This window comes from Amblyomma americanum, chromosome 1 (assembly GCF_052857255.1).
Source record: "Amblyomma americanum isolate KBUSLIRL-KWMA chromosome 1, ASM5285725v1, whole genome shotgun sequence".
Classification (NCBI taxonomy): Eukaryota; Metazoa; Arthropoda; class Arachnida; order Ixodida; family Ixodidae; genus Amblyomma; species Amblyomma americanum.
This window is the reverse complement of record NC_135497.1, coordinates 345,341,840-345,411,025: the sequence shown is the minus strand read 5'-3', so window position 1 is coordinate 345,411,025 and position 69,186 is coordinate 345,341,840. Positions and strand designations below refer to the sequence as shown.

General features: G+C 47.6%; 2 protein-coding genes across 2 annotated transcripts; one reads left to right on the top strand and one right to left on the bottom strand.

Annotated features, from left to right (window-relative positions):
• The first annotated feature begins 32,029 nt into the window (after positions 1–32,029).
• LOC144115547 (uncharacterized) lies at positions 32,030–51,231 on the top strand. The gene is made up of 5 exons (XM_077649974.1): positions 32,030–32,188; positions 32,960–33,068; positions 33,237–33,312; positions 34,271–34,434; positions 50,669–51,231. Exons 1-4 carry the CDS (start codon positions 32,128–32,130, stop codon positions 34,355–34,357), a joined length of 333 nt encoding a protein of 110 aa, XP_077506100.1. The 5' UTR covers positions 32,030–32,127; the 3' UTR covers positions 34,358–34,434; positions 50,669–51,231.
• A 5,336-nt stretch (positions 51,232–56,567) lies between these two features.
• Positions 56,568–68,043, bottom strand: LOC144100043 (uncharacterized). The gene is made up of 4 exons (XM_077633095.1): positions 67,872–68,043; positions 64,347–64,443; positions 62,100–62,252; positions 56,568–56,913 (listed from the first exon to the last, which is right to left on the bottom strand). Exons 1-4 carry the CDS (start codon positions 67,956–67,958, stop codon positions 56,825–56,827), a joined length of 426 nt encoding a protein of 141 aa, XP_077489221.1. The 5' UTR covers positions 67,959–68,043; the 3' UTR covers positions 56,568–56,824.
• Positions 68,044–69,186: the final 1,143 nt, after the last annotated feature.

Here is a 69,186-nt window from a genome sequence, read left to right as displayed (position 1 = left end):
AGTTGCGGAGAACATGCCAAGGCTCCCCGCAGTGGTAGCATATTGGCCAGTTGTTGGGTCTGCGCCCCACGTCCGCTTTTCTAACAGGGCGCGGGTCACGCAGCTCGACGGGGGGAAGGTATCCATGCGTTGGTTCGGCAGCAGGGCGGAATGCCTGTGGCACTGGCGCAGGTCTCCGCAGGGCTTCACTGCAGCTCATGATGTACGGCTCCGGCTGCGGTGTCCGTAGGGCTTCGCTGTAGCTCATGATGTGCGGCTCCGGCTGTGGTGCCGGTGGTGGCTGGACCACTCGCCGAATTCCGTCACGGACGGCATCGGCTACAGCGGCAACACTGGCAGGTGGAGCACCTAAGCGGAGGTTGCGCAGTTCTTCTCGAACCACACTCCGCAAAAGCTCTCGAAGCGCCTCGTCTCCGGCGACTGGCAGTGACGCACAATAGTTGGTGGCCGCAACACTGCCCAGGCGACCGTACTGCGCACTTCGTTCTTGCAAGGAACGTTCCATGGCCGTAGCTTCTTTTCGAAGTCAGCGACGGTTCTTGGAGGGTCGCGTATGAGGCCAGCGAAGAGCTGCTCCTTCACACCACGCATGAGGTGGCGCACCTTCGTAGCCTCGGGCATGGCAGGGTCTGCCCGACTGAAGAGACGCGCCATATCTTCGATAAACATGGTCACGCCTTCGTTCGACTGCTGTGACCTGGAGCGAAGGGCGATTTCGGCGTTTTCCTTGCGTGCGTTGGTGCTGAAGGTAGCGAGCAACTCCCGACGGAACGCTTCCCAGCTGGTAAAGGATGCCTCATGTTTCTCGAACCATGTCTTCGCCGAGTCTTGGAACGCGAAATACACGTTTCGTAGTTTTCGGTCGTCGTCCCGCTGGTTGAAAGTGGCCACACGGTCAAAGCCGGCCAAACAGTCCTCGACATCCTCGCACCGATCGCCATGCCGTGGAAGGTTGGCGGCGAGCGAGGTGTGAGGACTACAACCGGTGGGATAGTGCCGGAAGGCTGACCTGTCTGTGTGCCAGTAGTAGACGTCATGGTACGCACCGACCTCGTCAGTGGCTGACACTCAGGTTGCAGGCCTTGCAGGACGCGGTTCGCTTTGTGGACGGGTGTTGTGTCCAAGCGGCGCTGATGATCGTAAGAATTGTCCTCGGGGTCAGCGTTCATGGGACGAGACCCAGCACCTCCACCAAAATGTCGCCGACAAACGTAGGGTGACACAAAAGGGGGCTTTTAATCCGAAGGCTAAGAAGACCGAGCGGGAACGTCGTCTTCTTCGCTTCCACACGAACCCAGCCATGCCGTTCGACCGCATGGAGGCGCTCGCAGAATGTGAGCAGTGTGGCAGTATGATGACCTGGGCTATTTTTAGCTTTCTTTGCAATCTGCTACACTACAATAACTATATTATTTGTCGTTAAATATTATGACAAAGATAATTTCCTTCTAGCTATGCGGCTCCAGTCAAGTGGATGTTAAATGTAACTAATTCAGTATAGTTACACGTCTCCGCGCTGCTGTAGTTGACATGTCCTCTTTAAAGACGTCGCGTTTCTGCGCAGTATATTTTGTCGCTGGCGGTCTGAGCATAAAATATTTGCTCGCGTGGAGAGACATAGTGCACCGAATGCACGCGAGAGGAAATGATTCACGTTGCACGGCGATCACATTGGCAAATCTCAGATTCGTAGTATTGTTTGTAACCGATACGCTTTCTTGCGTTATGTTAGTACATTCTTTACATGCATTTAATGCTTTTATGCGTTGTGTAATCTCTTTTAGCTGTGTTGTTTACTCATTTTTCTTTATACAATGATGCCCACACGTGTGCTGTAGGAAACTGTGCAAATCAACACTAATTAAAATTATCCTAATCTCAGAGACGTCTTTCTGCTTCTCAAGTAAGGCAGTACCTATAAGTTCGTGCGCCGCGAGGTTCAAACCTATGCGAAAATAAAACGCGCAAAAAAAGCTGCCTTAAAAGCAAAAAATTCAGTGTTGAAAGGGTAAAAAAAAAAACGTCGCACTGCAACGGCCCAGAAAACGGACGGAAGGAACCCAGTTTTTTTCACTGCCATTTCTCAAACTGCCCTCTCCACTTGCCTGCCACGCGAAAACAAACACGGAGGGTACAAAAGTTAGTTGTTTGAAGGGAAAACCTTTAGGCATTCACTTCGACATAACTGCAAGGGAAAACTAGGAGCGTGTTTGTGCTTGTGATGACGTTTTGTTTCCCCTTCATCTTTTATTAACCTTGATAAAAGTCCGCTCTATACTTTTTAGTTTTGGTGCTTGATTTATTTATCTTTTTCACCTCCAATCGCAACAGTGGAGCCAGGAACAACAGCACATAATACGCGCCTGTAGCGGTCTCAGACCCACAATGCATTATCCATGATATTCATTTTGTATCTTGCTATCAGAGTTCACGCAGTATGCCTGAACAGCTACTGCTCCTTCGCTGCTTCTAAGATAGATGATCGACTTTCTCTGTAGATAACGGCATAGTAATGAGCGCAGTTTGTTACAAGCGGAAACTCAGCTTCACCATGTCCATCATTCACGGACAAAAATTTTGAAAATTGTAAGATACTCTTATAAAATATTGAAGGTAATGGTCCATTCTCCTGACATGTAGCAAAATCTTTCTTTTAAAGTGTTTCCATCGATCGCATCGAACAGTGAAGACTGCCATGGAGAACCAATGGGGAACGATTTTTATTATAGCAAAAACGGTAATAGAAAAAAATGCAAGACTTCCGTTGGGTGATCTCCGGATATATTGATTGTTATAGTCAAATCTTACATTACTTGAAAAAAAAATGCGTTCACAAACGGTTTCCCCTTTTGTCCAGAATTGCTGAGTATGCTCATGGCCAAAAATAAAGCTTGCTAAGCGGACCGTCACCGCAAAGAGCTTGTTGACCTATCTGCTCGGGAAAGAGGTGAAAAGCCTGGGAGTTTATTATATCATATTCCCCCTCCACTCCCCCTCCCCCTTCGGGCCATTCGGCAAGCCATGGCTTATGTCGTTTAAAAAAAATTCATGTGTCTTTTATTCGTTTCTTTCCAATGACACAGAAACGCTATCGCCCGCGAGCTCAAACTCCAACTGAATATTCAACAGCTAAACTCGGTTCAACCCCAGAACGCAGCGTAAAGGATGAGATGTGGACGTATGCGTTAAACACTAGGAAGACGGATGGAATGCAACATAACCGTTACCACACCAGGAAAACCATTATGACGTCCCCTTTCCATGGCTATACGGGGCCAGCACGAGGAGAAACAATGCATTATTTTGTAGTTTAATGTAAGTAGCGGTGACAAGAATATGAAAGGTTCAATTTAGGAAGCATTGACTCGGTTGTAGCTGGCTCGCAATTAAAGTCTATAGATGTACACAGAGTCTTAACTGTGTCCTTGGAGGCACTTTCACTGCTTCGCTGAGCACGCGTTGTCCGTTATGGAGAGGTTTCTGAGTCTCCATGTGATAAGCATTCTAGCGTGCGAAACATAATTAGTGTTATGTATTACATGAGCGGCGACTACGTGTCTCAGTGAGGTTAGGTGTGGTGCACGTCTCAGGTTTCAGCCGCACGTCCACCACGAGGGGGCATGCTTCTCATGTCTTGCCATTAAGCTCCTAGAGCAAGACGTTCACATTCTGTAGCTTAGAAGCGAACCGCTCAAATCGCCTTGTGGCGAGTTATAACGAAACGTGCGTTCAGACCAGTAACGATGGCTTCATCCACGTCGTCTGAAACTTCCAACTTCTTTGACGTCTTTCTTTTCCTTTCTGTTCTTTCTTTGCGGCGATGAAAAGAGAGGAGGAAACGTGGCTTCTAGAATGTGTTTACAGCTGCCCTGTGAACATTGAATTCATGAGAAAAACGTGACGTTAAGAAAAGTCATCGAGTTCTCGTAGCGCGTAAGCGCGAAATATTTAGAATGCGAGGATTAGAACGGGAGTTACAGCCGCCTTCTGGGACCGTATTCCTCCCTTGGAAGCCTGTATATTAATGAGTAGAAATCCCGGCTGCGTTATTATGTTCCAAAGCAGGAATAAATCAGGTTTAACCTCGTGAATACACACTTGATGCCAAAGAAATTTGCACTCAACGAGCGATCATGCGTCCATTTCACCAAAATGTCTCCTCTCTGTTTGAACATTGGCTGAAAAGGCAGGCTTTATTATGTTCCTCCGATTAGTTTTCTTCGACGTACGAAACGAATTATACCTGAACCCAGGCAGCAAGCCAATTTGTGTTAAAGTACAATGCGGCTTAGGGTCGGTAGCTTGCAACAAGTGATAAATTTTTTTTGAGCGAACTCAGCCGAAAATTATTCCGTGAATGGTGTCCACACCAATCGATAATAAAATGCAGTCAGCTTACTCAAAAGCACTAAAGTCTGGGAAGATAATTCTGAGAGGTAAAACTAATTGTCAGGCAGCCCACACTTTTCTTTGGGGCGAGGGGTGTCGTTCCAATACTTGAGGCGATTTACGTTGCAAATTTCCTCATTCTCGTCCCTAAATTTAATGTCTAAAAATCGAAGGACCTTTAGGTGGCCAAGGTAAGGAAGCTCGATATACAAGGCGCACCCTAGTAGGGGGATACGAATTTTATTTCGACCATTTGCCTCTTTAGCACAAGCTGAGATTTAGCACAGGAGCCGGTTTTTTAACACTACAGCGTTACAGCGGACGTTCGGAGGAAAAGCTGCGCGTGTTGTCAGAATAATTAACTGATTAGTCGAGAGGTTTGTGACGTTGCGCGTTGAGCTGTGGAATGAAAATAATTAAAACTCGAATTTAAATTGTGACCATGAGGTCGTAGCACGAGTGAAATATAAATATGATATATAAAAGTGTTAAATGAATTAATTACACTGAAAAGAAAGTTGCGGTAATTAGTTCGGAATTGAGCTCATGGCCCTTGGGTTGCGGGCCAGACGCACTACATCTAAGCTAGTGAGGCACGTTTATTCGACTTGGTTAAAAAGATACCTTTTGTGTCCTCTAATGTATCATGTGGTCTAGTATGCCTACTTATGTGGGCTGTGTGTGTTAGTAGAAAGAGGTACTAATTAAGAGAAAAAGCAGCAAATATCCTTAAGGCGGAGCTTAAGTGTCTTTGCACTTCGCCTATTTTGAAATGTCGCTTGCGCTTCCGGAATCCAGTCCGTGATCGCGTGCCCAGTAACCGGACACCGTATACCTTGAGCAACCGCGGCGAGTCTCCGCAGTGTTTATATCACCGTCGGTTCTGCTGAAAGTGCTCTGTACGCTACCGTGCAGGCAACTTTGCTGCGATTCATAAATCACCGTGGTAATCTTTTTATTATCCGTGATAGTGTTTCATTCCTTGGGAGCCTTGACTGAGCACCTTCATCCAAGTGTGGCGCCCAGTGCGATGCCGAGGTTCAGCAGAACTGGTGAAAGCCCCTGCTGGATGCCGTCCAGGAGGTTTCCCACTACGGCGCCCAGGCCGCCCAGGTTGTCTCGCAGGAAGGCCTGCAGCACTTGGACGAGCACCGCCAGCAGGCACTGCGCAGATATAGCGACAGCTGAGCAGCTATTTCTGCGGTAGGGATAACTCCTTACGTCACTGAAAACTACGACAGTATCTCATACCAACTTGCCTGAATCTTCGCATGAATCGTATTCTGTTTCTTTATGGAGATAAATAAAATATATAGAAATGCAAATTTCGCTACTTTTTGTTCTTGGCAGCCGAGCGTGCTCGAAAAGAAGGAGCGCTTTCGTTAGAGGGAAACCTCTACGAGCTGCCTTCTCTTATAAAAATCTTTTTAGACAGTATGTTCATAGACTACTGCCTAAGACTCTCAGTAGACAAACCTTAATGAACAGTCTATAGGCGATACAAATCCAATAGGCAGTCTACAGACAATCTATAGATATATGACCATACACTTTTAGTGCAATTTTGTCTATAGACAGTCTGTAGACGATGAATAGACAAACAGAAAGCTCTATAGGGAGGCAATAGAGTCTCTAAGAAGTCTATAGACTGTCTATATACCATTTTTGTAAGGGTTATCTCCAATCATTGTTCAGTAAAACTCACTGATATCTGAACTGAGCGCTAGTTTCTTGCCTGCCTTTTTCGGGCGCACGCAAGTCGGTCGCTCGGCTTCGATGTGCAGTAGCAGCAGCGCGATGTGTCACAGTGTTCGTCTCTAGCAGTGTAACGCTCCTCGGTAGCATGCCGCTATGTTCGACAACTGGTAACCAACGAAAGTGTTTGTTCTTTAGAACGCGTTGTTCTGATTTCTCAAAGAAACGCTAAGAACAAATGGAAGTTTACGTGTATCGATAGGCTACGGCATTCGAACGGCAAAGAGACCACTCTCGCCGATAGCGGAGCTTTTAGAAGCTGACAAACACCAAGAACCGAAATAGATATGTCATCACCGGTCGATCTCGCAAAAGAATGGTGTGCGTCGACGCGGATACCGGAGGCTACGCTACACCAACATCCACTTCAAAACGGCGACAGCTCGGTGTAAACGTCACGGGCTTGAATCAAGTGAGTGACGGGAAATTTTTTAAATTCAATTTTCTCAGTCCTAAATGCGTCTTCTGCTGCCGGAAAAACCTTAACGTACCCTGAAAGAGCGGGAGAATAATATTTGGATGGAGTCTTCCTCAGTGCACCTTTAACCCACTGCTTGTTCCAGTGCGCTTATTCAGTTGATAAGCTGAGCACAGCCATGGTGCCGTTCCATCAGTCCGCACTGTGAACGCTGTGGCTTAACTGAAACTGTTGAGCACATTGTTTTGGGGTGCGCGGCATATACCGACAGAGAACTCGTTACTTGCTTAAAATGAAAGCGCTTACTCCAACACTTCTGCAAATGACATTGATTTTAGGGATATTCTGTTGCCTTTCGCCGCAGTGCCATATATTTAAGGCGTTTTCTGCCTTTCTAAGCTCTTTCTCATCACCACTTGAAGCGTCTATGGTCAAAGTGCACTACCACAATTTATCATTCTTTTTCTTATGCTCCTTTTCCTTGGATATTTTCCCCACTCTTTTTCCGTAGAGTTTACATGCATGAAAGAAACGTAGTAACGTCAGCACAGAACATGTGAGAGCGGGAGAAAAACATCCCGCCAAATATTTCAGCACCCCGGCACCATACTTGAGTCGGAACGGCTGTGGAGATGTTCCAGGCTGCCGCACCCACACTGCACAAGCAATCCTGTTCAACAAAGAAAAAGACAAACACTTTACTTACAGACAAAAAGACGAGAAGGCCACGCAGAGCTGTTCCCAACTGGAAATGAAGATGCAGTAAACGCGAACAGTTTTTTCACTGCGCCTCCCTTGCAGCGAAAGCCAAAATTTAGAAGAATAGAGATTATGCTCATTCAGCATGAGTGAGGGCAAATATTTACGCAAATATTCAGCTATGGACATAAAACACTTCGTCTTTATGTCATTTGTAAATGTGGTTCGCAGAAATAAAGCGCTATAATTAAAACCTAGTATGCGTCAGAGTGAAACGCTTCGCCTACTGTTAGCGTAGAAATCAGTTTTCCTTTTTCTGCTTTCAGCATTAAGATAAGCGGAAATGTTAAAGCTATAGGTTGTATACCGAAGAATTGCCATTGTTTCTCAATACATTTCACCTGTTCTTTGGTATTACAGCATTAAATTTCCCCTTTCCGTTTATACATAACGCCTCTACTGAAGGAAATAAAGAACCAATGTTTCAAAGCCCGGCAGCGTAGTGCTCTAATCTAACTCAGGTCCCACTGAAGTGTAAAGTCGTATGTGCGTGTAGTCTGTTGTCAGTACACATATATCGTGTATCCTCATCACTGAGGCCCTACACGGGCACACGTGCTGTTGAGACAAGCTTAGCATGTTGTGTAAGGTTCTTTCCAGCGTAATCAATCTGTATAGGTCCCTTCACATGACGTCGAGGGCACCATGATGGTGCTTTACGCAAAGCTCGCGCAGTGTACAGCCTGTCCAGAATGAAACGTGAACAGCGCCTGTGACCAAATAAAATAATTTACCTCTGCAGTCTCAGCTGCAATATACAACTAGCCTGCTTCATGTTTCTGGTTAAAGGTTCTATCGAAGTGCATATTGCCACAGTATTAACCATTTACTGGCAATACTGTATAATAGCAAGGCAGCTGACGTCAGTTGCCTTGCTTGTCCTGTTGAAAATACCAGCTTGTGACGGCCAGGAATTGCACATAAGATGTTAGAGATGACACAAGCACCCGTCTCAGGTAGAACTTGGAAGGCATTTACTTCTCTACATTCTACGTCATGGGCCACAAAATGGCGGTGTCAGTCCGATGCCTACACCACACGTTAACCCAGTGGTACGTTGCGTTCATCACGCTCGTCACCTTCCTCGTCGCCGAGTCCTAGCCGTGCCATGCGTTCCCTGGCCATGATGAGCGTCATCATCTCCACGGCTTTCGAGTGAATGGTGGTCAACTGCGGCAGGTTCGTGGAATGTAGCGACGCCAGCAGGTCAAACAGGTCCGACGAGTACGTGACTGGACCCTCGGGCACGCAGGGCCTGAAGCCGTCGAAGAACAGCACGCCGCCGCACAACCTGGACGCCGCTTCCGAACTGCCCGTTCCCAGGACGTTCGCTACCGAAGGCTTCCGGTCCACCAGGGCGATGCTGGTGAGGCGCGTAAGCACGAAACCGAGACACAAGACCGAAGCACTCGAGGGCGAGTTGGCCTGTAGCTCGTAGTGGCCGCCGATGTTGATCTTGTCGCCCAGGAATATGGACTGAACGCGGTTTCGAATCGGCGCGGCGTCGATGGACGACTTCCACGTTAGCTTGTTGTCCAAATGCACGTTGTCCCCCACGGCGTAGACGTTCTTGAGGTCGAAGCGGCCGAAGGACAGCTGCCGCTGCTCGACGTGCATGATGACCGAGGAGAGCTGCGCGGCGACCTTCCAGAGGAAGTACTCGGGAAAGCAGAGCCCCTGGGAGGCGAGGAAGATCTCGAGTTGCTTGAGCGTCGCGTCCGGCATGTCCATGATGAGGAACACATTCGACGTGTCGGCGTCCAGCGCCAGCGCGTAGACGCGCATGAGGTTCGGATGCGTCAGCTCCACCCATTGCCAGAAGCCGTCGGGGAGCTGCTCCGACTCCGAGAAGGAGCCAGCGTGCGCGGCCATGTACTCACCACCGTCCAGCGGGCACCGGACACGGTAGGTAAGCGCGCGGTGGTACATGTGGAAGTCGAAGATGTCCCTGAACGGAGCGCTCTCGAGTTCCACGAAGTCATCCGTGCTGAGCGATGTTAGCCGGCGTCTCAGGAACGGTGGCAGCGCTGACAGGTCGCTGCCCTTGAGACGACGCAGAGTGGCCCTCCTGATGACTGTCCTGTAGCAGAGGGCTTCCAGGGTCCCCGGAGAATTTTGGAGCTTGAGTTCAGTGCCCTCCTTGGGAAACGGGTGGTAGACGTATCTGCCCTGGCTGAGTCCGCGCACGAGGAGCTCCATGGTCACTTGGACCCAGGGACGACGTCTTCGGCCGGCTGCCCCCTCCTGGAGGGCCCCTGCTAGCTGTGGTAGCCCACAGCCAGAGGTCAGCTACGCCGGATCCCTCACTGTGGCGTCGTCTGTTGTCTGGCAGCAGCAGTGGCCGAACGTCACCGAAAGCCGGCAGAAAGGGCAGTAGGGCATACCAGGACTATCCGGGCAGACACTCAGCGAACGAACGCACGAGCCGGGGAAGACAAAGAAGGCAAAGGGTGCTGTCCCACCGCATGGAGGCGCCAGTAAATGGCTAACACTGCGGCATTATTGATAAACCAATTTCAAAGTAATTCCTCGCCGCAAACTGCAAAAGTATGGCATTGGCATGTTCGCGTTTCATTCCCGCCTGACTGTACGTCAGAGCAGATTGCGATAAGCGGATGCTGCGGATGCTATAAGCGCGCAGCTTCTAGCCATGCTCGTGATCTCAAGCATGGCGGCCACTATGACGATAGTGCGATGCACCAAGTGGTGAAAGTCACTTTACACTTGAATATTCCAATACCAGAAGCCAGTCTGCTTGCACACCCTTCAAAGACGCCCTTGGGTTGGTGTGGTATCCATTCTTATACTGTGCGGGGCTGTTCACAAGGTGCAAAATGGTCCTCACATGTGTGCCTCTCTCACCTGTAGGAACCTTTCACCGATGTGACAGTGGTCGCTATTCTGTGGCACCCCAGCAAAAGACCCTGTGCATGTCTAGTCGGCTTATCACCAGCTGCTCCCCTTTGCATTCCTGAAGCTGCGTGCCCTACCACAAAGTGGTTTCTTCAAGACGAACTGCTGGGCTAGTTGGTTCCACATGCTTCACTTCACCACAGCGCATAAAAGCGAACACAGATGGAGAAAAAGACATCATATCTCTCTGTACACACACGTTCGCTTCTTGTAAGCGACCGAGAAGAGAAGCACCAAATGGTGCCCGTGACGTCACGCGAATACCTCCTATAAAGAAAGCTGTTTGCCGTACGCGCAATACAAGTTATTGTCTTCCGGATGCTGCTCAACGCACAACTTACCGTTACGGAAGACTGATCGCAGACGTCTAAGTTGTTCAAGCACTGCGAATTAAAAGAAAGAAACACGAATGATATCGGGTCCAGCAGACAACGAAAGATTTAAACGGATGCAAAACTGGGTCCATGCTTCAAGTTTACACTGATGCTAAATCAACACGTTATTCATTTTAGAGATAGAATTATAAACTATTCGCGCTCCTTCGAGGCGATAATGCGGTAGCAACGTTTGCACCACGCCCACGAGACTCGTAAAAGCGATATTAAACTATCTGCGCACGGGGTATGGTACAACTATTAAATCCCCCAAGGGGGCAATATGGGATATAAATAGGTGTTTAAACTACTAAATCTGCAAACCGCACAACTCGCATCAACTATAATCAGTTTGTATATTTTTTCATCCCCCCACCCCCTTTTGTAGCTGTCGCAAACAGGTAAGTTAGTACCAACCAGAAAGAGGTTCTCTATGTTTGGCACACAGAGTGTCGTGTCGGTGCACTGAACGTTGGAACTCGGCGACGACATGTTACTTGCTTCCGACTGTCCTCCTTAAATACAGAGCGAACAAAAAAAATTACAATAGGTTTTATTCACCAACCATGCAGCTTTCCTTGCCAAATGAGCTTAAAACTTGCACTCGTGGTCAGGTAAAACAAACTCACTGTTGCAATACAACAACGTCGGTGTCCATGTTTTTCGTAACCGCACATCATCCTGCTCACTTAAACAGGCAATGCGCATTGATATCAAGACAGTCTTAATCGTGCCCGGGATGACAAATACCAAATGCGTGACCATGGCATCGTTAACACAGAAAAGATTCTTGCTGTACAGTATAATTTGCAAGTCACTATGTACTGTTCCCGCACTATATAAGGGTGATGACGGCTTGGTTACGACCTATAGTTGGTTGGCTGCGCCTCGCAAATTTTAAGAAAGAAACTTAAAACGTGATAAAACGCAACACTCCGCGGCTTGAAATTGCTCTTCAGCTTTATGGTTTTATGATTTTATAGGATTTAACATCCCAAAACGACTCAGGCTATGAGGGAAGCCATTTTGGAGGGCTCTGGATGATTTCGACAACTTGGAGGTCTTTAGCACTGTCATCGCACAGTACACGGGATTCTAGTATTTCACCTCCATCAAAATCCAACCGCCAGAGACGGAATCGAACCGCGTCTTTCGGGTCAGCAGCCGAGGACCATATATAACCACTGAACCACCGCGGCGGCGCTCATGAGCTTCACTATAATATGTGAGTGTTAGGATGCAAATCGGAAAAAACCAAAGAAACAAAAACAAAGCCTTCATAAATGTCGCAACACGAGGCTATCCCGATCACGGGGCGTGTAATCTTAACGTGAAGCTTGAAGGCACGAACTTTTGGGCCACGAAGCACAAATTTCCTGACTAAATTGAGGTCTCCTCCACTCTTTTAGAAAAGCAGGGGAGATAATTGCGAATGGGGAGATAATTCCGAGTGGCCCAGCTATTCGACTTCACTGGAAAAACGGAATTATCATACTAAAGTGTTTCATTCTTTTAAGCAACGTCATGCGAGTGTTGCTCATTGCGATGCGCGTGTGGTTTACTGGCGAGTACCATTTCCGAAAACCAGCTTGTTCCCTGTTGCCATTTACCTTAGAAAATATGTTGTTAGCAAGGGATAGTAAGTAAATTTGCGTTTAGTTTCTCCCATGTCTTTGATTTCACCCTTCTCGTGGAATAATATTTTGTGAGCAATTTCCCGTGCTTCTGGCACACTTGAGGTCATGAGGCATTCTGTAATGAACATTGCAAGATTCCCTAGCACAATATCTCCGTGGTGCAGCAGATGATGTGCAGTGCGAATTATTTTGCACACGTGGAAAAAAGTAATTGTTTCGCTAATTACGCAGCGCATTTTTGTGGTTTTGTGGCACCATTCGTTTCAAATGAAGTTTGCTTCACTTAATGTAAAACGCGAATCCGACGTACTATATACCAGAGCGCAAAAAAGCTTGCGGGTCTGGGTGGTTGGTAAAGGGTTACCGTCGGATGCATTTTATAAGGAGACACAAGTAGCCATGCCATTCAGCCTTAACGTCAAATTTGTAGCCAGAGAGAACTGAACTGGTATTATGAATACAAGTGTTATTAAAAATTGATAGCATTTTGAATCTACGCTACAAATAGAATAAAAACCACAAAACATTTATCTTTTTGCATTGTTTTCGACCACAAATACGTTCCTGATAAATAAGTTGTTAAATGTTCTGTGCGCACAGATGCTGATCTTGCGAGAATAATTTTGTCACATTGCAGCCAACAACCCAGTAGGGCATTGAAGTTGTTTTGCCATGAAGCCGTACACCCAACTTGATTCGTGGAATCTTTATTAGACAGTCCAGCTTCGTTTTATTACGCATCTGTTTTTTGTCAAGTTAACACAGGAGAACACGTGCTCAGTATCACTGTCCTAAACTGGCACTGACAAAATCTTCAGTGTACCTCGCGCCAGGTGCAGAAAAGTGCATTCCCATCAATCGTCTTTGTACGATTCAGCAGCTGCCTGCCATAAATTCAAACATGATGCGTGATCGAGTCCACGCTAATTAATTGTTTTGCAGTTTGCCGCATTTCTGACTCGAGCTCGATAGAGGAGCATTCCAAAAATGCACCGGCAGCTTCAATACGCCTTCACGGCTCTTCGCGTTTTCTTCTTCATGAGGATTGATGGCATGCAGCCTCCGAAGTGCAGATTAGGCGTTTGGAAGCCGCTGTAGGAGTTGTATCGCCATTTCCCTCTGGAGCCAGCGCTCTCTGACAGGCACTTTGTTCATAGAAACCTCCTGAAAATGTCGCCTTCTTTCGAGTCGCGCCTCGCGCGCAAGTAGGCTCCCTAGCTACCCTATAGCCGCGCTAGGATTTCCTCGGTGAGCAGTAATCCTGCCTGTGGGGATGCGGCTATTAAAAGAACAGCTAATTAATGCCTAAGAATATAAGTTCAAAATGGCCACAAAATATTCAGGGAGCTAAACTGAATTTTTTATAGCCAGACCGGGTCGTAAAGAAGTCATTTTGGCGCAAACTAGCCACTAATGGCAACCCTGGGGTCGCGAGACCTCTGTGCATATTCTGAGACTTCGTCTTTTCTCCAGCGCTGCCACGCCCTAAACAATGACTCTGATTGAATGCTGATATAGCATGTATTAAGTATTGAGAACTGTGCAGGAGAATTTCCCAGACTTCCAAGTGACATAACTGTTTTGAGACTGGTGTTTTGCAACAACGGTTTTTGCAGCGAACCTTTTGGTCACAGGAGTCCCCCAATAATTGGCCGCCGCGGTGGCTGAGTGGTTATGGCACTCGGCTGCTGGCCCGAAAGACACGGGTTCGATCCCGGCCGCGGCGGTCGAATTTCGATGGAGGCGAAATTCTACAGGCCCGTGTACTGTGCGATGTCAGTGCACGTTAAAGAACCCCGGGTGGTCGAAATTATCTGGAGCCCTTCACTACGGTGTCCCTAATAGCCTGAGTCGCTTTGGGACGTTAAACCCTCATGAACCAAACCGATTCCCCAATAATTATTTTATAACAGATATCTCTAGAGTATTAGGTAGCGCAAACTGCGCCCTTCGCCCGCATCTCTCTACGTGATCGCAGTCCGCAAAGCGCAGACGCCGATAAATATGACATCTCGTGAAATACAGAAGGAAAAAGAAATAATGATCCTGCAATGATCTCTTTCAGCAAAAGGCAAAAGACAAAATGCTTTGCAATGCGTTACAGAAAAAAGTGAGCCCATGTATTGGCGAAAACATCCACGTTTCGGAATCAGAAAGCAACTCTGTTCTTTTATAACATAGAAGGCATTCGTGTGGCACACCGTTTTATGACAAATTACATGTTTATGACATGTTCACGCAAGGACAAAACTTTTCTCAAGAATATCCGCTCAACACTCTCTACCTTCAGAGGAAACATCGCAAAACCATCTTTACATAAAAAAAGGAAGTGGCTGCTTTCATGAAATGTCATGAAAGATAACCAAGTTACAGCTAAGAGGCTAGATGAGTATTAGCGATTTCTTATATAGACAGGCCTTGGCATGTCAGTGAAAGCGGCCAGCGAACTTGAAGCGCAAAATGAAATTGAGTGTTCGCAATAAACTGAAGATTGAGGAATTTACTAGACATTTTGCAGCGTTCCTCGCTGGCATGCAGCAAAGCTTTGCACCGTCAAACGCGTTGCTACCCGTCGTCTAAGCAAAAAAATCTCAGTCATTGATCGCTGCAACGTCTATGCTGTTTGTAGGTGTTATAGCGCGCAGAAAGCAAAAGCAAAGTCCGTCCCGACGAATCAATTTCTAGCTGTCGAATTGACTGGTTCGATTCGTACTATAACAGGCCGAATGAAAATGAAGCTGCAGTTACGTCGGTACTTACCGAAATCAAATTTTTTCCAGAGCAGCAAGCCGCACAAGAAACGTGACGCTCGCTAAATATTCGCAACACTTTTGTAGTCGCCTTTCTGGTACGTTTTTTTTATGAACTTAGATATGCCAAGAATGCTGCGCTTATAACTGTTGAAGTAAAAGTTTCTAGTCCTGCTGACTGTTTGATAGGAAAAGAATCTGCACAGCGAACTTGTTTTCTCCTGAAACAGCACGCCCTGAATCTTCACATTTGGTTTTTTGGAAATTAATTTTTGTTTATGCTCCTTTCGTTTCGTTATTTTTTCAAGTTGCTAGAGTTACACATCTTACACCACTTCCGCTTACTTTCGGAGCTGGGTGGCCTAGTTTTTGAAAACACGCGCCATGTAAATTTATGCACGGCACAAAAACATGGTCTTTTGTATCCAAAGTTCCATCTGCCAGTATAATATCGCAGCACTCTGCAGCGCCAAAAAAAAACACGGAAGTGCAGTACCGCTGCTACAGACGCTTCAATACCTTGCCCTTTTAATAGGAGCAGCAGGACAAAACCTCAAGTCCCTCAAGTACGAACAAACAAACACGCCTATTGTTCGCAGTTTCGTTGAACGTATTTTTCCGCGTCCAGTGTACTGAAGAACCCAACAACGAAGAGAAATATTTCGAGTGCCCGTTTAGCACATGTTCTCTATTCTCTATCGAGGGCAAAGACGCACTGTTTTTGAACTGTAGCACCCACCGGCAACTATACCGCGCTTACGTCAGAGGCAGACACGTATGTTTCTGATTACGCAGCCACAAAATGGTACAAAGGAGAGATGAATGCCTCCTTTCGGTGATAAAATAGTCAGTCTAATGTTAACCCATTGATTAATCTAATAAAACATTAAATAAGAGAAAGAATTCCCCTATGCTACTTGGTTTTGGTGACTCTTGGTCCCTTCATATACAGGGCGTTTCACCTAAGACTACACAATTTTTTAAAATAGGCTTTTTGCGTTAGCAGAGCGCTTTTTACGGCATAGTATTGTCAGCGCTGTAGTACGTCAGAATACAGCTAAGACGTGCTAACTAGCAGGATGATTAACTAACATTGAATAGTTAACTTTATAACTATTACTGTTAGGCTCCTTAATTACTGAGAGGCGTGTAGCCCACCGTAATATCATCTATATCAGTTATTAAAATTTCGAAAACGCGGTTACCCTCGGCGCTTTGCGCCAACAAATTTTGGAAATTTCGACGGGTTACGTACACGTGCACTGGAGACAGGTTGCTTTTCCTGCAAGCTTCTCGAACGCGCATGTATTTTTGACGCGATGAAGCCAGATTTTGTTCAGCCACAGAGCCGAGGGTAACAGCGTATTCAAAGTTATAAAAACTGGTACGGATATTTCTTACCGTGGGCAATACGCCTCTCGATAATTTAGGAACCAAACAGTAATAGTGAAAAAGATAATTCAATATTGTTAACCAGCCTGCTACTTAGCACATCTTAGCGGTATTCTGATGTACTACCCCGCCGATAATGCTATGCCGAAAAAAGTGCTCTTTTAACTCAAAAAGCCGATTTTTAAATATTATGTGAAATCTTTGGTGACACACGAGCCCCTCATTTTCCTACCCTTGTCTGCTCACTCCTTGCCTTCGCCTGGTCCAGACGAAGGCACTTCGACTTGTCGCGTCGGTCAGTGCAGTCTGTTACCTTTCTCTATACACTTGCTCAAGTCTGCTTAGAAGGGCCGTCTTCCCTCCTCCACCGGTACCACATAAACGCGGTTCTTCACAGACAGTTGCCTACCTTGATAGTTTAGCCTCATTAAGACTGGCCAGCGCTCCTACTGTTGGCCGCGCTCGGAGCAGTGTCAAGCAGGAGAACCTTTGTGAATGTACACATAGTTTTGTTAACGAGTGTTTCATAGTGCCGGACATGAGTGCCGGCCCCCATGCTTGTCTTCAAAAATTGTACAGACTTTTCTAGGATGACTATTTCTTCTTCCTTCAGCTTATCGCGATTGTCTATCTACTGTCGGTATTTCTACTTAGTGTCCTCCACTTCTTGCATGCTTGAGGAAAGCACTCTGTATTGTACAGGCGTTGGTCGTCTGCAAAATAGCATACGGCCTTCCATATCATCAGCTCCTAAAAGTAGAATTTAAACAGGCCGATACCATCATTCGCAGTGCGTACAAGACGGCTCTCAGCCTTCTGCTGAACACCTCGACCGAACGCTTAATATAGCTTTCAGTCTGCCTCCGCGGTGGCTGAGTGGTTATGGCGCTCGGCTGCTAGCCCGAACGACGCGGGTTCGATCCCGGCCGCGGCGGTCGAATTTCGGCGGAGGCGAAATTCTAGAGGCCCGTGTACTGCGCGATGTCAGTGCACGTCAAAGAACCCCAGGTGGTCGAAATTTCCGGAGCCCTCCACTACGGCGTCCCTCATAGACTGAGTTGCTTTGGGACGTCAAACCCCCATAAACCAAACATAACTTGCAGTCCACAACACCTTCGTTGAGATCAGAAGCGCTCTTTTAGCATCGCAAAAGGCCCGACTACAACAGACCGCCACCGGAAGGGCCATTCTTCAACGTATCAATACTCAGACTTCTTTTATGCGCACAGAAAGACGACACAAAAAGACAAGGTAGACAGGACGGAGCGCAAACTTTCAACTGTTTTATTCCAGAAAAAGTACATGACATTTATACCAAAAAGAATGGAAGTTATGAGAGCCACGTGCCGGCCAGAACCCGGGTAAAGCACACAGAAGGCACCGTTGACTCACCTCATATGTAATTTATCTAAAAAAGCAAAATCTTTATCATATATTGTCACAGATGGTGCACTGACACATGAACTACCGCTTTTTCTTATATGGTAGGCTTCAGCCAATTCTCGCGCAAGCGTGTCAGTACTCCTGCACAAGATGCTGGTGCCTTGGAGCGTTGCATCACACAGTTTTATTGCTTTCTGTTTTATGTCGTTATCTTTTCCACACTCACTGATGTACGCCGGCAGGTGCGAACCGGTACCGTTCCTCAAAGACAAACTGTGTTCCCTTAGCCGCTCATTAACACATCGGCCCGACTGCCCAATGTACACCTTACCACACTTCAGCGGAATTCTGTACACTACCCCTTTTTCACACTTCACAAACTTGTTAATATGTTTGATTTTGCAATCTGAGTTGCGGCTACCATCTTGCGAAACTAGACGACACAGTGAAGAAAGTTTCCTTGGGGCCGATAAAACCACGGGTACCTTAAACTTGTTAGCCACGCGCTTGAGGCTATGAGCCACTTTATGCTGATATGGGATGACCACAGGTTTCACTTTCTTTTTTGCAACTGCAACCATTGTCTGGTTCCTACTCCTTTCTTGTTTAATCTTCTTGAGAAGAGCTTCAGCAACTAAACTCACTACTATCTGGGGAGAGCCTGCCTGTTTTAGCTTCGCGACCTGATCGTGAAAGCTTTCCTGCGCCATGTGACAACAGGACTTTCTTAGAGATGACTCAAGGCACATCAAAGCGATAGCACGTTTAACAGTTTTCGATTGCTTTTAATCAAAAAGCACCAATTTCTTCTGTGCACGCGGTTGGTACTTCCAGCAAAAGCCTGCTACACCAAGAGATCTACGAGGCTGCGACGAAACACTTACCTTTATGCAAACATAACAGGACAGATCACGGTGGCTGCGCTCCGCGATCACATGCATCCAAAAATCCACAGAAGCCGATGCGCGCCTAGGGTCGCTCGTCTACGCCGGAGCCTAGAGTCAGATCACGAGGTCTATGTAGATGTGGCGACATACCCTGAACACTACCCAGCATCGTTGTCGTGGTAGCGCTCGGCCACAACTACCGACTACTGACGGGCGCATCACTAAGGGCTGAGGATCCTGCCGCAGCGGAAGCCTCCGCCATCGCTCTCACCGTAGGGAATTGCGATATTGAGGGTAAATTAGTTTCGATAATAACAGATCCGAAGCGAACTTACCAATATTATACGACAGGACTAGTTCCAAAAACGACGGCGTCCCTGCTCATACCATGGGACTTTTTACCCGCTTTACACCACTCCCATAGTACTACGTGGACCCCGGGCCATGGAGGGCTTGAAGGAAGTGAGGCGGCATACGATCCAACAAAACCGAGCGGATCCTTGCCCGTACCTAACCCCTCTACCACCAAAATGTAGTACACGGCTACAAATCTAAGACTGAACCGTAGGAAATATCCCCCTCCTCACATTAACCTCCCTCCAGAAGCCACGTTCTGAAGGCAAATGCAGCCAAACATCTTCTGTAACCTGCACTTGAATATCATCATCCGACCTTCCAGATACCACTCCACCTGTCTATGGTGAGGAGGTAAGCCCAAGCTCCTCTACTTTTCATAAAGTTGCGTTATAAAAACATCCAATCTGAGACCATATAGGCATCATACGAGCAGTGGGAGGTGCCCTAACCAGTTATGGTCTGGAGGACCGCCGTCAGACCATCCAACGGGTCCAGACAACAGAAACCACGGGAGTCCCTATCCAAGAATTCCGCCCACCAGACTCGTCTAAGATTTTAGTAACAAACAAAGATTTATTTCTCTCTCACTTCTCATCCAGAGCTGTATTTGTAACAACTTCTCCACCAGTTCTGCCCACCTCCTTTGATCGCTTCCGTGCCCTCTTGCTTCGATCCTTCTCAGCCCAAGAAGACTTCCAAGACCAACACTCTCGCCATGAACGCATTGAACGCAGGGCTGTCGTAAGCGTGTTCCGTCAAGCGTGAGGGGATCGGACGCGCATGAGGCGCCTGGATACCCGCGTCAATAGGTATCGAGGCATCTCACGCGCCTCAAAGTTGCTTTGATGGTGCGATCGTTGTGTAGATAGCTTGCTGCAAGTCCAACGATGCAAGACGCAGCCAGGTGCTCAAGGAATCATTAGTGGGTATAGGGGATAATACGGAGGGGTGAGAGCTGTGTTAAAGCTCAAAAAGAGAAAAAGAGTAGGAGGAGGAAGAGGAAAGGTAGGGAGGCTAACCGGAAGAATAACCGGCATGCTACTCTGCACGGGGCGAAGGGGTGAGGGGATAAAAAGATGTATGAGAAAAGATAGTAGCAGGAAATTGAAGGCATTAGGCAAAGTCAGCAAGCATTCGGTAAAGTCACAGCCTATCGTGCAGGCCAGGAGGTCTCAAGAAATGGAGAAACGGAGCAGTGCCTTAGAGCCCTTCACCGCCGAAAATCGCAGCAGCCAGTGGCCGAGAATCTTCAGACCCGTCAGTGGGCGTGGATCTAGACGCTCCAGCGCACGGCAGAGAGTCTGCCTTTCGGCGCTGTAGGAAGGGAATTCACATAGAACGTGGGCTCTAGTCTCCTCACATCCCCTAATGGCATATGCAGGGCTATCGGCCATACCCATTAAGTAAGAGTAATGGTTGGTGAAAGCTACACCAAGCCACAGACGACAGAGCAAAGTTCGTTCAGGTCGTGGTAGGCTGGACGGAAGCTGGGGCTTCAGATCTGCGTCCAAAGATTTTAAACGCGAATTTCAAAATTGCCCTGAATCCCACGCGGCAAGCGTGACGTCCCGCTTCAGTAGTAGAAACTTACCCGCTGCATAGGCTCTGGAGATGGGAATGGACACAAAATCAATGAGTGCGGGGAAGTTAGGGCGATTTTAGTTTTTTCCTGAAGCGAACATGCAAAGTAAAACTACCCTCTCGCGCGACTGTTTTTTCGCAGTATATCGGAGCTAGAGCTTCTTTCTGAAAAGGCCACTGCTTTGAAGGACAGCCTGACAGGCATGCCGCAACACGTATCTGCCGCTCGTCTTGCTGCGCTGGTAGTTGTTCACGTTAACTTGCATCCAAACCTCTTGAACACGTTCGTGCGAAATTAATGTTTCTCCAAAAGATTTTTCTTTAGTGTATCTAAAGAAGCCATTACGGTAAAGGAGATTTAGGGATTTAAGTATAATCGGTTACTAGACTGTCAGATGAGCCTGTTGGAGTCCCTTATGCAAGAAGTTTCTCACCTGCCGAGCTTTCTGTTGCTGTTGTTCTATTGCTGCGTCGGGCGAGTACTGTGTCATGCAGTAAAATGCACAGCATTCCAAGGGATACTTTTATTTTTTTATTCTTCCTTTTCTACGCTCTTCGTCTATCAGCTGTGGGTAGATCGTTGCCACTATGGCTGCACTCTCGCGCATATACCAGTACGAGTACTAGTCCGTTCTACAAGTCCTCGTATACGAATCCCGTCGTATGTACACCGAGGCCGGTGCCTGAGGCCGCTGGGCCATGGAGCCTACAGGCTTGAGTATTGCATGTCCCCTATTGTGAAGTGGAATGGCGGCCGTGCTTCAATCACTTCAAGAGTAACGAGCTGGAGTAATGCCAACTGTGGTTGAAAATTGGATTCACAACTAGGTGTTCAAGGCGGCTCCACAAACGGAAGTACTAATGCTATCTGCGCACCACCTAAAGTTACTCACCTGCTGTCCTACAGGCCGCCATGTCGAAGTTAAAGATTACTAATAGTTCGTGCTTCATGCGAGCTGAAATTGAAGATAAAAACATTCTGCCTTCTACCAATCTCTAATACCGAACCCTTCCTGAATATTATTAAGCGTCTGGCGTGCTTTTCCGCCCTTAAATAGATCCTGAACAGCCCCACTAGCAAAGCCAAGAGGCAAGCTGGCACGTCTGATTTATTTGGAGCTAACACTCACTCCTAACTCATATTTATACTGTAAAAAATAATGTGGAGAGAAAAACTGGGAACTTTCAAAGCTCAGCTGGTTCTCTAACAGCAGCGAGGAAAAGTAAAAAAAGGTTCACTGTATGTTTTGTTGAGCTCTTGCACCGTTTCGTCTATGCTCCTCTTACATCGTGTGAGGCGCGTGATGCCTTTACTTTTGTCTTTATTTTAAAGTTCTACTTTTCTTTTGATTATAAACTTCAAGAACATGCGTAAGGCTGTTTTCCCCCGCGATTCCACGTGCTAGCTACCGACGACGGCCCCTGTCACGGACTGTGTTCAAAACACGCAGCTACTCGGCGTGCGTGCAAGAGCTAGGAGACGAATGAGCCTTTGGCGGACAAATATTCCCCCAGATGGATTCTTCATACCATATAGTCTGTTTTTCTAGAAATTAACTTAGCCAGAGCTTCTCAAGAACTGCCTCCACGGGCCAACCCAAAATGCCTAGGAGGCATTTAACTACATCGCCTGGGAAGGCACACTAAGAATACCTTCCTTTGGATGCACATTCCCCATTTGCCATCTTTGACCAAGGCTTCTCTCGGAGGATTTGATATTCGGCGCTTGGCCAGATAGTTCGAAGACTGTACAGGCAACGAGAGCGCTCTAACGTTATTTAAGCGACACGGGCCTTGCCTCGCGTTTGTGATGTTAGAAAGTGTGCCTTGTTTTTTATGTATTTTTTCATCTGCCACCTCCCATCATCATTCCCCATCGTGACCCTCTTTATTATCCTGTTCCCTTTCCCCAGTGCGGAGTAGCAGGCCAGATATTTAATTTTCCGACCAACCTCTCTGCCTTTCGTCAATAAACCTCTCTCTTGACCCAGTAATGGCAACATGGCTCTGTTAACAGCCAGTGATACTCCATGGTATTTTGGATATCATCGATGTTCTACATCCTCATATGGTTGCGTGAGGTGGACTGTGGTCGAAAGCACTTTACTGGAAGAGATGTAGAACGCATAACCTAGGAACCCACCGAAGTAAACTGACAAGAGGACAAGCGTCAAATTGGCACTCGTACTGACTACAAGGCTGGTGGATGCTAAACAGTTATTTCAGTGCGTGTCATTGCTGCCGAAAAGGTCGAATAAATACCTGTTTTGTCCTTTAAATATCTCAAAATGACATTTTTTTGCTGCAAGTGACCCGTTTCCATGAAATCAAAAAAAGATAGAACGCTGATTCTTTTTCAACTTTATCTACACAGATATGCAAATCTACTGAATTAGTTGTTACGCATCTAAGCAGTAGATGTTTTTCTAAAAAAATTTTATTCTATGAAAACAAGAAAAACAAACTTAAGGTTTCGGAAAAAATTACAAAAATTTGAATATTTGTTGCTAAAAATAATTCTTGTCCAGTTAAAAGGAGACAGAATGGGGAGTAAAATAAAACTGGCCAGAATCAGACATGTGCTATAGTTGCTGAGAAAAGGGTCTTAAATATGCCTCAGAGAGAGAGAGACTATAGAGTTTATTTATTTATTTACAAAATACTGCGGACACTGAGTCCAAGCAGGGTGGGCGAACAAGTCATTCAAACCACAAAGAAAACGCAACACTTAAAAAAAAGAACACAATATAGCAATAATTTGTTCAAACTCATGAGACAATGGTTTAATTAGCTGATTCCAATCTGTTATTGTGCGTGGAAAAAACAAAAACTTGTGTCTGTTCTAGCGAATATAGAGGTTAGAGACCTGGGATGGTGTTGACGAGTTTGTGTGGTTGGTGCCAGCGTTAAGAATGATGCGGGATCTCAACCAAGTTTGTTATGTAATAAGAGAGAAATAAATTCTAACCTAAGCTTTCTTCTACGATGTTCAAGTGGTTCAATTTTATTAACCTCCATTAAAGTAGTTGGGGAGTCAGTCCTTGCATATTTATTAAAAATAAACCTGACAGCTCTTCTCTGTATTCTTTCCAGATTTTAACGTTAGATTTAGTATACGGGTCCCACACTATGCAAGCATACTCGAGTTTAGGTCTTATTATTGAAGAAAAACAAAGTAGTTTAATGTTAGAAGGGGCATTTTTTAGTTTATGTCTTAAGCAGCACAATTTTCGAAACGCAGCAGAGCAGATATTGTTTATATGCAAGTTCCACGATAGACTGCTACTTATGGTTACCCCTAGGCATTTGTAGTTGGGTACTTGTTGAAGAGGGAAAGAACCTACTTTATATGTGTACCTATGTCGTATAGTTTTACGGGTTATAGGCATATAAACACTTTTATCAGCATTCAGAATGATGCCCCATCGGTCGCACCAGTGGAAAACGTCGTTCAAAGCATTGTCCAGGTCACTGTGATCCTCCTTATTTTTAACTTCTCGGTAGAGAATGCAATCATCAGCGAACAATCGAATATGCACTGGTGGGTTAACAACTTGAACAATATCATTGACATACAAGAGGAAAAGCAGAGGGCCCAAAACACTTCCCTGAGAAACACCGGATGAAACTGGAAGAGAGCACGAACGTTGTCCACCCACTTCAACAAACTGTTTACGGTCTTTTAAGTATGCAGTAATCCATGTTACCAAAATATCAGGAATGCCAATTTCTTATATTTTAAAGATTAGTTTATCATGAGGAACTTTATCAAATGCTTTGCTAAAATCCAAAAATATTGCATCGATTTGTCGTTTATTATCTATGCAGGAAGCAAATGAATTTATTACTGTAATTAGTTGTGTTACCGTCGAGAATCCTTTTCTGAACCCGTGCTGGAAGCCAGTTAGCACGAGATTTTCTTCTAAAAATTCGTTCATACAGTGTGCAACTATATGTTCTAAAAGCTTACAGCACGGGGACGTCAGTGATATGGGACGGTAGTTCTGCAAAAGAAAACGGTCTCCTTTTTTAAAAACGGGAACGATTCGGGCTGTCCTCCAGTCATCAGGTATGTTGCCTGTTGCCATTGAAGCGCGAAAAATTATCAAAAGGAATTTAGCCAGAGTTTCGGCATAGCGTCGCAGAAATGCGTTTGCAATGTTGTCAGGACCACATGCCTTTTTGGTTTTTAGGTTCAGTAACATGGAAAACACACCAGGGTAAGAAATAAAATTCAGTTCGGCGGGATAATACACTCCGCTGTTAACGGTACATGTGCTCGGGGCAGAACATACACTTTGAAAACAACTATTAAAATGCTCATCAAAAGCCTTTGGTTCACATACCGTAGTGTTGTTCACTAAACTTTGTGTGACTGCTTTCTTTTTTTCACTAATATAATTCCAAAACTTACTTGGCTCGGTCTTTATAAAGTTTTGAAGGGATGTGTTGAAGAAATAATTTTTTGAATTACGTAAGGCACGTGCTAGGTTCTCCAGCAATTCCTTGAATGCTTCAGGATCTGCGCGTTTCCTCTTGTGCCGTTTTACTTTTCGCCTCATTTGAATTATATTGCGTGTCATCCACGGGATTTCCTTTCTTTCATTTTTGTGCCTGCTTGGTACAAAAGTTTTGATACAATACAAACAGACCTTTTTAAATCTGTCCCAGAGTGCGCAGACATCGGCATCATCGAAATCAACAAGGCAGGTTTCCAGATATTCAATGACAGATGCGTCATTGACAGGCAAATAATCTTTACGGTAACGTGGCGATAAGTGTTTCTTTTTTGCTTGCCGTACTAGGGGAAATGAAGCACTAACCAAGTGATGGTCAGACAGGCCTTGTTCCGCAGAAACAGTAAAATTTAGAATGTCGCGAGGGACGAACAGCAAATCTAACAACGAATTCGTGGAACCGACTTTACGGGTTGGTTCTGGAACTATTTGCGTCAGGTTGTGAGTAAGAATTATTTTAAACAATACGTTGACTTGCTTTGTGCAAGTACCGAGACACTCAAAACGTTCCCAATCCACACCTGGCAAGTTGAAGTCACCCATCAATAAAATTTTACTGTTTTGGTACTGTGACATATGATTTTCTAGTTTCGTTAAGTAGTCGTTTTCAGAACTAGGAGGCCTATAAAGAGAATATAAGACAAAGTTTATTCCCCAACAGGAGAGTTTCACACATAGGCATTCAATATCATGTACGTCATCTTGCAAAAGGACTTCAATTTGTTTCTTAATTAGGATAGCCACTCCACCACACCTAGATTCTGTCTTTTCGAAATATAGTGCAAGAAGGAGGGAAAACGTCCTCATCATTCACATCACTATGAAGCCATGTCTCAGTAATCACTGTAACGTGCGGATCATATTATAATAGCATTATTTCAAGCAAGTCTGTCTTATTAACTAAACTACGCGCGTTAATGTTGATTATGCGCAAATGTTTGCTCTGATCTGGTAAACCGCGTCATGCTGTGTCCTCCTGATCTACTCTCTTATCCGAGTAGACTATCTTTACGCGTTTATTTTGTGATTTATCCCAGAAGAACATATCTTTATCCACTTTTAGCTTGTCATGAATAAGGGTGACCTTTTTTGATCCCTCTCTTCCTTCGCACTGTCCCAAAGCAGTTTTCGTGTCTGCAGCGTAGATTGAGAATAGTCATTCTAAATTGATATTCCTGAGCCTTTTAGCTTGGCAACATTTTCCATTATTGCCTCTTTTTCTGCAAAATTCTGCAAATAGAGAATAACAGGGCGTTTGTCGATCCTACGCCCCAACCTAGGAATGCGCCCTATAGATTGGCAACTGACTTGAAGCTTGTCCTCAAAAACTTCTTTGATTATCTTATATTTCAGCGTAGTTTCTGTTTCGCCAGGTTCCTCAGCAATACCGTGATTGATTAGGTTGGACCGTCTGCTTCGATCTTCAAGATCGGTCAGTTTTTTGGCTTGAAAACCCATTACACTCTCTATCGATTTCAAGGCTGTGTGTATTTGCTGGGGCTGCTCGGTGAAGGTTGATGTTTCGTTCAGCTTTTTCTTCATTTTTTGTATTAGGCTCTGCAGATCACTTATTTCACTGATTTCGGTTTGAAGCGACAGCTGGCCGTCCAATATTTGTTCAAAACCTTCCTTTTAGGTCGGGCCATGATTCGTTTCGATATCGCCACAAAGAAGCAACTTGCAAGCAATACAACAATCATATGCTAAGACAAGACAACGGCGGGGGCACGGCAGGACCACGATACCTCGGCAATCACTACGAATGGTGCTCGAATAGCTACCAACCTGCAGAACGTAGAACAGCGTCCTCGTAAGGGACATGTTCGGCCCAGGTCCGCCGTGCCCACTGAAGGTGAATTCCTGCGTCGCCTCTTTTGCACCCGTAAGCTCCCATGACGTCACGGTACGATGGATGAATGTCGTCGCTGGAAGAACAGTAGAGGAAAGGCAAGGAGGTTAACCAGAAGGGTATTCCTGTTGGCTACCCTGCATAGGGAAAAGGGAAAAGGGGCGTAAAGGGAGAGAAGACATATGCAGTCTGCAGCTAGCACAGCAAGCTGATATACGAGCGCTGAAAGTCAGGCCGCCGCAGCAGAGGCCTCCACACCTTCAGGGCGGCCGAGCGCTGCGACCGTATTAAAACGCAGAGTCCATCCTTAAGAGCGTGCTCTCTACCAGTAATTAATCATGACAACTTCTTCGTGGTGATATCTTTTGCGGGTGCACTTGTGGGGCTCGAACACTACGTTTGGCCATTCCGTCAGTCGGGCTGCGGTAAAATGCACGCTACGTAATCGATGTGACTCACACAGTCGACCACCCAAGTAAACGCAGAGTGTCGCTGACCGTGTCCAATATATCACTTCATGAACGAAATACTGTAAAAAAACATGGCTTTTAATGCATTACACCGGTTATACACGCACAAAACTAGCAGATTCTAGTTCAGAAGGCTTAGTCGTATATTTAACTACATTGAAAGAAATGGAATCAGGCATGACTTCAACAGCTACAGGTCGCCAAACAATAGTATCCTGAATGTTTCATTGCTGCAGGGGTATAGACTACGAATCATACGATCCGTTTTGACCGCCAGCGGAGGCTCAGAGCATCTGTTTCCTCGCCGGCGCAGAAACATTGTCATCGTCGCTAATGGGCCACTACTATAGCACCTGATCACATATTGTGACGTTGTTGGGAAAATAAAGAGCTCTTATTAATCTGGAACACTAGGGGTGGCCTACAGTGCACGTTTTGCTGGAGAGGCCAAACGACTTCAGCTCTTCGACGTTTCTTGTTCAAGCGACACCTGGCAATGTGAAACCTGTTCCGTGCGATTTCCAGTGACATGAGACTTGCCTAAGTTCAGACCCTTTAAGGTTGCAGACCAAGCGCTAAGGACGCAGGCTTGTTGGTGCAATGTGGTGAGGCAGCAAATTAGACTTCGCAGCCATTGAAACTGACACTAAGGACAGCTGCAGCCTTATTTATTTTTTAGTCAAATCCAAGCTATAGCTCTTGATAGCTACGTTGATGTTTGGCAGCAAAAGATAGATTTGTCACAGAGAAAAAAAGGATTTAAAAATGCAGCACTTTTTTCCATCCACTTGACTCAAATTGGCGACATCAAAAGGATTCCGTGATCAGCGTTTGGAAGCGTAGCCCCGCCGCGGTGGCTCTGTGGTTAGGGCGCTCGACTACTGATCCGGAGTTCCCGAGTTCGAACCCGACCGCGGCGGCTGCGTTTTTATGGAGGAAAAACGCTAAGGCGCCCGTGTGCTGTGCGATGTCAGTGCACGTTAAAGATCCCCAGGTGGTCGAAATTATTCCGGAGCCCTCCACTACGGCACCTCTTTCTTCCTCTCTTCTTTCACTCCCTCCTTTATCCCTTCCCTTACGGCGCGGTTCAGGTGTCCAAAGGTATATGAGACAGATACTGCGCCATTTCCTTTCCCCAAAAACCAATTATTATTATTATTTGGAAGTGAATTGAAATGTAGTCTATTCTGAAGATAAGTGACTAAGAACTGTCTGGCGTCAGCGCGATTTTCCTGCGTAAGCGGCCAATGGTGGCGATACCTTACTTTTCTCGGTCTTTTCTAGCTTATACAAAATCCGTTTTTAGTAATAGTAGTCTGTTGATTAATACAAAGCAATAATCTATCGATAAAGCCTAACTTCTATTGGTTTGCTTTGAATCTGCTTTGAATCTGCGCTGTGAACTACACAGAAAAAAGTTCGTTGGGGAGTTTTTACCCGAAGCAACTTCAAGCGCGACCTTCAGGTCTATGGGCGCATTATTTCTCGTACCTACACTCGGCCGCACTAGATGACGTTACTGGCCCAGTAAAGTCGCGCGCTCGCATTCGTTTCCGTACAAATGCCTTTTACCGCGAACCGCGGCTTTTTATTACATGGCCACACGCAGGTAACCACTTGCATGCTGTCTCTCTCGCCACCTGTTACTGCATATTTCATCAACATCATCGTACAGCGCACGCTCGCGAAGCAGTACGTTCTGCTAAATTTTCTAGCGAGCAAGGATGAAATCGCGAATAAAGTTTGTAGGACTCAGAGTTCAGTATGGCTACGAGAATGCATGCTCCGTAAACATATCTGGATTCCTCGGATAATTTAACTCGTTCCCTCCAGGACCATCTCCTCGTGTACACCGACGGCTCAGTGGCCCGCGACAGCTGTTCCCTTGCTGCGGCGGCCACCATCCCCGCCCTGCGACTGCACAGCCACCAACACGCAGCCTTCCTGGGCTCCTCCACCATGGCGGAGTTGATGGGGATCCGGCTCGGGCTGGACTTGCTGCTCACCCTCGGCCCACCACCGCCCAGGAGTGCTCTGCTGTGCGACTCCCGCGCCGCCCTCAGCCGCCTGCAATCTAACGGCCGCGGTACCCCACTAGTGCGGGAAATTCGCTCGCGCATCGAGCGCCTCGCGCAGAGAGGTTGTGCCGTGCGTGCACAGTGGGTGCCCGGTCACTGCGGCATCGCCGGCAATGAAGAAGCTGACGACCTCGTGACCGCTGCACACCAACTACCTGTCAGCGATCTGCCCCTTGCGCTGGAGGACGTGCGTGCGGCCATCCACGACCATCTCCGAAAGCAGCACCCTGACCCACGCATCACGGGAGGTGAGCGCATCGACAGTGTCACCGGCTGTCGCGCACTTACACGGTCACAACGTGAAATGATCCTCCGCGCGCGCATTGGCTGCGTGTGGCCCGGGGAACGACGGGTGCGTCACGGAATCGCGACGAGTGATGTGTGTGACGGATGCGGTGCAGTGGAAACACTAGAACACCTGCTCCTTCACTGTGCCGCTTTCGCCGATGCTCGTCGCGATATGCTCGCGGCCTATAGGACGCAGGGCATACTACCAGACTCTATCAAGACGCTATTGTGGCCGCAGGGCAGTGCGCGCACTCGTGAGCAAACTTTGGTGAGCCTCTGTGCATTCCTCGAACACACAGGCTTGACGTCCCTTCTGTTCTCCGTCAGGTAGTTACACGCAGTGACCGAACGCTCCGCGAGTTCTACCTTGAACGATAAATAACTGGACGCCCCACTCCAGTTGTAACCAGCACAGTACTGTGCGCGTGTGATTTAATTCCTCTAAAATGAACTAATCACGCGCACAACCTGGACACATTTCTTATTGTGTAAATAGTTTGTACATATTACTTCTCTCCCTATCCTCTCTTCCTGTCCCCTCACCTCTTTCATTTAATTTCTCCATTCTGCCTGCTATCCTTTATTTCCGCTGCCCCAGCTCAGGTGCTTCAGTATCGATGGCAGATAGCGGGGTTAGCAAAAATCTTTTCCTTCCTTTTTACTATTATTCTTAATAAAACCACAACCACCACCACTTCCACCATGACGCACACCGTTCAAAGAAAAAAAAGCATGCATGTTTAAAATCTTGCGAACCTTATTTTCAAGACAAACTACAAAAACGAAAAGGAAGGACACAACGTAGTGAGCGTGTTTTTTCTTGGACGGGTGTCGCCATATCCCAAAGGAGACGGATTTGGACATGTAGACGCGCTTACCCACAGCACGAACTTGTGGGGCTACTGGTGTCCCAAGGGAAATAAAGTTGACGAGCTTCCCTACGGCCTGCTCTCCCTTTAAACCCGCGTTCATTTTAAACGCGGTTAAATTTCAACCGTTCTCCAAACAGCGTCTGGCCGAACCTCAACAGATGGGTCCAGCGTTGTGCAGCAAGCCCGATGAGGGCAAGTATACCGCATTTATTTATTTTATTTATTACTACCTCAAAGGCCTGATTGAAGGGGTATTACATGAGGGAGTGGGTAACAGGGCATAACATTGCTTCATTTGATGACTTGAATAGTGATGGATCAGCACTAAGCACAACGCGGCTGGGCAAGTCATTCCAGTCCTTCGCGGTGCGCACAAAAAATTAGGACAGATGAGCAGATGTTGGGACAGTTGGAGGATAGGCCTTTTCATGGTTCGTGCAGCCTGAGGTGCGGTGGGCTAGGATGATAAGAGACTCGTGCGGAACATGATAATAGAACTTGTGATATAGACATAATCTTGCGATGTGACGTCGGCTAGTTAAACTTGTGAGATGAGCATTGCCTTTTAGTTTAGCGACACTTCCATAATAAGAATAAGCAGAAAATATGAACCTAGCGGCGCGGTTTTTAATTGCTTCTAGCGTATTACAAAAGATTATTTTGATTAGGGCACCAGATAGCGCATGCATACTCAAATTCAGGCCGTACAAATGTAAGAGAGGCTTGTGATTTCAACGATGATGCTGCTAGATGTAACGTTCGCCGAAAATAACCGAGGACGTGATCTGGCCGCAATTACGCATCGCTATCAAAAACTGTCTCAATTTTGATATCGTGACGTCAAAATGACGACACCGAGAGATGCCGACCGCGGAATTGGCCAATGCGGAGCAAGGTTGCGGTGGCTAGTAGCAGGGCTCCGCCCCGAAACCGCTATTCGCACGACAAAGGACCGTAGACTGATGTTTTGCTGTAAAGACGCAGTGAATAAAAACGAGTAATGCTTTATTTTGCTAAGAAACTGTATTTAAAACTCAACAGCACTAAGCTAAACAAGCAGTGTTTTCAGTTTTTCAATTTAATTGGTTGTTCAGTCACTTTTGTTGCCGCGAAAGTGTGCTGTGAGCAGTAAAGCTTGAACATGTTAGTCAAAAAATAAACAGAAGCGCAATGAAGAAAGCAACTAATGTTTTATTTTGGTAATTAACTGTGTTGTAAAGTTAATAATGCGAATGAAAATTAGAAGGGTTTTCATTTTTTCAAATAAATTTGCTGTAGGGTAACTTCTTCCGCCGTGAGGGCGCGCTGGCAGTGGTATCGAGTGAGCATGGCGGCTTGCAAGAAAACAGCTGATTCCACGGCTAGTCCCCGATTTTTTGCGTGTCGTCTAAAATCAAGGTACTTTAAGATGTCTTAAGTGCGCAGAAAAATCTGATTGAAGGCAGTGAACGCTACGGCATGCGGATATCAACTTACAAGGAATGCTGGGCTCGAAAATCGACGAGGACAACATATAGTGGTAAGTGTGTATTTGCTTATCGATGACAACAATGGCCCAAAAATGCTCTTGGGTTGACGTGTGGTTCTGTTTTTTGTTTGCTAAATACAAAACGACCGGGAAGTGTGACATATGGGGCGAAATAAAGTTGTATGGCTGCATGATCGTCTGTTCATTGTATGTAGGTGTGTAAGTAAGGAACGACCAAGGACGAGAAAAACGATTTGGCGCACACTACCAACCGTCTTGCTCCATCCTTGCTGCTTCGTAACCTTGTATAAGTTGTTGCAATAGAGCGCACGTCTATGCTCTGCTGTGTGAACCCAAGTTATATATATAGCGCACGTCCTCGTGAAGCCAAGCTGTGCATTCCCCATTATTCCCTTTTTCATTCCCTGACCGATACTAAGAAATCGCTGGCGGAATTGGCATGAGGTACCGGTGTCATTTGAAATGGCCATGTCTGCCAAGGCGTGCACGCGCGTGTGGAAAGCACAGTACGAGCTAATGGTTGAGTTCATGGAGCAGCACCCGGCGCTAGCTCACGCTGCCTCACCCCTTTCCGGGGGCTACACGGCGGCTCGCAGGCGCGAGCTGTAGCAGGAGCTTGCGAACCTGCTCAACGCCGTGGGCCCCGTTGTCAAAAGTGTGCCCCTCTGGCGCCACACGTGGCAGGTGTGGTGTGCCCGGTGTAAGAGGGAGGAGGTCCAGCTTTTGGCAGCGGGAAGGTGCGCATGTCAACAACGGTCTGTCGAATGGCCCTTGAATATGCCTCTCCGCATCCTGTCGCAGAGGCACTGGAGGCGGCAGGCTGCCGGGGCTTCCAGGCCGTGTGTGCAAGCTGCGGGCGCCAGGCCTCGTGCAAGGCGTCGCAGCTCCCATGTTTTCTTCCTCCAGCCAGGTATGTGGTAAGCCGCGGTGACGTTACTAATAATGAAGGGGGAATGATAGTGGAGGCTAATGAAGAACAATGAATGTCAACCTCGGGGCCATGTACTGTGAGAAATGCACACACAGAATGAACTTCGAGACACTCGTGCATGAACGTGGGGCGCTGTGCCTGTTGCAGAACCAGACCCGTGTGTCCGTGGGGGAGGTACCAGGGACAATCGGCCTGCAGCAGGCAGAGGCGCGCTCTCCACCTGGTAAGTGAATTTTTAGTCATTTGATATGTACACCTAACAACTTGTACACATTGTTGACCTCATTGTGGTTCTTCGTTTAGTTAGGAAGGGATGCGAATGCTGAGGTAACAAATGCAACCTCGAGTTATGTACCTTGTACTATCTTGCCCTCTTGGTACTGCTGTTTTTCTTCTTGTGTCTCAGTACCTAGTAACCGTGTGTTTTGCGCCACTACATGCTCTGCTGAAACTGTCCACTAAGCAGTGGTGTCTTCTGGAATGAATTCACATAGATGACACCCCCCCCCCCCCCCCCGGATGAAAAGGAGCTGGAGGACATGCCTTGTGGCACAGCCTGTGAGTTGGTGTTCCAATATCAGGCTGCACATTATCCATTTCGCAAGCTACCTACCATTAATACCATTTGCCGGAGTAGACTATTAGTATCACTTTACAATACCCACTGAAGTTTGGTTTGGTTTATGGGGATTTAACGTCCCAAAGCGACTCAAGCTATGAGAGACGCCGTAGTGAAAGGCTCCGGGAATTTCGACCACCTGGGGTTCTTTAACATGAACTAACATCGCACAGTACACGGGCCTCTAGAATTTCGCCTCCATCGAAATTCGACCGCCGCGGCCGGGATCGAACCTGCGTCTTTTGGGCCAGCAGCCGAGCGCCATAACCACTCAGCCACCGCGGCGGCCACCCACAGAAGTGTCTTTCATATGCACCACTGGTACCTTGTGCAAGCTTTTTCTTCTTACAACGGGAACTGTGGTGTCTGCGATGGTGACACAAATGTGCACATTGAAACAATGTTGTTTTCGTCATACCGCTGACTATGAATGCTTTTATGTACTGTTCCCCAGTATGCATGTCAACAGCCCTCTGAAATATTGCACCAAACAGTCAGGTTATTGCTCATCGTGCTCGGCTATATGACAAGTGTACAGTCAGTGACATTCTCCTTTTGACAGCTGCACAGGAGCAGCCAACTGTGGTGCCGGGCCGTCCGAGTCAGCAGGAGCGGAGCACGCGGACGGAGGAAGTGCGCCAGCTGCTAGCGGCGACCCGGCGCACCAACGACCTCCTCGCAGCCCGCAATGTTGAGGACATCGCGTTTCACGCACGCCTCCTGGAGGTATGTGCAGACAGCACCCACCACATTTAGTGAAGGAGAAGTAGCTGCATGCAACATGCTGTCCACAGTTCGAAACCTATGCCTGACCTCTAGAGACATTTCAGTAGGTCATCTTTATGCGAAACGAGCCCTCTATGTCTGTTAAGTGTGCAAATGAAGCTCCTTTTATGTACAGCACCTACGCCAGACAGCAACAGAAGTCCGCAGCCTCACGGCGGCAGTGAGGGAAGTGACTGCTGTCGTGAAGCAAACTGGGGCGTAGATGGTGCGGACTGCCGATGCAGCAAGGGCTGACACAGTGCGCCTCACCGAGCAAGTGGTACTTGCGCTGGCCTTTATTATGCGTGTCTTGCAGAATCAGGTACAGCCACCGCAGTAACTTGTTCGGTGGGGCTCTTTTTTCCTTTTTTACCTGTTTTTCCATTTTTTTTCCTTCTGCAAGACGCAGAATAATTTTTAATTCCCGGCCAGATGCAGGCGTTATGCATATATTTGTTTTCCTTCTACAAGGTGGAGAATATTTTTTTAATTCCCTGCCAGGTGCAGGCGATATGCATATACTTGTTTTCCTTCTGCAAGGTGCAGAATATTTTTTAAGTCCCTGCCAGGTGCAGACGTTATGCATATATTTGTTTTCTTTCTGCATGGTGCACAATATTTTTTTAATTCCCTGCCAGGTGCAGGCGTTATGCATATATTTGTTTCCCTTCTGCAAGGTGCACAATATTTTTTTAATTCCCTGCCAGGTGCAGGTATTATGCATATATTTGTTTTCCTTCTGCAAGGTGCAGAATATTTTTTTAATTCCCTGCCAGGTGCAGGGGGCTTATGTATGAATGTTTTTTTTTCCTTTTGTACTTTTTAACTTGTGTGAAGTGTACAGGCTGTGCAATATTCGTTGTCCACTTTGGTTTCGTGTTTCAATGTGGAAGCATTGCTAGTCCCCCTACGAGAAAACTGGACGGCATGTATGAGCACTCGCAGACGGTATAGAAAATCCCAGTCATGTCAGGATAAATTTGTCGTCATCCCGTGGTCGCATGGCGCACAAGGCAAGCTGAGGGCCGCCTTCCCTGACGGTCATATACATGACATTCGCCTTACACACCCCCCACTGGCTGAGTTCAATATGGCGCAACTTTTCCCTGCTACATTCGTGTCAAAATTGCAACCAACCATTTCTCGTACAGCGTTCCAGGTGGTGTCATACGCACATGCTTTCGCATTCCCGCACATAACCAGTCTGAAGTGTGTGTGTCAATTTTTGTGATGGTACCTTGCAACCTTTTGCAAGACACACAAGGTGTGTGATATGTACTATTTACTTTGATTTCGTCTTTAGATGTTACCTTTTTACCTTCTGCAAGACACACAAGGTATGCTATATCTAGTCAGTGTTTGGTTTTTCATATGTTCATTAATTTTCCTACTTCGCACATTCACTTAATTGTGTGCTTTAACGACCCGATGTGACACATGTGCTTATAGGGACAATGCTGTAGAGGGCTCCGGGTTAATTTACACCACGGGGTTCTTGAACGTGTCTACACATTGCGCAGCACACGCGCACGATTTGTCCATCGCAATGTGACCCCATGGCTGACAGTTAACCTGCTCCAGATCGGTAGCAGAATACTTCAAACACTGAGATGCCACGACGGGGCTTAGCATGCCTTATGCCAAAATATTGGAAGATATATATAGGAACTGTACAGCTACCATAGTCCTCTATAAAGTCAGCAATAAAATTCCAATAAGGAAGGGCATCAGGCAAGGAGACACGATCTCGCCAATGCTATTCACCGCCTGTTTACAGGAGGTATTCTGAGGCCTGAATAGGGAACAGTTGGGAATAAGAGTAAATGGAGAATACCTAAATAATCTGCGATTCGCTGATGACATTGCCTTGCTGAGTCACTCAGGTGAGGAACGAGTTCAGCAGAGCAGAACGGTGGGTCTAAAAATTAACATGCAGCAAGCCAAAGTAATCTTCTACAGCCTAGCAAGGGAACAGCAGTTCACAATTGGCAGTGACAGCTGATCCGGATCATGAGACGGAAAAAACTAGACGGATAAGGATGGACTGGAGCGGATATGACCGGTTCTCTCAGATCATGAATGGCAGTTTACCGATATCCCTTGGGCAGGGCATGTAATTGGAAGGCAAGATAACCGCTGCTCCTTAAGGGTAGCGGAGTGTATTCCAAGAGAAGGCAAGCATAGCAGGGGGGCGGAACAAAGTTAGGTGGGCGGATGAGAGAAGTTTGCGGGCACACTGTGGACGCAGCTGGCAAAGGACATGGTTAATTAGAGAGACATGGAATACGCCTTTGCCCTGTAAGGGGCGTAGTCAGGCTGATGATGATGAATGAGAATTTTGTCGTGTTAAAGTCATTCTGACAGTACAACTTGCCATATTCGTGATGCATTACGTTGTGCGTCAATCTTCTCGGAACTGCTAGGGTTTGCCATTGAGCAGAACTTCATCACACGTCGTCGTATTGATATTCATGCATTTTGTAGGTGATAAACATATTCTAGTCAGGCGAAATATATTACACACTTATAGAGCATTGCTTTAGATGTGTACCATGGTTAAAGACGTGTGGGGAAGTGCGTTTTCTGTTTGTATAACTCACGTAGAAGCTGTGGTAACACGTAGGCCGCTAGTCTTGCCATGTTTATCATGTTTGTATGTTGCAATTTGTGTACCACACGTGAAGATTCATGGTAATGCAAGCAGTGCATTTTGCACCTGTCTGTTCAAATAAAAACACTTGGGATAAATGCTGCTCAAAAAAAAAAATAAAGTGCATGCTGAAAGGAACCCTGAAATGAGCTGTATGGGCATATTGTAGCGCAAGAGATGTGTACAGGTGCTCTTTGTTGGTATTTCAGTTAAATTTGAAAGGTGTGCTTGCACCCTGTAATTTAGGAATACATAAAAAACCCTCCTTACAGAAGGACATAACCAAAGAGGACAACACACCTCACCACGCGTCTCCTAAATCGATGATGCTACTGGGCAGACTTGGTGAGTTTGAAGGATGGCCCTTCTGTCCACTGATGTCATCACGGTTGGGGATGCGCAATGAGGTGTGTTGTCCTCTTTGGTTGTGTCTTTTTTATTTATTCTTAAATACAGGGTGCAAGCACACCTTTCAAATTTAACTGAAATACCAACAAAGAGCACCTGACATCTCTGGCACTACAATATGTCCATCAAAATCATTTCGGCCCTTGAATGCATATAGAGCAAAAAAATTGCTTCAGTGGGACTTCCTCATTTCAATAAGCATCACAAACATTCAGTGCTTTGTTTTAACAGTACACTTTTTATTCACCCACTTAAGCACGCACGCACACATACACACACGGCATAGGATGGTGCACGAAGTCGGTTTTGACTTGCCAGACGAGATGTTTCGATGCCAATTTCGACTCGGGAAAGAGACTGCACAGTTCCTGTGCGACCAACTCGCCAATGAACAGGGAGGTTCGCAGGCGAGTGCACTTTCAGTGTAGCGACAGGTGTTGTGCGCGCTGCGCTTCTTCAGCGCCGGCAGCTTGTAGGCACACACAGGAAACAAAAAAAAATAAAAGTCGGCACTTGGCGGGCTGCGGCTAAGGGCACAGCCACAATGCAGAGTTGCTCACACACAAGTGTACACTGTACACTGACACGAGGGGATGACGCTGCCAACAGTAACCGTGGCTGCTGTGTTGCACAAATGAGCACCTTTGCTAGCTACCTTGCGAGGTGGTGTCGATGGGCTCAGTGCTGGCGACGCTGGAGTTGCCGCCGCAACTGACGACGCACCGTGCGCAGGTATGTCAGCCTCCGGAGACGAGTTCTCCGAAAAAGCTCAACAATACCGTTGCGCACGGCTCTCCCCCGCAGGTAGGTAAGGCAGCTTGCAGCGCCTTGCGTGTAGACTGCAGCCGGAGGTGGCTCATTGTCGTCCGGGTCAGTGGCATCCACGTCTCCTTCTGGCAAGGGGTCATTCACACAGAGGTTGTGCAGCGCAGCACATGCTCCGATTATGAGGGCCGCTCGCTCCGGCTCATATTGGAGCGTCCAGTAGCTTTGCAGGCACTGGAAGCGTCTCTTCAACACGCCGATGGCGCGCTCCACGACGGATCGCATGGAGCTGTGTGCTGAGTTGTATAACCCCTCTAGAGAGGCCAGACTGGGATGCCCTGGCACAGGTGTTAAAAGCCAGGGCTCCAAAGGGTAGCCACTGTCCCCTGAATAACAGAAATGATGTTCAGTTAAGCCTGGCCTTTGTCGTCCTAAATCTCAACACTCTTGATACAATGGCAGCAGATTCATAGCAACGTCCAAAAAAAAAAATGCGTGAAGACGACCGGTCAACAAGAGGCACAAAGACGCACACACAAAGCCCAGAACTTGCAACTGACTTTTTTGTGAAAACGGAAACTTATAAAAACACACCGTGCGCAGTGAGAATACATTATCGACAGGTCCTGTGTGATTAGTAGGAATGGAAAGCCCCAATGTACCCATGTAAGATTTCGATGTTTCTTTGCTGGACATAATTCAGACGAACCGACACAGTTGTCACCCTTTTTGGAGGTGAAGTAAGCCTCGATAACCTCTTTCGGTTTTCATTTTTGCCTCACCACGGAATTTGTAACCGAGGTGGGGGTTTCTTATTGCTTACCCAGAAGAAACTCGCCACCTTGCAGCAGTCCTTGCTCTATCTCGTGGCGCAGCCACGAATAGTGCCATGAAAAGGCGTGGTCCGATCCCGGGCAGCGGGTGTCAACAGCTATAATTTTCATGTTGGAGTCGCACACCTGTGAGAGAAAGCACACCACAAGCTTAGTTGTGAACTTCCGCCATTAAGGCCCGAGCTTGCAGCCGAACATGCAGTCAAAAATGGAGAGCGAAGCCTACTATCATCGTGTTGAGGGCGTAGTAGCCCTTACGGCTCCAAAAGGCGGCCGTGTGTGCAGCATCGCCCCGTGGTGCCTTGATGGCGATAAGCGTGCCATCCATACACCCAACGACGCCGGGGATGCTGCCGTGGCGAAATAAGCCCTCCTTCACCGCCGCCTTCTCTTCCGGGCTCGCCGGGAACAGCACCCAACCATCCCGCGACCCCACTGTGACAATAGCTGCTGACACCCGCCGCACACACTTGCTGACAGTGGGCTGGGCTATAGCGACGTTGCCCTCATTTCCCACGGCGCCTTGAAATCCGCCGGTGCCGAAGAAGCGCAGCGCGCACACCTGTCGCTGCACTGACAGTGCACCTCCCAGTTCATCGGTGAGTTGATCGCACAGCCACTGTGCAGTCTCCTTCCTGAGTCGAAATTGGCGACGAAACAGCCTGTCTGGCAAGTCAAAACCGTCTTCGTGCACTCTCCTACGCCGTTGCACGCGCGGCCAGCCGCGTATGGCGAAATCAACCGCAGCCATTTTGCTTCTCAAACGCGTTGAGAATACATTTCCCAGTCTCAAAAATTCGTCTCAATCTGCCCGCATAATTAGGTGGCCAACGTCAACACTTCTGGGCCATCTATGACGTCAGTCAGTGACGCAAAAAGCAAAATGGCCGCCGCCGATGGCCGACCAATAACAGAGGGGCAAATGAGACACTTTTTGAGACAGTTTCGTCTCAAAAAGTGCCTGACGAGGATTTGTGCGCAACATTCTGGGGAGTGTGGTGTTAAAAAACTGTTTGCTCAGATTTAAAAACTCGGGCGTTATAAATCTTTTCAGCTTCATAATATTTTTTCCACGCGCAGCCCGAAAACGCCTTTTCTTCTTGTTATTGAGGCGTTTTAATGTATTATTGAACCAAGGGGTAGAAACGCGCTCACTGAGAGTAATTGTAGGAATGTACAGTTGGATGAGGTTATTCATTTTATTCTTAAAGAGAAGCCAGTTAGTCTCGGTAGATCTTTGTTCAAAATCAATAAGGAACGTACCAAGCACAGAAATTCTCAAGTTCACGGTTAATGTTACAGTAAGTGCTACAGTAATGCTACAATAACAGGTTCTCTGGCTGGGACGTTAGTATCAGATCAAGTATGCTAGATGATTGTGCAGTTTGTCTTGTTGGGGAAGAGACTAGCTGGTTAAAGCAAAGGTTTGACATGCGTTCATAAAATGACATTCTGCGGAATCTGATGCGATCTCAGAAGGGCGAAACCAGTTTATCGTCAGGAAGTTAAAATCGCCTAATATAAAGACACTAGCATGCGGAATTTTTGAGGTTACATTGTTAATAGCGTCATGAAATAGTGGAACGAACGAAGCGTCGCTGTCTGGAGAACGGCACACGATGCAGATTAAAATGGGCGGAAAATAGGCGATGGAGCAGATGAACAATATTTCAAGGGGCGATTCAGTTTTTAAATCGAAGCATTGAAGCTTACGGTGGGTGGTTATCAGCACGCCGCTGCCTTGCATGCCTTCGCGATCGCGCCGAAAAATATCGAAGTTCGGGAATATTATCTGCGCTTCTTTGTAATCTATTAGTTCATTAAGCCAAGTTTCAGTTAGGACAATGATATTGCATTTAGTGGTATCAATGAGACTTGTTAGAGCGTCGTGTTTAGGAAGAAGGCTTCTTAAGGTGGTGTAAACGAAAGATACAGAGTTAAGAGCAGCGCCGTGCGAGGGACTAGGAGGTAGCCATGGGGTGCAAGGTACAACCTGTTGAGAATCCTGATCAAATGTGTATGTGGTATTGCTTTTGATAGTCCTGTTGTGCCGCAGGGTGAACTTCTCACATTGGTCTTTTGCAAACTGGACGAGGTTTTTACGAGCTGGGCGTGTGTTCTGGCAATAGTCTTCGGAAATGCTAAAATTGGCCCTTCTCAGTTTCTTTGCATTAGTAAGTACCTGTTCTTTGATCCTGATTGCGCAAACCTTACCATTATTGGCATAATTTTCTTACTCTCAAAACGCCCGAGTCGGTGTGCTCGTTCGACGTACATTGGTTCGACTGAAACATTAAACTTGATATCACAAAACCACGATAATTAACTTCTCAGATTCCACCCAAGTTTCACGATCAGTATCATTTACAACAAAAAACAAAACATTAGGACGACGAGACTGATCCTCATAGTGATCCATTCTACGCACAAGGTCTCCTAACGGTACTCTCAGCGAGACACTGGAGGCTATCAAATTGCTATTTAAGAGAGCTTAAATTTAGAAGCACAGTTGTAACCAATTACAGCAAGCCTAGCTTTAATTTCTTGAAACGCTTTCTCGTGTTCAGCCAGTTGAGTACGAATTGCTTTCATTTCTCCCAGAATAGATGCCTGACCAGCCTTGGTATCGTCCAGTGCCACTAACACGTCATTGTTGCTATCGGCGCCAGCGCAAGTCGTAGGCCAGGATTTGGCTCGATATCGCCGCAAAGGACTAAAAGATCAAGCAATACACGTGTGCACTCGGTTGAAAGAGAAATGCAATAACCTCGACTCGGCAGCACAACCAGGCCAGCAAACTAGTACGCTTAGCAAAAAGAGGGTAAGAATGTTTTACCTGAACAAAGCAAAGGTGAGGCATTTTACGCAAGCCGGCCGACGCAAGTGCTGCCAAGCCCACTGAAGTGGATGTTGATTGTAGGCTGTCTGATATACGGTGACGTTGTTGTCGGTGGTGGTTTGAGTGATGTGATGCGCGGAAGTTGTGCGCAGTCTCCGGTTTCGGGGGTGGTGCTGCTGGGCAGGACTGAAGGTCAGGTGCCAGTGATTCTGGGGCTGCTGACGGGCGGTTCCTGTGGATTTCCTCCGTGGCGACGGCCGCCTCCCGGGACGATGCGCTCGCAGTAGCAAAGGGTCCAGTGCGATTGGAGCTCAAACCGTGTGGCCAGGAACGAGTGAGGATGAGAAGCTGCACAAAGCAATGGTGAGGCATATTAGGCAATCCGGCCGACGCAGTGCTGCCGAGCCCACTGCGACTGTAGCCTGGCACACAGTCTGCTCCTCTCACCACACCAATTTCAGCTGCAGACAGTAGACATGGAGCTCATTTTTCCAGATGCCTTTCATCACAAAGCTGACTCTACTTCTGCTGAGTCACGTTTACGAATTGACCTGACTAATTACTCACGGACGTATCATCTCCCTAGCCGCCTCCCTTTCGTCATTTTGAATAGAGAGGTGCGAAGGTTTTGGACCGCGGGCTCCACCACTGGAAAGACCGGCGCTACCGCCACAGTGATGACAAGGGCAGGATGATGTTATCTCGCCGCTTTCTTCGCGAAGGCGCCAATCGGGGGATCGGAAGAGAAACCGCGTGTTTTGTAGTGGAAGCTGCTAATGGCTCCTTTCCCGAGAACTCAGCGATGTTAGCACAGACGCGGCGCAGGAGTGGGAAGAGGAACACGTGCATTTGGCAGAGGGGTCACGAGACGAGGTGGGGGAAACGCGGTGCCCATTGTTCGCCACCAGGCGCTTGCGGGCACGAGCCTTTTCCCTTTTTTTTTTCGCCACTGCCAGACGGAGTATCGTTAGGTGTGATGACGTGACACGCTAGGACTAATAAAACGCTTGTCTAATAAATGCCTTTGAGCGACTGCTTCTGACACCATGTTGATATTGGACCCAGTAGACGCACAAGGCTTGCAGCTGACACCAGGTCTCGAACGGAAGAGCAGAATCCGCGAAAACTCAGCTCTTCGAGTAGCCAAGTCCGGACGAGAGTGCGAAGACAGAATACAAATAGACATACCGCAGACATCAAAACAAAGCCACAGAGACGCGAAGCACCTGCAGCATTTCGTGCAGCGGATGCAGAGTCAACAGGGGTTCAGCAGCGAAACGTACAGTATGAGCTACGGCAAACTATGCGCAAATATTCAGCAGCGCGTTCCACCTTAGCGAAGGCAAGGTGTTGTCAGAGGCAAGCACACCCACACCCCGTCACTTCTCTTCCCCATCCTTTCTCTCCACCTGCATCACCGTAAACAAAAGCCTCATCACGGAAAAAAAACCTGGTGTTGTGGTTGGTCATAAAATTCGCTGACTCTGATGCTATCATATTCCTCACAGGGAATGTAAATAATTGTCCCTGTAGTTTTTCTATGCCTTTCTTACTATACAAGTGCTTTGAATTGGGCTTGTTGGTTAACGTTCATATTTGAAACAGCGCAAAGGACGGGACGCAAGGAAGGAGACACCAGGGGCGCTTGTGGTGTCTCCATCTTTGCGTCCCATCTTTAGCGCTGTTGAAATGCGTTTCTTAACTACTCGGTGAGAGCGCAGGACAAAAATGGCTGTGGTTTAGCTCTGGCTAAACCTCGAGTGACGCGATAGCTGCATCTGACCGAGTGGAACTCTCAGTCGAATTGCAGTCAGTCTCTCGCCGCTCCGTTTCGCTAGGCGTTCCTTCTCCATCTTCGTCCGACTTGACGCGGCGCATGCGCACAGCTGTTGCGCGCCGCAGGCAGCAGCAGCTGCTCCGCACCACATGACCAACCCACGTGACCAAGGGACGCACCACGTGACCAACGGCGCCGCCATGGACCTCAAATGGTGCCACACTGAAGGGTTAAAGAGGTAGCGTAGTGTAGCTATCGCCACAAAACTTTGAAAACAAGATTTTGCAACGCATCGGAAGTTAGATAATTGCCATCATATGCTCATAACAGTATCGTACAATATTTCATAGTTGCCGAGGCCCATTGAGCCCAACAAAATTGAAAGTTTGGCTGTGCACAGAGGCACAGAGTTGCCAGACTCGTTGCACAGAGGCAGAGATCTAGCCGCGTGCGTAGTTTTGGACAGCGCGTTTGGAGTCTTATAATGGTGGTTGCTGTGGTGGCGGAGAGGTAAAGCGCGATGACTGTCTCTTCGGCTATCTTTGTGTGTCGATTTCGTGTAGTGTGCAACTACTGAGGTTGCTGTCGTTCACGTCTGTCACCACCGCTGTCATACCAGGGTAGAGGGCGGGATACATTTCTTCCCATAGCACCGTCCGTGAATTAGCCTACCGGGCAGACGCGGGAGGACATGCCGAGGGTGCCCACAAGGATACACTCAACAACTACTAATAAACAACACGAGCCTGCCAACTGGACCGCCGCAGGTACCCGGTGAGACACAAGACACTGTCCAAGGCCCAGGATCATGCCTGGCGCCGCCTGCAGACCACATCTGATTCTGTACGCCCACATCTATCCCGACTGCTACTCCAATGCGTATAATCTTTGCACATGTCCAGCATTCTTGGACGAAAATTTTGGATATTTGAATATTGAAAGGTACTGATATGTACATTTTGAAGGTAGTGGTCCATTATTCCGATGCGTGGAGTAATCTTTCTTTTAAAGTTTTATTTTCCATTGCTGGCATCGAGAAGTTAAGGTTGCCATAAAAAAACAATGTATAACGTTTTCGGCGATGACAAAAACGTTCACAGCAAAAAAAAATGCAAGCCTGCCGACAGGAGATTTGCGGATGTAGAGAAATCTTACAATACATGAAAAAATGGAGTTCATAAACACTTTACCGTTGAAAATACTTTTGCCCAGAATTTTTGGACATGGCGAACCCACAAACATAACCCATATTCAGCGGGCATATCGGCAAACATCAAGCCCATGCTGTGATATCCACACAATGGAGCAGTGGCAGCACTAATGGGCAGCTCTAGCCTCGCCGTTATTTAGCCTCGCCGTTAATTAGCCTAGCCTAGCCTTGCCGTTCAAGTTCAAGTTCATTAACCACTCGCTGTGATCGAAAGGCAAACTGTCTGTCCGTCCGTCCGTCCGTCCGTCCGTCCGTCCGTCCCTCCGTCTGTCTGTCTGTCTGTCTGTCTGTCTGTCTGTCTGTCTGTCTGTCTGTCTGTCTGTCTGTCTGTCTGTCCGTCCGTCCGTCCGTCAGTCAGAAAGTCAGTCAGTCGGTCGGTCGGTCGGTCGGTCGGTCGGTCGGTCGGTCGGCCTGCCTGCCTGCCTGCCTGCCTGCCCGCCTGCCTGCCCGCCTGCCTGCCCGTGCCTGCCCTTGCCTGCCCGTGCCTGCCTGCCTGCCTGCCTGTGCCTGCCTGCCTGCCTGCCTGCCTGCCTGCCTGTGCCTGCCTGTGCCTGCCTGCCTGTGCCTGCCTGTGCCTGCCTGTGCCTGCCTGTGCCTGCCTGCCTGTGCCTGCCTGTACCTGCCTGTGCCTGCCTGCCTGTGCCTGCCTGCCTGTGCCTGAATGTGCCTGCCTGCCTGTGCCTGCCTGCCTGTGCCTGCCTGCCTGCCTGCCTGTGCCTGTCTGCCTGTGCCTGTCTGCCTGTGCCTACCTGTGCCTGCCTGTGCCTGCCTGTGCCTGCCTGCCTGTGCCTGTCTGCCTGTGCCTGCCTGCCTGTGCCTGCCTGCGCCTGCCTGCCTGTGCCTGCCTGTGCCTGCCTGTGCCTGCCTGCCTGCCTGCCTGCCTGCCTGTGCCTGCCTGTGCCTGCCTGCCTGCCTGCCTGCCTGTGCCTGCCTGCCTGCCTGTGCCTGCCTGCCTGCCTGCCTTCCTGCATGCCTGCCTGCCTGTGCCTGCCTGCCTGCCTTCCTGCCTGCCTGCCTGCCTTCCTGCATGCCTGCCTGTGCCTGCCTGCCTGCCTGCCTGCCTGTCTGTGCCTGCCTGCCTGCCTGCCTGTGCCTGCCTGCCTGTGCCTGCCTGCCTGCCTGTGCCTGCCTGCCTGCCTGCCTCTCTGCCTGTGCCTGCCTGCCTGCCTGTGCCTGCCTGCCTGCCTGTGCCTGCCTGTGCCTGCCTGCCTGCCTCTCTGCCTGTGCCTGCCTGCCTGCCTGTGCCTGCCTGCCTGCCTGCCTGTGCCTGCCTGCCTGTGCCTGCCTGTGCCTGCCTGCCTGTGCCTGCCTGCCTGTACCTGCCTGCCTGTGCCTGCCTGCCTGTGCCTGCCTGCCTGCCTGCCTGTGCCTGATTGCCTGCCTGTGCTTGCCTGCCTGTGCCTGCCTGCCTGTGCCTGATTGCCTGCCTGTGCCTGCCTGCCTGCCTGCCTGTGCCTGCCTGCCTGCCTGTGCCTGCCTGCCTGTGCCTGCCTGCCTGCCTGCCTGCCTGTGGCTGCCTGCCTGCCAGCCTGCCTGTGCCTGCCTGCCTGCCTGCCTGTGCCTGCTTGCCTGCCTGCCTGTGCCTGCCTGCCTGTGCCTGCCTGCCTGCCTGCCTGTGCCTGCCTGCCTGCCTGTGCCTGCCTGCCTGTGCCTGCCTGCCTGCCTGCCTGTGCCTGCCTGCCTGCCTGTGCCTGCCTGCCTGCCTGTGCCTGCCTGCCTGCCTGCCTGCCTGCCTGTGCCTGCCTGCCTGCCTGTGCCTGCCTGCCTGCCTGTGCCTGCCTGCCTGCCTGTGCCTGCCTGCCTGCCTGCCTGTGCCTGCCTGCCTGCCTGTGCCTGCCTGCCTGCCTGTGTCTGCCTGCCTGTGCCTGCCTGCCTGCCTGCCTGTGCCTGCCTGCCTGCCTGTGCCTGCCTGCCTGCCTGCCTGCCTGTGCCTGCCTGCCTTTGCCTGCCTCCCTGCCTGCCTGCCTGCCTGCCTGCCTGTGCCTGCCTGCCTTTGCATGCCTCCCTGCCTGCCTGCCTGCCTGTGCCTGCCTGCCTGCCTGTGCCTGCCTGCCTGCCTGCCTGCCTACCTGCCTGCCTGCCTGTGCCTGCCTGCCTGCCTGCCTGCCTGTGCCTGCCTGCCTGTGCCTGCCTGCCTGTGCCTGCCTGCCTGCCTGCCTGTGCCTGCCTGTCCGTGCCTGCCTGTGCCTGCCTGTGCCTGCCTGCCTGTGCCTGCCTGCCTGTGCCTGCCTGCCTGCCTGACTGCCTGTGCCTGCCTGCCTGCCTGCCTGTGCCTGCCTGCCTGCCTGTGCCTGCCTGCCTGCCTGCCTGTGCCTGCCTGCCTGCCTGTGCCTGCCTGCCTGCCTGTCTGTGCCTGCCTGCCTGCCTGCCTGTGCCTGCCTGCCTGCCTACCTGCCTGCCTACCTGCCTGCCTGTGCCTGCCTGCCTGCCTGCCTGTGCCTGCCTGCCTGTTCCTGCCTGCCTGCCTGTGCCTGCCTGCCTGCCTGTGCCTGCCTGCCTTTGCCTGCCTCCCTGCCTGCCTGCCTGCCTGCCTGCCTGCCTGCCTGCCTGCCTGCCTGTGCCTGCATGCCTGCCTGCCTGTGCCTGCCTGCCTGCCTACCTGCCTGCCTACCTGCCTGCCTGTGCCTGCCTGCCTGCCTGCCTGCCTGTGCCTGCCTGCCTGTGCCTGCCTGTCTGCCTGCCTGTGCCTGCCTGCCTGCCTGCCTGTGCCTGCCTGCCTGTTCCTGCCTGCCTGCCTGCCTGCCTGTGCCTGCCTGCCCGTGCCTGCCTGTGCCTGCCTGTGCCTGCCTGCCTGTGCCTGCCTGACTGCCTGTGCCTGCCTGCCTGCCTGTGCCTGCCTGCCTGTCACAGTCAGTCAGTCAGTCAGTGAGTCAGTCAGTCAGTCAGTCAGTCAGTCAGTCAGTCAGTCAGTCAGTCAGTCAGTCAGTCAGTCAGTCAGGAGAACTTTATTCTAGAATCAGATTGCCGCCCCAGATGGGTCGCCTGTTTCGCTGCAGGCACATCATTCTCGCCAGCCAGGAGGAAAAAGCGTCCGTTTTCGATGACAACAGCCTGCGTAGCTGACGGCATCAATTTCAGCGTACAACCCTCGCAGTAACGAAAACAACAGCCCTCAGCCGAGCCCAGTGAATCATTAACCGACATGAAGCACGCGAGAACCCACTGTGTGACCAGAACCTGCTAGCGCTCGGTTACTTCGGGAAACTGGTTGACTGCTGCCCCTTGTAGCACGTCCGCATTTGAACGTAAAAGTTAAACGCCAAGAACAGCTCGTTGGACTCAATTTCGCGGTGTTGCTTTCGCACTTTGCCTGCGCTGCCGCTAGTCTGAACCGCTCGCCAGCGGTTCAGAAGTCCGAAAGCATCGGCTTCGGACGCTGCACAGTTTGTCGCCACTTACTTCTCCAGCCAGCTCCAGCCCAGATGGAAGAATGTCACGTGACACGTACGCCGCGCAGTGACGTCGACTGGTGGGCTTTGCATTGCGCGCGGAAAAGACGCGAGCTTTTTAAGGGCGTTAGCTCTTATTCATCACGTTTCTGTGATTTCTTGGGGCATGCTACCACCTCCCTTCGGCGTGAAATTTTCTAAGTCCGAGGAATTCAATATGGCGGCCCTATCGTAATTCGATATAGCAACCCAATTGGTGATTGATTGGTGACGTAATTAGTATATCGAATCTGTGATTTATTGGTGACATCACTGATTTTGTGACGCCATAAATAACTGATCACATGACTATGTTTAATCGCTTACAACTCGGTAATTCTTGAGGTTATCATAAAACTAATTAGATATTTGAAATCATCTAGATGAGTAGAACAGGTTAGATACCAAAACTGACTAAATAAATTAATATTGAGTTATCGTGAGGCTTATATTTAATTAACCGATAACGTGCGGATCTAACTAATGGCATATTCGTAACGGGCTCAATGACTACAGCATGTTAGACACCAATATCGCCTAATTAGGTTAACATTTAGTTATGGTTAGTCTTAAAATGGCGGGCAATTTCATACCTCATGGCGAACGGGTACCTAGCGCCTTGAGGTAAAAAAATGGCCCTCCAAAGAGTCGAAAGGCTTTTTCGGCCCAAATTGGTCAAAAATATTCGACCTCAAGGCGGTAGGCGCCCGCTCTTTGTGAGGTATGAAAAAGTAGCATAATCACATGGTAATACATCGCATGGACGATAGATGGCGCTACTTCAACGTTTTCCAGACGGCGGCGGCGTAATTTTTTAAAGTGGGGCGAGATGACCACAATCTGTTGAGCCACACCGCCGAGAGTAATCTTGCTGTCCACCTACAAATTTCAAATTACAAAGCGGCTGAGTACAGTCGAAGAAAGTTAACTGCTAGAAATGTTATGGCCCATCTCACCAAACACAATCTCCTATGCACTAGTCAACATGGTTTCAGGCGTGGATTTTCCTGCAGTACGCAGCTGGTAGAGTTCGTTCATAATTTGGCATCGGCAATCGATAAGCAACAAATTGTGGACTGCGTTTTCTTGGATTTCCGCAAAGCATTTGATGCTGTCGCGCACAGTCTTCTTCTCTCCAAATTGAAAGCGTATAACCTGGATCGTAAAGTAATTGCGTGGATTGCAGAATATCTGTCGTTACGAAGGCAGGCTGTTGTTCTGAACGGTGTTTCTTCACAGTATGCACCAGTTACGTCGGGAGTTCCCCAAGGCTCAGTATTGGGACCACTTTTGTTTTTGCTGTATATTAATGATATTTCAGTTGGCATACAGTCTTCATTCAGGATGTTTGCCGATGATTGTGTTGTTTACAGAGTAGTAAATTCCACTTCTGATTCAGAAATCCTGCAAACTGATTTAGATACTGTGGCAGACTGGTGTGTACGTTGGGACATGTCCTTAAATATAAACAAAACTGTTCACGTCACCTTCACAAGAAAACGTGCTAATTATCCGTATAGATATAGAATTAATGATTTTACTCTCAAAATAAGCAAGTCATTTAAATATCTAGGCGTCTTTTTTACATCGGACTTACGATGGAATAAGCACATTAATTATATTGCAAATAAGGCAGCGTCACGTTTGGGTTTTCTACGGCGGAATTTCAGCCATTTACCAAGCAACTTAAAAACACAGCTGTATTTCAGTTATGTACGCTCCATACTTGAATATGGATGTGTTTGCTGGGACCCACACACATCTGAGTGTGTAGGAAAATTAGAGAAAATTTAGAATAGGGCAGTTAGATTTGTTCTTCGTAATTATAATTGGCAAGTTAGTATGACGAAAAGCAAACGAAAACTTAACTGGCAAGAGTAGAAGGACCGTAGAAGGTACATCAGATTGAAATTTTTCCGTGAGATTTATTATTCAAAAACTGGCATAAACCGCGAACAATATATCCAGGCACCTGGACCACTGCTTGAAGGTCAGAGAATTTTCTTGCAAGGGAGACGTCTTGCGTTATTCTTTTTTTGTTAGAACTGTTCGGGACTGGAACAGTTTGCCATCGAGCATTGTATGTATTACATCTAACGAAGCATTTTTCCATGCACTGCAATAATTGCTTTATACCTATAAATGAAGTCTGTACCCCCCTGCTGTAATGCCCTGCGGGGCGATGCAGGTAACTAATAAATAAATAAAAATAAATAACCAACATAATATATGGGCTTGGTGACACCGGTTACAGAAGGATGCTGATCCCGATTCTTTTTGCCCAGATCGCCTGCCGGGCGCACTTCGCCGTGGGATCAACGGACCCTCCGTTCGAAAGGACTCCTGAAGAGCATGCGCCGACTGACCTGGTCATCATGCCATCGCCACGGCTCACCCAAGAAACAACGCCCTACTTGCATCAAGCCTGTCAGCGTATCAGCTCGGTGACATCATCAGATAGCGACCACTTCAGGCATAAATACTGGACGCTCTTGCGAGATTCCTTCAGTGGGCTTGGTGACACCGGTTACCGAAGGATGCTGATCCCGATTCTTTTTGCCCATGTCGGTGACAAGTATCTAACTTCTTCTATTAGAGATGATACAGTCATATTTACGGTGTTGCCAAGCCCACAGTGTTTCTTTGGTCTATTATGTGACTGTTTACAAGTGATCAGGTTATTGTTACTAACTTCCGGAGACATAGAGCTAAATCCTGGTCCTACTTCTGATTCAGAGTCTGAGACACAGTTAAACAACCAATTACTTAAGAAAATTTTGAAAGAGCAAACAAAGACTAATAAGACTCTGGCTTCGCTGACTAATAATCTGAAACAGGTAGAATCGACAGTCGAGAATATTCAAACCAGGATTACCAAAATTGAGAAAGAACTGTGCCGAATTGAGAATTATGAGCAAAGGTTGGAGAAAGTGGACGAAGCTTGCAATAACACGAACAAACTAGTTCTTGAGTTAACCAAAAAGGTAGATGATCTCGAAAACAGAAGTCGTAACAATATCGTAATATATGGAGTAAATGAAGATCCAGAGGACTCAGAAGAACTAGAGCGGAAAGTTAACGAAGAAATTTTTAAAAAGATTCTAGGTGTTGAAGTAAACTCAATAGAGCGTATTCACCGAATTGGCCTAAAACATGCACAGCGACATCGTCCGATCATTTTGAGATTTTTTAACTGCGTAGACAAATCAAAGGTTATGTCGTCCTGCTTCGCATTAAAGGACACAAAAATAGCTATATCGGAAGATTTTTCAAAAAACATTCGAGATATTCGTGCAAAATTATGGCGTTCAGCGGCTGAAGAAAAGAGCAATGGTTCTAAGGTTTCCCTTCGTTTCGATAAGCTCAAAGTTGATGACAGGCTGTACGTACGGGACGCAATGCGCAATCGCAGAATAGAGTTATACAAATCATCTGCGCCTGCCCAACCCGAAACTTCCTCTCATCGACCCACACGTGCGAACACGCGTAAGCTAGATAACAAATGACGGGAATCCGTCAAGACCCTACGGCTTGTTTCGTTGAACGCACGCAGTGTACTGAATAAGATCCAGGGCCTTGAAGATATAATTCTGACCTATCAACCACACGTCCTAGTGGTAACTGAAACCTGGCTGCATTCCGATGTGCAAAATTCAGAAATAATGCCTCCTTCGTACACGCTTATCCGTAAGGACAGAGGATCAAGGGGTTGGCGGAGTTGCAATTGCAATAAAGAATAACATTAAATTCACACGCTTAAACGGCATCAATGATCATGAAAGCATATGGTGCAAAATAAAGTTTTTTGGAAAAACTATATTACTAGGAGGGGTCTATCGGCCTCCGAATGCTCCTCAGGAATACTTAGATTCCTTATATGATTATTTGCTGCAAAATACAAATTCGCGTTCCAACATCCTTATAACAGGAGATTTTAACCTTCCAGGAATTAACTGGTGCAGCCTTTCTCATGACGGCAAAGATTCCAAAAATGCTGAGTCATTACTACTAACTGCATTTACGTTTTCGTTAACCCAGTTGGTTTTGGATGCTACAAGAATTTCCAGCTCTGCTGTACTTGACCTTGCGTTTGCAAGTAGCTCGCTTCCAGACTGCTCAGTCAGTGTCAAGGACGGTATATCTGATCATCAGTTACTTGTTCTTGAGTGTCCTATTTCGGGCTTGCGATCGTATGTTAAACCTTCTGACACATTTGTAAGACACTATACGCATGCTGATGATGACGGAATGATTAGTTGTATGGAATCTTTATTCCCTTCCTTTAATGAGACAAATGACGTTAATGTGCTGTGGTCAAAGTTTAAAGACATAGTCATGCACTGTGAAAGCACCTACGTGCCTTTGAAGAAAAAGCGCATCAACAGGGAGTACCCGTGGATGGATCGTAATCTGATACATCGGAAACGCAAAATAAAACGCTCTCGAAAACGTGGTGACAGGAAAAACTGGCAAGTCTAGTACGCACTTTCAAAGATAAAGTGCGCGCTGCAAGAGATCAGTTCTTTTCTTCCACATTGACTTCTTTCATGTCAGAGCAACCAAGGAAATTCTGGCAATATTTATCTAAAGATAAAAGCGGCATCACAGAGATCAGAACATCTGGCACAAGCATTGACGATCCTTTGACCATTGATAATGAATTTAACGCATTTTTTCAATCGGTGTTTACCATAAACGCATCGCACGCGCACTTGCAACCTTACACGCTTCGTAATCCGATGCCCGAAGTAGATTTAAGCAAAAACGGCATCCTTAGTCTTTTACGTAATCTAGACATAAAAAAGTCATCAGGTCCGGACAAAATATCTAATGTTTTCCTCAACAGATACGCAATCTTGGTAGCAGAGTACTTATATGTAATATATAAAACATCGTTAGAATCCTGTGTGATACCAGATGACTGGCGCCTTGCAAGGATAGTTCCGATTTACAAATCTGGATCCCCTCTAGAACTAAATAATTACAGACCAGTTTCCTTAACATCCGGAACTTGTAAACTGCTAGAACATATTTTATTTAAAGCGATTCTAACACATTTAGAGAATAACCGTTTACTTCATGCAAATCAACATGGATTTAGAGTTGGTTTATCCACAATAACACAGTTAGCTGAGATAACGGATGATTTTATGAATGAGCTGAATATGAGGGGTCAAATCGATGCAGTGTTTTTGGACTTTTCCAAAGCGTTCGATGTAGTTCCGCATGCCGATTTAGTAACTAAACTGCTCTCAATGGGCATTGAACGCAATATCATCCGTTGGATAGAATCTTATTTGTCCCCAAGAAAACAATACGTTGCTGTTAAAGACTGCGTTTCTGGTACACTGGAAGTGCACTCAGGGGTGCCACAGGGGTCAGTTCTTGGTCCCTTGTTGTTCTTTGTTTATATCAATGACATCTATTTATCTGTTCAATCGCCTGTGAAGATCCGGTTGTTTGCGGACGATTGCGTTATTTTTACTAGTGTAAATCATCACTCCGACCAAGTAAGACTTAATGACGCGTTGCACTCAATTAGCGTATGGTGTGAAACATGGGGACTGAAGCTAAACACTTTGAAGACGACAGCTATTACATTTACCAACAAGAAAGAACCCTTAGATTTTGCTTATGTTATTAATAATTCTTATATTCATAAAACCCAGCGAGTGAAGTATTTAGGTGTTGCACTCACAAGCAATTTAAGTCGGGAACCCCATATAGAAAACGTTTGCAGCAACGCGCTAAAAAAGCTGGCATTTTTGAAACGGAAATTGCGCCGTACTTCATCGACCGTTAAGTTAACAGCATACAAAGCTCTTGTCAGACCAAAATTAGAATATGCGGATTTAATCTGGAGCCCTCATCAAAAATATTTAATCAAGAAAATAGAAAGAGTGCAAAATTTAGCTTTGTGGTTTATATACTCCACATACTCGCGTTTTTCAAGCGTGTCCGTTCTTCGCGACAGGGCGAAATTGAAAAACAAGTTCATCGCAGAATTGTATCTCACATCAAATTTTTATATCAGCTGTACCATGGTCACTACAAAATAGCGCATGAATGTTATTTACCCGAGCCCCCCATGCGCTCTGCTCGTACAAACCACAACAAAACAATTAAGCAACCATTTAGTAACCTTAACATCCATCAATATTCTCTTTTTTCCCATGCAATTTCACTATTGAATAAATAACCCGAAGAAGTAGTTAACGCTAATACAACAGAATCGTTCGTTCAGCTTTCAAATAACCTTTTCTTTGACCTCTAAAATTGCCGCAATGATAGCAGTTTCTTTTGCGTTACGCTTTTTAATTGTTATTTTGTTTACGTATTGCACTGTTGTACGTTCATGTTTATTTCTGTTACGTATAGTGTTACAATGATGTAAGTACATGTTTTGTTGTGTTCTTAATTGCTAATTGGCAGTGGTAATTTACGTTGTTGTAAGTACCCACTCCTGCTTGGGCCCGAATAGGGCCTGCAGTATTTGTAAATAAACAAATAATATATATATATATATATATATATATATATATATATATATATATATATATATATATATATATATATATATATATATATATATATACATGATTCACCTGCATTCTGGTGTCCGCAAACACTGGTATTATTTGCTGAAAAAGTGTTTTTCTAGCTCCAAAATCTTGTCTTTAAAAATTAGTCGCCGGCTTCGCTGATATTCCCGGTATATTTATCCCAGTGCTGCTTTCGGCTCGTCTTACAGCGGAGACCGGAGAGGCTGCGCTGCTCAGCTTCCGACCTGACGACCAACGTCACCTGGTCGGCTGAGCGAAGACAGCGGCTTCCATTACTGAGGTCTCGGACTAAGGGCTCCATCCAGTCAAGTCCGTAACCCTCCTTAATAAGCTGAATAATTAAGCTTTTGCTGCTCCCCTCCGTAGCTTCTTCGCCGTGTGCGCGAGTTTCACCTTGAACCGAGGAGAAACCACATGACATCTATGATGTCACTCAGCCGCCACCGCCGCTGCCGAAACGGAGCGCTCGCCTCTACCTAGTCACGTGAAAACCATGACGTCATTCAACCGCCGCTGCGCCGGAGCCGTGCACTCCCTCTGACTAGATAGCCTCCGCTGCTTCTCAGCCGGTGCCAACGGATTGCAACAGCTGTCGACATTTTCACGCCTGCAGTCGTCATAGGGGCTCCAGGCGAGAGGCCTCGTGAACTGTATGCGTCTCAGAGGTAGCCAAGACGACAGGCCGAATCCGATCATCCAGTGGGCGTAGCTCACCGAGAGGCTGCCGCACAAAGACGAAGAGAGTAACCAAAGCGAAAGCTTCGAATTTAAGCCTGGTAAACCTTGGCTAAACGGCATTCATTACCAGCAAGCAACAACCAAGTCTAGCCAAGCTTTACAAGGCTTAACTTTCAAGCTTCCGCTTTGGTTACTTAGATTTGGCCGGGTTAAACCTTTGCCTAATATTTTCGTCCTCATCTTCCTCCTCCTCCCACGTCGTTTTTTTCCTCGTAATATTGTTCTGGGACATCGAACGACAGCCGCCTTAAATTCTATTTTTTCGCTTCATGTCTTGATTCTTCCTCCAGAAGGGGCCTGTGTTGGCGTTAGGCATTCAATAGGTGCACGTGCACAGACTATTGCATGTTCCGATTCATGAGCGATTTTAATAAGTGATCGGCCAAATTGCCGTACTTCGTCTTATGCCGCTGCCCACGTCGACGTCTGCCGCCCCTTATAGTATTTTACTTGCGGGGGACGACCTGTCTGTTCTGCTATGGGCAGGAGTGCTGTAAGAAAATATATGCTACGGCGGAAAAACTTCGGAAGAAGGGTCTTCGGTTTTTGTTTTTTTCAGTAGACAAGAGCATATTTCTGTTGCCCTCCTCTCTCGCATGTTAAATGCGAATACCCTGGACCGGGATATGTTGCAACCGTCGCTCCTCCATACCATACAGAATGAGACTTTCAAACCCAGTGTAGATGGACTGGGCTGAGTTTGCCTATCGCGGCGGCAGTTCTCCGATTGGATGGCGAGCTGTTCGCCTGCACTTCGGGGCTAGATTTCCTGTAGCTCCTAGTTTCTTTCGGCTGTTCAGCGCTCGCTGTGAAATTCCCTACAAAGATTGCCGCATGTGAAAATGTACAAGAAGTCAGGAACGAAAAACTGGGAAACTAAGAATGATCGGCGTGCAGAAGCTTAGTTTAATTTTGGTTGTCTCCAACCCGCCGGCGCATCCGAAATTGCAGCCAGAGATGCTGTCCATGGCCGAGAGGAGACAGGTGCAGTCCACTGCCGCTTTTCAGTTTCCAGATTCATCGTTGTCAACAGCTGCCGCCGTCGCTGAGGGTGAAACGCTTATAGTTGCATAGCTTGAGCAGTAGAGGTGGTCCCGACCACTGGCTGCATGGCCGCCTCCTTCCCTCTCGAGTCGCTGCTCACTCCTGATCCTTTTTCTCCTCGTCTTTGTCCTCCTTGGTGGGCTGATCCCCTGCCACCTCGGTCTCCTGAGGAAGCCTGTCACCTTCTGCGTAGCAAGAGAGGCCACCCATTGCGGCACTACTCATCGAGAGTTTGCCGCGAGTTCGCTTACCACACACAGCGGTGGCTGTGTGTCAGAGCTAATGTTTATTTGCCCCTCGTGTTGAAAGTGTTTTTGACTGCTGAAAAACATGTTATCGGCGCATGCAGCTTTCTTAGCGGGTTTAGATTGTATAAGGTTCTGCTGAGCTGAGCCGTCGAGCTTTGTAACTCTGACCTGTTAGGCCATTTCCTGCTCTGAAGGCCTCGAGTCACTTAAATTTAATAGCTTGATTAAAGAGCTACGATACTTTATTTTCGCGTGGATTCTCAAGCTCACAACGTAACTAACCACCCTTATAGGTTGCATGCGCGTTTCCTACGGCCGGCTGATGAAGGACAGAAGTGGAACTTAATGAGCATCAAGACAAGAACCCCGCAGATCACATAACCACCGAGAGTGGCAGCAGTGACGCCTATACGAAACCTAGAGTTCACGCTGTAAATGCTGCGTTTTGCAATTTGCTGTAGCAGTACAGGAAGCTCGCTTCAGCTTTAATTTTCGCAAGGGTGTACCGTTAGTGACCGACTCGCGTCGGTCATTTTAGCTGTATTGATAGCTCAGTCTGCCCGATGATGATGGCCCCAGCTATGACATTCATATCAGTCCTAACAAATTGCGGGACACAGTATAGACATAAGTACACCGTCGCCAAGTATCGAAGAGAGCATGTGCTCCACAGATGTGTGCACGACACGGTAATAGAACAGAATCGGTTCATGCAATGTGAATCGGTGAAACCGACCAGTCGTCACATAAAATGAAACGGCATGTGTTCACCGGAAAAATGAACGCGAGTTCCTTCGTCCCAGCTGGGTGTCCATGTCTGCTTGATATTGCCATACGTAGGCATTCACCGTGCGCTGCGGCTTGCTGCGGACTAGCTCGCCTTCCCCTGAGCTAACACCTCCCCTCGAAGTCATCGCACATTTTCGTGCTCCTAATTGTGTGAAGTTTCTGCTGTTCATTGCAGGATCTCATCGATAAGAAACGAAAAAGAATAAATATTTCTCCCACCCAAATTGTATCTTATTTTTTTGTTGTCTGTGAAACAAGCCAAACTAAGCAGTGACCTCGAAAACTGTGATAATATTGACGAAGAAGAATGCTTCAGGCTTTCTGGTAAGATACACAGAAATTACTGCAGTGCATTTTCAGAGTCTCGGATGCAGTGATATTCCACTGACGGTACCAGGAAGCGGATCTCAGCAAATTTCACACAAGTTATCCGAATATGCATGGATGGTAGCCGAATGAGCAGCTGCAGTCCTTGCTTCTTGGCCTTACGCGCACCTTTACACCGAAATGAACTTTCTCTGAGGAAGAACTTGTGCCCTTGAACGAGAAAAGCTCGATGACGGGGAACCAAACGTGTAATCGGCAGTCGAAGGAGTGTGAATTGCCAGCGGTGGTTAGCGTTTGCCACCTTCGCAAAATCTTCAACGAAAACTTCGGAATGAAAGGAACCGCGACCACCAGCAAGGAAGGAAAGAGAGTTAGAGATAAATCTGTTCTCACGGTGCTGTCATCTTCCCATTACGGCCGCCTTTGTCGCGACCGATGGACAAACCAGCAAAACGAAGGTGTTGCGTGCGCAGTGGCCACCAGCATCATCTTGGCCGTAGTGATTTTGCCACTAGTGCCGCCTTCGATTTCCCTAATGCTTGAATGCGAGCAGGGTAGGTGGCTGAGCGACACCATACGGTACATCATCGTGAGAAGTCAACGGAAAGCGCAGAATGCACACACGTGATCGAAAACTTTGAAGAGCAATATGGTCGCGTTTGATAGCCACAGGCCCTGAGTGACAAAAAAAATTGTATAAGGTCTGGCACTGGTGGCGATAAACAAATAAGCACACGAAAACACCGGCCGCATGAGCCCAGCCCAGATGTAGTGTGACCGACAACACGGCGGTATTTATCTAGGCGCCAAGTTCCCTTTGTCGGTCTGCTTCAAGAATCGTGCAGTATGGTCGCTGCGCACGCTGGTTTCAGCAATGCACTGCGCTAAGATCACGGACATCGACACAGCTCAACCTAAAGCCTCGGCTAAATGCACCCCATTACCGCGGCCCGAATAAAGATACAAACTAGGCATGGTAGCAAGCGTTGTTCTTCAGCCTCAGGCACGAGATTAATTTGAGGTGGCAGTAGCGTGCAACGCCGACGACACAGTCAGAGGACAGGACAGGGCTGAAGCTATAGCTGAATTGAAGGCCCCCCCCCCACACACACACACACACAAACTCTAAATATATATAGAAATATATAGAAACAAATCTGACAAGGAAAGTTTATCTTCAATACATATGCAGAGACTGAGTCGCCAACCCCTGCCATAGGAGTTAATATTGAACGACTTGAACTTCGATTAAGAAAGTTTACTTTATAACTCACTTCTCTGCTTTTTGAGAAATAGACTCGGTCGGGGCTCCTCATTATCATTAACGCTGTTATCCGCCAGGCAAACTGGACATCACCACCTTAGTTATCTAACCTCTTATAGAGACATTGAATTTGAGGACTAGCCGAGTACCGCTAATAGTGACTTTTACTGCGATAGCAGTACCAGTGTTACTTTGCAAAAATGCCGCCGTCTTCTTTGTGAAGCCTTGAGGAGTGAAGCCTCCACCAACCGAAGCAACAGCCACCTCCACACTGCATCTCCCTAGCTAGGGGAATTCTCGCCCACCCACTTCCACTGTCCAGAAGCGCCACCTACCACCACCCACTCTTCACTTTTCAGAAAAATTGTTGTGTTTGTGAAGCCTCGGCTCAGAGCAAAAGCATTGATTACAGCAAAACATCAAAGTAATAGTCGAAGTTTCACTCTAAGCCTCGTCTTAGAGTAAAAGCATTCATGATAGAAAAAAAAACATCAAATTAATCATCGACTGTAAATCCAACTGTTATCGTAGCTTTTTCTTGCATCAGGTTTCATGATCGTACTGTTGCATTGTTGTTTCTTTGTGATTTGACTGACTTTTATGTCAACCTGGCATGCACTATTGTCCGCAGTATCTATAAATAAATAATTCAGAACCAAAAAAACACCAAACAAGGGTGACAAAAGCGGCATGTGTCAGCCTCTATCGAGGTGCGAAATCTCATTATTAATGTTAACCAGAGATGACGCACTCATATATGCTTCACCCTTCGTGTAAGTAAAATATGCTCCAGCAGTTTATGTATAGAGCTGCTGTCTATGTCTGAAAGGAACCTTCGTATACCGAAATAGCGAAGTGCCACTTCTGATAACGAGCGGTGAAGAATTAGAGCCCTTTTTAGGCACGTGTTGCGTATCTGCCAGTTTGGCCGATGTGAGCATTCCAACGCGAAAAGGGCGCTTCGTACACAGGGCCGTCTAGCGATGCCCAAATCCAAGGTAGCACCTTAGCGGGCATGTACTGTTCTTGCAGCCCGCACCTTCACCATCCACGGGTTTGTCAAGCGAGCAAAAACTCCTGTATCCCTCGCTGCGCAGTGAAATCTGGACTTTCTCGCAACATTTGGCGGAAACACGTTTAATGTCATACCTAATGCATACAGAATGGCTATGACCATCTTCAATATGCTCACACCCCCCGTCTCCTCCCTCCCCTTCTGTCTGGCTCTTCTCGATGATGCTGGCCAACTTGTCAGACGCTACCGTATAACGGAATCGGGCCAACCGGCTTCCTTCAAGTTGGCTACCTGCGCCTCAACATCTTGCGTTCTTTGTGATTTAACGCAGCCCGGGGGAAAGACTTAGCAATGAAGGTTTTAGTAACATCGAACGGCCAGGCTTCCAGTTGAGAACTGTTTTTGCAGGTTTAAGAAGTAACAACCGGGAAACGTAGGAGCTTTCAACTGGAGTTCGAAGAAAACAGTGTCATATTTGGGGCGTCTTGAAAGTAGAAGACAACCCCATCTCTACTTCCCTCTTTGAAGATCCTGACCACCTCGACTAATCTCGTCCTCGACCATCCCTCGACCACCTCGACAACCACGAGGTAATAGTCTTCATGCTTCGCTTAATATTTTTTGTAAGAGCCTTTTCTGGCAGGAAAGATGTTGGTCGGGACGGGAGCCACTTTTGTCATCACGACAAGCAGATTTGGACTCAAAGTGATGTCTGTGCGAAATGTTTTAGAACTCATGACCTTTTTTATATTTAATCAACATTTATAGCGTGCAGCGACAACGTGAGTTCAATGGTCTGGCGTATGCATAGAGTCTACAGTATCTTCTATGTCGAGGAACGTCTTCTTGGCCAATATCAATGAGGCTCTTGTTCGCAACGTTTGTGGTCTGGTTAGAAAAGTGTTCCGGTAGTGTACAGTTACGTCGTGGGTTTTTAAAAACAAGTGAAATCTTAGGATAGGCGACGCGGTCAAGACGGTCAAAAAGTTAGGGGTTGACTTCAAGGCGCCCAAAAATGACAGAAGCCTGTTACTCAACCTGCGGTGAGGTTTTGGGAACGCATATGTTTGCTGGTTGCAATTTCCCAGATCAGTTGACTGGTTCCGAACTTCAAGTCTGGCCATTCAAAGTTAGTAGGCAAAAAAGGCATTTCTACGTCTTCTATTCACACTGTGTTAAATAAATCCTGCCGAAGCAGTCAGGAGTGGATTAGCGGCCGCATTACACCAGATAAAGCGACGGGGTTCTTCATTTAAAAGAAGTTTCGCATTTGTCGGCGTCCCACAGACCACCAGGAAACGTTGCATTTCCACAATTTGCGCTTCGAGCACAGCGCATGTCCGCAATAGAATTTCAAAGGCATCCGTGGTAATTATAAATCCAGGAGAGGTAGGCGCAGTACATTGGCGCATAAGCGTAGCACTGACACACACACGAGGACCCAGAATTTTCGAGCAGTATTCACAAGAACTTGCAACAGGTCCCTCTGATCTTAGTTCCAGTTGCTTCTGACGCAGTAAGGTTCTCAGAGCCGAAAGAAACCCCCGGTTACAGCAGCGTTGAAGCTAAGTCTCCAGGTGTCTATGTTTATCCTCGAGACTTCATCGTATTAAATAAATAAAATTGCTTTCTCGCCTAATAAGAACCCATATACAAGCACACAAAACCAATGCTCGTTTTTGAGCTAGTATCCACACTTCAAAAAACAGAGTAGCAGGTAAGCCTCACCTTGGTCCATACACATCATCATGGCGTAGGCCATTTGACCGTCGTCTGCCATGGTGGCGACGTCGTGATGGCTAGTGTCAGGCTCTACAGGGGGTGTTTCAGTTTGCGCAGGCACGGCCGCGCCTTCTTGAAGCTGCTCCTCGCTTTTTTCATCTGCGTATGCAAGACCCAGTCAGTCACTCCAGAGCAAGCCTTTCTGGATAAGTATTTCCCACGGACATACGACGTGAAAGGTAAAATTTCGCTAATGTAATTGCGCTACAAGAAGAAAGACCAGTGCAAATCTGAGCTAAAATGCCCTTTCAACTTTTCTTTTCGAATAAATAACCTGTTGTATAGGCAGAACAGCTTCATAAATAGGCTCACTGAACAATAAACCCGAGCCGCGATGATACCGCGATAAATACGAGCAGCCTATTTGGGGCTGTTTTCTCGAGTAAAAAAATTCGGCAGAGACACTTAAAATTGGTTACGTGTGGGAATGCGAAAGCAAATCTGACACTCACACACACACACACACACACACACACACACACGCACACACACACACGCGCGCGCGAGTATGACATCACCCGGGACGCTGTACGACGAATGGTTGCATCACAATTCTGATACTAAAGTTTGGGAAGGCATACAGCTGAAGGTGCGTATGTCGTCGGTTCGAATCTCTGTCGCAAGCTAGCGTGCAACCTGACTAGCACAACGAGAAATCGGTTGCGTCAATGTTTTGGATACGAATGTCGGGAAAACTGAGGCGACATGGAGGTCGGCCAGTGGCGAGTATATATAGAACGAACGACATGTATAGGATTGTCTGAAGTGGCGGTGTTTGACATGATGTGTGCGTTATGCGGTCGCTTGATGATGTCACCATGTTTTTCTTGGCATCGCTGGGATTTTCTGTGAGTACACACACACGCCACCAGCTTTTCTCCTAGGGGGACTAGGAATGCTTTCGAATTTAAAAAAATGCAGGGTGCAAATAGGACCGATACCTTCAAGAGTAGCTCATAAAATTTTTCCCGACGTGTGCCCGACATACTGAACACAAGCATTTGAACGCGAACCTGCAGTTGCGAACGTGCAATTCAAGTAGTCTCAGGGTGGGGAATTGCCTCACAAAGGCGCGTCGTGCCACAGAAGTAGTATGGCGAGTTTGGAGCAACGCAGTGAACAGGTTGCCTTCTCACCTTATCTTGCGCACACTGAACAACAAGCAAGCGCTCTCCTCTCGGAATAAAGACGCAGCTTCTTTCCAGAAGTCCTGGTCTGTGGGAAGGGATGACGCAGCAGGAAGCTCTCATAAGCCCAGGTTTGCTAGGCCTCTTTGCTTTTGATCCTTTCTACAAATGCTGAACATTCGCTTCCTTTAGTTTCCCGTAACAAGGTTTCCCATAACACTCCGTAGCATAGTATGATATAGTGTAGTGCGGTGTGGTGTGACGCGTGGCGCGTAGTGTGTGGTGTGGTAAGCTGTGTGGTATGTGGTGTAGTATGTGGTGTGGTGCAGTGCGGTGTGTCGTGGTGTGGAGTGCCATGGCATGGTATGGTATGGTATCTGGGGTTTAACATCCCGAAACTGCACATTAGGCTGTAAGAGACAATATAGCGGAGGACTTTCGATTACTTTGGCAGCCTTAATTTCTTTAACATTTAATGACGTCGCACAGCCCACGGGCGTTTTTTCATTTCACCTCCATCGCAATATGGCCGCCACAGTCGAGATTCGAGCCCGTTCCATAGGCCTCAGCAGCCAAGCACCGTAGCCACTATAAGCTACAGCGGCAGGTGCAGCCGAATTTTGACTAGCAAGATGTCGAAACGCAAATCTTGGATTTTTCGATTTTACGATTCTTCCAACAGTCACAGTGGAATAAACCGGCACTGGCTACAAACAAGGTTGCATTTCGGGTGCTAGCCTGAGAGTGAACTCCAGGTTTGCTCCGGTTTTGTTCTAGTGTTTTCGTACACAACTATCGCGGCTGGCAAGAGCATAGCACGTAGACAACGAATAGCATAGTAGCTCTCGAAAACCACACTCAGCTCGGTTTTTAGTTTTTGTTAGCTCTTTATCTGCCCTTCAAGCATACAGCTATTTGTACAGATATTTTCTACTCGACACGTTCCCTGCAAAAACGTGCGTGGTTCATTTCGCGCAAGTAGGCAATGCTTGCCCGGCGGCTCTCGCACTTCCACGGCTCTGTCATCAGTGCTTTCCGACGCAAAGGGACAGAAAAAGGAACTCACTTTTACTTTCTGGTTTCTTTTCCCATTGGTTGTTCACGCAGGCCACCTCGCCTTCCTGCATTTGTCGTTGCACTTCCGCTGGTTCCGCGGGAAGTGCCTGCAACGATTCAGGGCTTGTGACAGCTGCACTGGTAGCGTGCACTCATCAGGCAAGCAACTCCACTGATAGCATAGCCCATTGGCTCCTTCGAATCAACGGGGCATCTTCGAAGCCCACCTTACGTTCGCAACTCTCAACTCTGACCACCTGCTTTCTTACGGGCAAGAATGTCGCTTCAGATAGCAGTCACGTGAGCTGACCGGAACATTTTCAGCGTGTAATTTAAGAAATTTGTTTTACTTTCGTTTTTTTGGCGGTTTAATGTCCAAAAGCAACTCAGGCTATGAAGGACGCCGTAGGGAAGGGCTCCGGAAATTTCGACCACCCGGGGTCCTTTTATGTGCACCGACATCGCACAGTATACGGGCCTCTAGAAATTCGCCTCCCATGAAATTTGACCACCGCGGCCGGGATCGAACTCGCGTCTTTCGGTTAAGCAGCCGAGTGCCATAACCACTGAGCCACCGCGGCGGCTTAATTTAAGAGAGTTGCGGGGTTTAGTGCAAAAGCCCCTGTATTTCATTTCACATTTTTTTAATTAAAATATTTCCGGTTAATGCTTTAAGGTATGTTGATGTTTGGCTGTCTCGTGCACACATCTATTATGTGAGCTTGTGTTCGTTCCAGACATGTGAACCTCGCGCAAAACTGACCCACTGGATTCAGTGCGTTAAACATCGCTTCATTAACCGGCTGCTTCAGTGAATGCAACTTCCCCTTTATCTGGTCTTCTTCCATTAGTGTAGCTAAAGAGGTCGATTAAGGGCAAATTTGGACGCGGCACCCCCTTGCAAATCAGTTTGTACGTGAGACTCGGAACCGAGAAACATTGACTAAATAGCAAGGGTGCACGTCGAGACGCCAGCACAAATCCAACTGCATATTTCTCGTTAGTAAGCCTCCGGTGCTATCACAATTAGAATTGGTAGGCGTTGGTATGTCAAAAGTAAAGCGAATAATCTACGTGCGGTAGTACAAAGCACGTCTGTTGCTTCAAGTGCGTTGCGGGATACTCGGCCTGATTCTGTACTGGAAGGGAGGCTTTCTTCATTCTCTCTATTTGTGGCAGCCACTTCATGACTCCGCAAGCATCGCCATGACAGACTAATATTAATCTCACTAATAGTACCTCTGATAGGCGGGTTCTGGTGCTACAAATTGCCATTGAATATACGCTCAAGCAAGCCAGATCATAAATGCCCTGCATCATGACTACCAGGAATACAGATAAGAAAGTCACGCCTAGAAGAAAGAAAGCAAACATTCATAACAAGAAAGACTCGCCGAGAGGTTAACTACTTTCATGCACCTAGCCGAGCGAAATTCCAAAGCAATTTTTTTTCCGTGCAGACACCGCGAAAACAAGTCAAAAGCCGACGAGGAAAATTCAGCAGTCTCAACTCGTGCGGTGAGTTGGTTCATTACACGCAGAATTCATACAGTAGGAAAATTTGCAGAAATAACAAAAATACACAGATGAGCGCTCTTTCTAGTCATTTACGCCCGCGTCTTTCGCGAAATACACATTTCACTCTAGCAGGACCGCTTGAAGTGCCATCAAAGGTTATGCGCATAAAAGACCACACGAAAAGAGAAGACACGACAGGACGAGCGCAGACTAAACACCAGTTTATTCAGAAGCTGACACCTCGGCATATAAGGCATGTAGGCGCATGCGCGGCGGATACACCCACGGCATTCCTGGTAAACGTGATAACCCCATCGTACCCTACAAGACAGATTTTAACAAGGCTGACTCGCTTCTGTGTAAGGCGCGAGACGTATCGCTGACGCAATTGGGCGCATTTGTAATCAAAAAGGATTCCATTATTTTGCGCGCCACGGTGTTGCTGCCCCGGCCAAGAATCCTGATCTCATTGAGGCGCAGTCTGCTTTGGCATTTTAAACAATGTTTGGTCAAATTCGTGCTACTGTCCCTATTCCCAAACGTGCATTCATGCTCCCCTGCACGATAATTAACGCAGCGTCCGGTTTGGCCAATGTAGGCCTTTCCTCACGTTAGTGGAATCCATACACAACGCATTTCGCGCATTTAACGTAGGGCTTGCCGGCAAAGAAGAGAACCAGGCCGACCGGACGTGCCAAAAAGCATGGCTCTGTAGACGCTGAGAATGTGCTATTATTTTATAATTGAGAATCTCAACTCTGGCAGCAAGCAGACAGAACATTTGATCACATTTCTGCCACGCGTGGAGTGCCGAGATCTGCGGCAATTTTGCGCTCGAGAAGCGCAATCAGAAAGCATGTTTCTGCTTTAGTGCTAAAGTGAATCAATGGCCATCGACACTCACAGAACGAAAAAGAAGAAGCAAGATTACGCTAAAAAGAAAAAAGCCTCCCGCCGTATTTGCGCAAAACACAAATCTCTTAAGAAATACACTCTCGCATTGCGCCAAGAACCATACGCTGTTCAGTCCACACATTAGCGAAGGCCTTGTGCCAGGAGATGCGTCTCGTATTAGCGACGTACTCGGTTCTAATCGCGGTCTCTTGGCTACGCGAAAACATGACGGATGGGCACCAGCGTTGCCAAGCCCGTTGCTCATTCCGGTCATTCAATTTAACCGCCTTTTATCGAGCCTTTATCCGCTTGAAAAGCCGAGCACCTGGCCAAGGCACGCTTGTGGTCGGATGAGCTTTCTGCCTAACAGTATGCCGCACATGCAAGACGGATGCGTTAACGCTCTTCAACGTCTAGTAATATGGTGGCATAAAATCCGAAGCAGCAGTACTCCCGCCAGGGTCAGGTCCTGAATGCTCCCAGCTGTTCCCGCGTGAGAGCGGTGCGCGACCGAACGAAAATTTAGCTATCTTCAGCGGCGCAAGCACGACTGGTTCATTATTGGGCTTGGACCAGTCACTAAGCACTCTTGCGTGCAAATAGCTTTGTGCATCAGGCACCTGATTCGCTGGCGCAAGTTGCAGATTTACGCCGATAGCCGCGCACAATGGGGTGCTTCTAGGCCTAAGTGCGCCAAGGAATGGACATCTGGCGCTGAGAGGGCTGTCCACGTCGTTTCCTAATGTCTCTCAAATTTGCCTACGTGCCTAAACTAAACCCGGTTGGTTAACAGCTCACGCCGTAGCGAAGAACTCGGCATCAATTTCGTCCGGCTGGGGCCGGCGCCGCGGCCGTTCGGGAATCTCGTGCTCAGAGCTCGTGCTCCGCGCCGTGAGCGCCATTGCGACCAAGCCGCCACGGCGGATAAATCCAAAATGAGAAAGCAGATAGCTGAGAAATGCAGGGCTCTTATCGACGCAGTTAACACCGCTCACTCGGTTGGGTGGCCTACCGCACCCCTGACGCGTTCCATCAGCCCCGAGCCCCGCCGAGCCGCAATCGGCCGAATGCTAACTCGCACGCCGGTGCAACGAGAAAATAACGGGCCAGAGGCCCTGCTTACCGGTGGCAAGGTTGAGTCCTCATCGAGGTCGGCCTCTATGTCGACGTCATCAACCAGGAAGAAGCCTCGGCCGTCGTCGCCTTCCATGGTCCGCGACTCTGGGTGCCCGGCTCTGCTGGCTCACGCCTTCTCTGGAGCGCTCGTGCCACGAGACTGGGGCGCAGCCGCGAGACTGGGGCGAACCCGCGGTCTCGAGCGATGGCGGTTCTTCTCCTTCTTCATTCTGACGCGGACGAAATAATATTTTACTGGTCTATAAATACACGTCATCGCTAACAAGAGCTAGTCTTTTAAACATTATTTTGGGACTAAGCGCATATTCCCTCTCAAAATTAGGAGTTAGCCCGCCGGGTTCAAAGAGAAAAGCCGCTCCAGCATCATCGCTTCTAGAATGCTTCGGCGTCATCTCTATATACCTTCGCCCAGATAGATGTTAGATGCCAGATGGTTGGGTAACCACATGCGACATCGATGCTATGCGCTTGCAAATTCACACGGCAACTATAGTTTATCCAACCAACGCAGCACAGGTGAAGATGCCCTTTCATAAATATTTATGTCTAATATTCAATGTCTTTCAACACGCGCTAGCCGAAATCACAGTGTAAAAAGTAGCTAGTTCTTACACCGCTGTCCAAACCGAATAGGTTGCGTGGTAAGTTATACAGGATGCGCCTAGTTTGCTAAAAAAATCCAGAAGTTCTACGCCTCCTATCTCAAACCAAGGTCGCCGTTAGAAAACACCGGCACGTCTGTGTATTCAACCTTTTGTCAAAGCTACTTTATTAGGTAGGGACCATTCCAAACGGCGACATGCAGTTAAAAGAGGCCCAAACATGCTTCTTCCCGAACAGAAAAAGTGATACTACTGTCCTCAAGCAGTAAAAGATACATGCCAGCGCGTGGTAGCAGGTTACACCTGTGAAACCATGGCGCTGTTTGTTACTACTGAGAAGTAAAGAAAACTCCGCTAACGACATTATGCTGCCTATGCATGATCTGTGCCCGCAGCTTTTCTGTAATTACATTGTTTAACTAGTCTAAGTTTTAGCCAGATATCAGTGTGCGCGATACGTTTAAGGCGGTCCCACATGTTCATTCGTCCTAAACAGGTACCATTCTATAGGGAAGCGGTTAAGACTGCCCTTGCATTTCTGCAAATAAGAAGGCCAAAAGTCGACGACCGCTTGCGTGTGGCTTCATCGATGCCCTGCCAGCCTTTTGGCAGATGGAGATGTACTCGCCAGAGAGTAAACCACCATGCTCGGACTGTCCTATATATGGAAACTCCGCGATATTCACCCTGAGCAGAGAC

Bases quoted from the DNA above. Each gene is read 5' to 3' on its own strand.
- LOC144115547 (XM_077649974.1), top strand. From the start codon at position 32,128: ATGCGGATATCAACTTACAAGGAATGCTGGGCTCGAAAATCGACGAGG. The intron at 33,069-33,236 runs GTATGTGGTAAG...TGCCTGTTGCAG, and splicing joins TGTTTTCTTCCTCCAGCCAG to AACCAGACCCGTGTGTCCGT. The intron at 33,313-34,270 runs GTAAGTGAATTT...TCCTTTTGACAG, and splicing joins AGAGGCGCGCTCTCCACCTG to CTGCACAGGAGCAGCCAACT.
- LOC144100043 (XM_077633095.1), bottom strand. From the start codon at position 67,958: ATGGAAGGCGACGACGGCCGAGGCTTCTTCCTGGTTGATGACGTCGAC. The intron at 64,444-67,871 runs GTAAGCAGGGCC...GAATCGTTGCAG, and splicing joins AGGACTCAACCTTGCCACCG to GCACTTCCCGCGGAACCAGC. The intron at 62,253-64,346 runs GTGAGTTCCTTT...TTGCATACGCAG, and splicing joins AAAGAAACCAGAAAGTAAAA to ATGAAAAAAGCGAGGAGCAG.